General features: G+C 42.7%; 3 protein-coding genes and 1 long non-coding RNA gene across 10 annotated transcripts; 1 reads left to right on the forward strand and 3 right to left on the reverse strand.

Moving 5' to 3' along the window:
• Window positions 1-5,342: 5,342 nt before the first annotated feature.
• Window positions 5,343-21,530, forward strand: LOC105036503 (uncharacterized). 6 transcript variants are annotated; one of them, XM_073244133.1, is made up of 6 exons: window positions 5,355-5,660; window positions 5,769-5,796; window positions 20,006-20,233; window positions 20,353-20,416; window positions 20,504-20,563; window positions 21,047-21,530. In XM_073244133.1, exons 1-6 carry the CDS (start codon window positions 5,548-5,550, stop codon window positions 21,124-21,126), a joined length of 573 nt encoding a protein of 190 aa, XP_073100234.1. In that variant the 5' UTR covers window positions 5,355-5,547; the 3' UTR covers window positions 21,127-21,530. The 6 variants fall into 6 exon arrangements, with proteins under 6 accessions (XP_073100230.1, XP_073100229.1, XP_073100234.1 ...); XM_073244130.1 differs by lacking the exons at window positions 5,355-5,660; window positions 5,769-5,796; window positions 21,047-21,530 and adding exons at window positions 6,124-7,240; window positions 7,362-7,519; window positions 18,698-18,740 and having other exon boundaries at window positions 20,504-21,040; XM_073244132.1 differs by lacking the exons at window positions 5,355-5,660; window positions 5,769-5,796; window positions 21,047-21,530 and adding exons at window positions 6,124-7,240; window positions 7,453-7,519; window positions 18,698-18,740 and having other exon boundaries at window positions 20,504-21,040.
• Window positions 21,531-22,368: 838 nt separating this feature from the next.
• Window positions 22,369-24,427, reverse strand: LOC114913606 (uncharacterized). Its single transcript, XR_003799529.2, has 3 exons — window positions 24,321-24,427; window positions 23,293-23,437; window positions 22,369-23,061 (listed from the first exon to the last, which is right to left on the reverse strand). It is a non-coding gene; the product is annotated as an uncharacterized lncRNA (long non-coding RNA).
• Window positions 24,428-46,424: 21,997 nt separating this feature from the next.
• Window positions 46,425-49,070, reverse strand: LOC105034808 (uncharacterized). Its single transcript, XM_010910102.4, has one exon. The coding sequence runs from the start codon at window positions 48,785-48,787 to the stop codon at window positions 46,763-46,765; it is 2,025 nt and encodes a 674-aa protein (XP_010908404.1). The 5' UTR covers window positions 48,788-49,070; the 3' UTR covers window positions 46,425-46,762.
• A 237-nt stretch (window positions 49,071-49,307) lies between these two features.
• Window positions 49,308-58,056, reverse strand: LOC105034807 (uncharacterized). 2 transcript variants are annotated; one of them, XM_010910101.4, is made up of 8 exons: window positions 57,666-58,056; window positions 56,875-57,534; window positions 56,328-56,649; window positions 55,957-56,236; window positions 54,002-54,109; window positions 53,162-53,440; window positions 51,733-51,876; window positions 49,308-49,715 (listed from the first exon to the last, which is right to left on the reverse strand). In XM_010910101.4, the coding sequence occupies exons 1-8, from the start codon at window positions 57,925-57,927 to the stop codon at window positions 49,539-49,541; spliced, it is 2,232 nt and encodes a 743-aa protein (XP_010908403.1). In that variant the 5' UTR covers window positions 57,928-58,056; the 3' UTR covers window positions 49,308-49,538. The 2 variants fall into 2 exon arrangements, with proteins under 2 accessions (XP_010908403.1, XP_019702660.1); XM_019847101.3 differs by lacking the exons at window positions 56,328-56,649; window positions 56,875-57,534; window positions 57,666-58,056 and adding an exon at window positions 55,581-55,757 and having other exon boundaries at window positions 55,957-56,093.
• Between the last annotated feature and the right edge of the window lie 13,199 nt (window positions 58,057-71,255).

The raw sequence follows: 71,255 nt of genomic DNA on the forward strand, positions 1-71,255 counted from the left end.
TCCATTTCATCAATAAGAAATAGGCTTCTTTGCAATACCTCCAAATATGCATTCATCCTAATATGTCATTTTATATATGATATACATACTAAATTCAATTTTGATAAATATTCTAATCAAGCATCATAAAAGACTTTCTTAGTCCATCCTGGAATAATATTTTATCATCAGATCTTTATTTTACCAATAATAGTCAACTTCTCAACTAAAAGTAATATTATAGTATTATTCTTACATCGAATTTGAACTTACGATTTACTTGAATAACCAATGATCAAATTAATAACCACAATGCACAATAAAATTTCATATCAATCCTTTTGCAATTATTTTTGATCAAAATCTAACTAATCATATCATGATCCATAGATCATTCATTATATTTCAAACTCTACATGTCATAATCTCTTGTAGTCCTTTCATATATAATCTCAATGTTTAACCAAAAATCATAAATATTTTTTCCACTACAATCATCAAATATCTACACCATAATGTCCCTAGTGTCTATCCACTGACACTTATTCTATACACAGCTTAGTTCATCCACTAATGCTTTGATATCACCTTAATTGTCACGCCTTCGACCCAAGATCGTGAGTCGAAGGTTATGGCAACCGCCGTATACTCATAGAAAACTCTCCCCACAAGCATGTAAGGCATCTTATCATGCTATCATATAGTAACAGCGGAATAATTATCAATAATTTAAATCCAAAATATAACAATCCAAATTTTAACTTTAATATCTTAATAAATTCAACAATATTCAATAAGCCTTACATCAAATTCAATAAGACTTTCAACCTAAAATAAAAGTATGGAGACTCTGCTTCTAATCACTCTTCCATTCTTATCTTGTATCATCTTAATTCTTTAACATCTATAAAAATAGTAAAATAGGAGATAATGAGCTAGACAGCCCAATAAGCAATGATCACTTTCAATAAATTTTATCAGATATTTAAGTAAATAATCATTTATAGAAAATAAGCATATCGAATTCATCAATTCGAAATCAATTTTAATTATATAATATAATTCATGCCAAATTTATTTTTTTTTTAAAAAATTCAAATTTCTTTCAAGATTTCAATTTCTTTCATTCTTAAGTTTTTTTCATCAACCATGAGCTATGACCATATTTTTCCTATGATAGGGTCATAATATCGTATATCTTCTTGCGGTGAGTTGCGAATCATCTGACAGTAAAGTCCTTCAAAATCGCTGGTCTCTCTGACGGTTTGTCGTTGGTCTCTCTGGCGACATAAACCCTCAGGATAAATCAATTGCCAACGTATGTACCCCTATTAGCGGGGTTTTTTACATAGTCAGGTTATCAATTTATACTGTTCTTATATCAGAATTCTTCATAAATCATATTTCATATTCTAATTTTGATAAAAAAATATATAATCATGTAGTATCGAAATCAATCAATATAATGCATTATAATATCAATATATTTAATCATGCTTCATCATAACATTTCGAAAAAGATATTTTTCATAACAAAATATCATTCATCCAATCCATACATCATTTCACAAATTATGTCAGAAAAATATATTATAATTTATCGATAAATCTAGAAAAAATGAAACATTACTTACTTCGAACGCATTCCAATAAATCTACATATTTCTATATATATATTTTTAAAATTTTTTAGTTCATAAATCATATCACAATATTTGATTATCAGGTGTCAACGATACCTATACGAGATCAAATTCAATAATTAGAAAAAATATGAATGTCATATTTCAACAGTTTAGATTGAGTCCGATCATCTAATTTCATCTAATCAAAATCTAATTAGGACATAAACGATCCAAAGTTTGACTATCAGATTAAATTGGATTCGAAGTGATAGGATCGAGGTTTCTTCATTGATTTCATAAAATCAAGTAGAGAGAGAAAATCAAAGGAGAAATAATTCATGAGGTACAATTTGAATTGATCAGGTGACACAATCTAACATTACGATTGATCCAATATATCGATTGGTGAAATCAACATGATCTAATCAAGTCATTGCTAGATCGGAATCATGGATGATCAAATCTAAGGATTCATGATCTGATCAAGGTGCTGGCATACTACCTGACAACCACGAATCAGGATGCTTTCACTAGAATCATTCAAACTCATCAAAATAAAATTTTTTTTCTTGATAAATTTTAAAAAAATAAACTTCTAGAGAGATACAATTTTAGAGAGAGAAATTTATGAAGATGAATCTGTACTAATTAGACGATACGATTCAACAAATTCGATTGATCAGATCAAGATAAATTAATCAAATCATACTGAAATTACCACATGGATAATTCAATAGAATCATGAAAAATAAAATCTAAAAATATCTGATCTGATCAAAATGGGTGCCGGTGTACCGTCCGACAATCACAGATCAAAAATCCATCATTAGGATCATTTAAATTCATCATCATTCTTCTCAAAATTCTAAAAAATCTTAGGAGAGAGAAATAATCTAGAGAGAGAAAGTAGAGAGAAAAAGTAGAGAGAGACTAGAGAGAGAAAGAGAAAGTAGAGAGAAGAAAAGAGGGAGAGAAAGAAAGCAGGGAGAGACAGTCTCTCTCTTTCTTCTTCTTTTTCTTTTTTTTTCTTTTTTTTTTCTTTTTCTTTTCTTTTCCTTCTTCTCCTTCTTTTTCTTTTCTTCTTCTCACGGCTTGCCTTGGGTCGAAACAGGAGACCTCATAGTCCCCTCGATTAGTCGGCCGACCGACGGTCGTTCGGCACAAGACTGGCCGATGACAAGAGGGCGATGACGAGCGGCTCGAAGGGATCCAAACTGGTGGCCGACGGTGACCACCGACGTCCGAAAAAATCAAAAAAAATTGAATCCTCTATTTTGATAAAATTCAACGACTTCGGTCGCTGACAAGCATGCACACCGGCATGGAAAGGAAGGCGTAGAAGAGAGGAAGGAGAGGAGGCTCACCTTTGATGCTGGCGAAGCTTTTTTGACGAGAAATCTTGATAGGCATAGGGACGGTCTTCCGCAGTGGCTTTCTAGCGATTGTCGTCGATGGACTTCGGGTTCTTCGATGAGAGAGAGAGAGGAGGGATTCTCCTCCTTAAATAGTGCCGGAAGAGGCCTCTTTCCGACTCCGGTTGGGAGGTCGGTGAGAGGAGGAAAAAGACTCCCGTCTGTTTCTTCTTTCCATTTTTTTTTTCGTTTGTGTATTGGGCTGGGTTGAAGGCCCAATGGGCCGGGCTATGACAGTAATCTTAGGCATTTTAAGGCTTTGTTCTTGTCCATGATGCTAGGGATATGAGGTCTAGCATGTCGTGGCTTGATGATTGGAGTGGTATATTGTTGGAAAGATGCCTTGGTCTGCTAAAAGAAGTAAAACAATAATAACAAAAATACTTACAGTAAAGGATGTCTCGGTAAATAAGACTCTCGTCACCTTAGGATTTAGGAAAGATTAGATGTAGAGAATTTGCTTTCACATTTCGAACCCATAACGATCACAATGGAGTAATTTTACCATTGCATCAAGAATGTCCTCAACAAAAAATATTAATAACAAATAAAATAATGTTGCTTGGGAACTGTTTACCACAAACACTAGGCAAATACACAAGTAACATGAAAACTAGTAATGTATATAGTGATAATTTGTGATGATGTGAATTATCTGTGTAAGATTTGTTTATTAAACTAGGATTGCTGAACTAAATATGTATCATCAACTCTTTTTGCAATTTAATTTTCATCTAGTTTATGTATTAAGTGAGCGATGTGATAAGGATATTGGAATGTGCAACCCGCACCCCTATTGAAATTTCATGCCAAACCCAAGAATTCTAGAGGTTTTAATTGTCACTTAACTAGACACCTTTTAGGGATGGCAAAATCGACCTGACCCGATAGGTATGCATCCTATTCAAACATGATCAAATTCAAAAAATAGGATTTGATTGGATTTGGGTTCGGGGTATGGGTAGGGTATGGATAGTGCTGTTTTCTATCCGAACCCGAATTCGAACATGATCCGAACCTACGGATATGGGTAATATCCGAACCCATATCCGAATATATATGTTTATAATTCTATTTTGGTAATTCTGTTTTAGTTGATAATATGCATAAAATTATGTTGATTATTTATATGTTCTATGTTGAATTGTAATTCTATTTTAATATTTGATTTCTATAAATCTGGACTTATAAATTATGTTTTATGTTGAATTGATAATTTGGTATTGATTGATAATATGCATAAAATTATTTTAGTTATTTATTTTTTTTGGATATGGGATATGTATGGTGCGGGTATGGATTGGGTATGGAAAAATAGGTGATCCGTGGATATCTCTGAATCCATTGGATATGAAGATGGATATCTCTTTTCTTATCTGATCGGATATCGGATAGAATTTGGGTATAGGATATTAAGTTCGAATTTGAGGATGGATAGTACAATATCTGATACAAGCTTTATCCATTGCCATCTCTAGCACTTTTAGCTAACCTTGATATCTACATGTATGTTTGATCATCAGCATAATTAACTTGATGGAAACACAATTTCTGTAAATATTTTTGTAATGATTAATGCTCAACAAGTCATGCAGCTGATACGTTACAATGCCATTGCTCTCTTTGACTGGGCAGTCTAATTTGTATCACAGTGAAGAAAAGTAAGAGGGTAAAAGCTAAAAGTTCAACTTTTGGGGTGTCAGATTTTGAGTAACTCCGGTATTTTTGAAATTTTGAGTTAACCCAAAGTCAGGATTAACAACACATAGATAGATAAATAAGACTGATAAAATATGATCCGATCTATCAATCTAATCTGTATTCGATCTATCATAAACAGATTTGAATTTAAATTAAATAGATTTGAATTATAAACAGATCGATCCGTTTAATCTATTTAATAATTAGATCGAATTTAAGTTTTAGATATATGATTCGTTTAATTCATTTAATATTCAGATCGAATTAAATTTGATAATCTATTTAATCTGTTTAACTTGTTTAATCTATTTCTAACTCATTTAATTCGATCTGTTTAATCTGTTTAATTCATTTAAGATCCATTTAACGTATTTAAAATTTATTTAATCTATTTTTGTTCATTTAATTTGATCTATCTAATCTGTTTAATCTGTTTAATTTAACATAATTTGATCTATTTAATAAATAAATTAAATAAATTAATTTAAATTATTTATTTAATAAATAAAATAAATTTATATTTAAAATTTTAATTTATTTAATAAATAAATAGAATTTGAATGGATGATTTTTTGATTCAATGCATATTGATCCGATTTATTCACGATCCAATCTATCCGATTGCCATGTCTCGGGGGCAACAACTGCCTGCGGTCTCTTACCTCTCCCTTCTGGCTCTTTGCTTATAAAAATTTAAAAAAAAACTCCAAATTCCCTAAATAATAAATATAGTCAGCGACAGATGGTGCCATAATGGTAAAGAGAGGGACGGGAAACAAGAGAACGATCGAGATATCGCAGTGGGGAAGGGGATTGGATTCTTGGAAGGGATGGACGTTCGGAACGTGGACAACGCCTCCGCCGCACTGTCCTCACGGGCGCCGTCTTCGAAGCAACCCAAGACGCCGCCCAATCCCGTCGACACCACTTCGGCGTCCCAGAGGTTCGGATCGCGCCACCTTTCATTCTTTGATCTTTCTTGCTTTTGGATTTCTCCTCTCTCTTTCTTGGTTCTTATCCGATTTTTTATTGGCTCTCTTTTTTCTTGCAGTCTCCAGAAGGAGTTGATGTCTATGATGGCGCGTTCTGCTTCTTGCCCTTCCCCTATTTTTCTATTATTTTTATCATTTCCAATGGAAAAGAAGAATCTTGGATGTTTTGCATCTTCTTCTTGCGATGAGCAACAAAGATATTGGGAGGATATTATGATTCTGGAATGAATTATGGGAAATTTTTCTTAGGCTTTGGTTCTCGATTATAATAGCATTCTCTGGCAGTCGATGCATTACTTGTTTGAGATTAGTTTTGGGATATCACTCCTTCTAGCATTGCGACTTGGGAAAAATCGGATTTCTCTTTTCTACCTTTCTTTTATAGATGGATGGTATTTACAGGTGTGTTTGCAATTTGAGTTGCAATGGGGTTCTTTTATTTTTGGTAGAAGTAATTGTCTCATTTTAAGGTTGATCAGATCATCATAAAATTTCAGACTTAGGCTAATCTGCTGGAGAGAAGATTCTGAATTTTTTTTAAAAAAAATCTTTTTTCTTTTTTAATTGAGTTCTGGTGTTCTACACAATTGTTTGAGTGTCTCTTATAATTTAAGCTGGCTAATTATGTGCCACCTATTAAAGAATGATTATTGTTGTATTGTATCCATTCCTTGAATTCTCTTCTTTGCTATTAAGTTCCCATTTCAAAAACCTGCCAACTCTCATATAAGTTATTGATTGTTGTAGGATTTTTCTAAATTATATGACTCCACCCTTAGGCTACTTGATTGGGAATATATTTTTTAGAAATTTTGGGTCATGGTAGTAAAGTTTCAGACTCAGGCTAATCTGCTGGAAAGAATATTCTGATTTTTTCTTTTTTTCTTTTTTGTAAAAAAAATTGTTTTGTTTTCTTTATTCTTTCGTTGAGTTCTGGTGTTCTATACAATTGTTTGAGTGTCTCTTATAATTTAAGCTGGTTAATCATGTGCCACCTATTAAAGGATCATTATTGTTGTCCTATGTTCATTCCTTGAATTTTCTACTTGACTATTAAGTTACCCATTTCAAAAACCTGTCAACTCTCATATAAGTAAGGTACTGATTGTTGTAGGATTTTCTAAATTATATGATTGTCATCCTTAGGCTACTCGATTGGGAAATATATTTTAGAAATTTTGTCATTCTCACTTTCTCTGGTCAAAAAAGGCTTAGGGGGGGCCTTCCAAGCCTCATGAGAATGCTAAAGAGGGCATCTAGCATGCCCCCTACTTTTTTTTTTTAAGGAAAAATTGTTGCACAGGCTGGTGTTGGCGTCAGCTGAACCGAGCTTGGCACCAGGTCGTGCATGCCCGTTTTGACTGGGACAACTGATTCAGGACTTGTACTATCTGAAACATGCTTTGGTACTTATCAGTACCAGCTAGTTTCAAATGGGATGGCCAGAATGGTGCAGTATTGGTGATTCTATCCCATTTCAGCAGTATTTGAATCCATGGAGACGACAATCTCCTTCACAATAGGATTGAAGGTATATCACTTCTTTGGAAATTGTTCTGATGACAGAGCTTACTAATCTAATTAAGCATGGAATGTATATGGTAATTACCCATGTTTCATTTACTTATGACCTGTTAAAATGGAGATTGCAGATCTATTGTAAATGCGGAAGCTTCTTCAGTGAAATTTCTAACCAAGAGATTCTAAAGCCTGATTTTGATTAGACCTTATTGCTTCTTGAAGGAAGAACTGAAGAATGGATAAAGCCATCCTAAATCTGTTGAAAGGGGACTATCCTTGATATGAAGAGGTATATTGACTTAATCTGTTCTCCAATCGCTTGTCTCTGTTGGTTGGGTTGTTTCAAAGTCCCTTTGCTATGGAAGAAATTGAAAAGTTGTTTTAGAACTGTTGGGTATAAAATACCCCCTAGCTGAAGTTCGTACTAGGAGTGACCCTTCCGGGACTCTGCCGGCGTCCGACCTTGGGCGACATCTTTCCGAACCTCTCCGGTGATCGAGCTTCCGCAATATTCCCAAGTTCCCCCGACGGACGAACTCCTGCCGCATCTCCCGGGCTTCCCCAGCGATAAGCTTCTTCGGTTGTCCATCGGACTGCTCCAAGTGCTCTCTGGATTCTACCGTCGGCCGATCTCCCACAAGGGTCAACCGTTCTCCGGACCCCTTCTGGATCTTTTTCAACAGGATTCGATCGACTCCGATCCGAGTTTCTTCCAGAACTACGTCAGTTCGCCAGTGGCCGAACTTTCCCAACAGCAGATCTCCACGACGGACGGGTTCCATCCAAGTTTCTACGGCGGTCGACCGCCTTCTAGGTCTCATCCGGGCTCCTATAGGAGTCGGACTTCTTCCCCGAACTCCTACTGCAGGTAGACTTCGTCCGAGCTCCTACGGGAGCCGGACTTCTTTCCCGAACTCCTACTGCAGGTAGACTTCGTCCGAGCTCCTACGGGAGTCGGACTTCAGCCCTGAACTCCCATTGCAGGTAGACCTCATCCGAATTCTTACAAGGGCCGGACTCCGAGCCCCCACCACAAGCGATCTACATCGAGCTTCTGCTACAAGCAATCTACATCGAGCTTCTGCTACAAGCGATCTACACCGAGCTTCTGCTACAAGCGGTCTACTTCAAATTTCTATTACGAGCGGTCCGCGCCGGATTTCTACTGTAAGCCTCCACCCGAGCTTCCCTTGTGAACGAATTCCTTCCGGACTTTTATTGCAGGCAGGTTTCGACCGAGCTTCCTCAACAAATGATCTCCATCCGGACTTCTACGGGAACCAGAAAGCTTGCCAGCAACATCCGAGCTCCTCTCAGACGGAGAGCTACCCCTCTCCACCAGACACCCCAATCGAGTTTCGGCTGACAGGCCTGGACTCTCTGACAGGCCACAGTAATGGTCGCGACTCTGCTCCACTTCCTATAACGGATCCCACGTGGCTCCATCATGCTCTGGCAAGTCACGACAATGGACATCACTCCACTCTCCACAACAAGCTCCACGTGGCAGGCCACGGCGATGGCGGTCTTGCCGGAGCACCCCCACCTCCGGTTTAGACTTTCTTTGCAGGTCCCGGCGGCGACCGCGACTCCTTCGACTCCAGCTTCTCCGACGTCGGTGAATTTTTGACAGAATAATTCTTGTTGGTGCAAAAATCCGCCATCGCCGTGGCCTACCACGTGGAGCCTGTTGTGGAGAGTGGAGTGATGTCCGTTGTCGTGACTTGCCAGAGCATGATGGAGCCGCGTGGGATTCGTTATAGGAAGTGGAGCAGAGTCGCGGCCATTACTGTGGCCTGCTAGAGAGTCCAGGCCTGTCAGTCGAAGCTCGGTTGGGGTGTCTGGTGGAGAGGGGTAGCTCTCCGTCTGAAAGGAGCTCGGATGTTGCTGGTGAGCTTTCTGGTTCCCGTAGAAGTCCGGATGGGGATCATTTGTTGAGGAAGCTCGACCGAAGCCTGTCTGCAATAGAAGTTCGGAAGGAATTCGTTCACAAGGGAAGCTCGGGTGGAGGCTTATAGTAGAAATCCGGCACGGACCGCTTGTAGTAGAAATTTGAAGTAGACCGCTTGTAGCAGAAGCTCGGTGTAGATCGCTTGTAGCAGAAGCTCGAAGTCCGGCCCTTGTAAGAATTCGGATGAGGTCTACCTGCAATGGAAGTTCAGGGCTGAAGTCCGACTCCCGTAGGAGCTCGGACGAAGTCTACCTGCAGTAGGAGTTCGGAAAAGAAGTCCGGCTCCCGTAGGAGCTCGGACGAAGTCTACCTGCAGTTGGAGTTCGGGGAAGAAGTCCGGCTCTCGTAGGAGCCCGGATGAGACCCAGAAGGCGGTCGACCGCCGTAGAAACTTGGATGGAGCCCGTCCGTCGTGGAGATCTGCTGTTGGGAAAGTTTTGCCACTGGCGAACTGACGTAGTTCTGGAAGAAACTCGGATTGGAGTCGATTAAATCCTGTCGGAAAAGATCCGGAAGGGGTCCGGAGAACGGTTGACCCTTGTGGGAGATCGGCCGATGGTAGAATCTAGAGAGCACTTGGAGCAGCCCGATGGACAACCGAAGAAGCTTATCGCTGGGGAAGCCCGGGAGATGTGGCAGGAGTTCGTCCGTCGGGGGAACTTGGGAATATTGCGGAAGCTCGACCGTCGGAGAGGTTCGGAAAGATGTCGCCCAAGGTCGGACGCCAGCAGAGTCTCGGAAGGGTCACTCCTGGTACGAACTTCGGCTGGGGGGTATTTTATACCCAACACCAGTCCCCCTACTTCCGAGTTCGTGTTTTGAATGAAGGAAGTATAGAGAAATTTTTACAGCCGAAGTTGCCCCCTTGAATTCTGCGCGCGATCGCCCTCAGATATCCTGGCATTTAATGCACGCATGCCTAAGTCTTTTCAAATCGGGGCGATCCGAAGAGACTTTTCGGAATTTCTGCTGGAGCGCAGTCCCAAGTGCCACGCTATAATGGCCCCGCCAGCAGTCAACCGTATGCCATGGTGAGTGGGACACGTGGCGGGCATCGGTCGGCCTAGGGATATCCGCCGTCTTGACTGTGCCAGGCCCTATTGCCTATTTAAACCCACTCCTTCTCTCCAGGGATTTCACTTCGCCTGAGAGTCCAGTCGGCGTCTTTCTTCCATCTGAGAGTTCTGCCGCCTATCGGCGCCCTTTTCGACCCTAAGCGTTCTTTGCGTCAATCCCCGCCATCTCCGCCGTCTCCCCGCCTACGTCGGGCCAATCTAGGTTGGTCCGAAACTTCTCTTGTCGTTGCTGTCGTTCCTTCCTCTTCTTGCTTTGTTTATTCAGCTTCCGAGGGTTTATTCGCAATCTTTCCCGACCTTTCGGGATTTCCTTCTTTCTTTTCTCTTGTTGCAGGCACGGACATAGGAGTTGTCCGGACGGCCCTCACCGTCGACGTCCCTTAGAACGCCGAGCCTTCGGTCCTCCGAGCCCTTTCGAGGAGTTCTCCCGCCGGGGCTTCTGCCCCGGAGGTCTGTCTCGAGGGGATGCTGTGGATCGAGAGGAGGAGGAGAAGGGAAATAATGGCCCGCAAGTTCAGCGGCCATCGAGCTACCACTGAGGGCTCCCACAGCTTCGAAAGGGACTCGAGGAAAAATTTCTTTAACAACAGGGATTTAATAATAGAACTGTCCGGTGAGTGCGTCCTGCTCGAGAATTTTGAAGTAGTTGAACGGGACGACACCGGTCAAGGGGGTAGAGTTGCCGTCATAAACTGTGGCGGGCTTCTTGACGTCGTCGGGGTCGAGGGACCAGAGGCGGTCGGCGCTGACGGCGGAACAGTAGAACTTGTTGCGGGGGCGGTGGAAGTAGCGCATGCCGACCTCGTCGAAGTACCTAGGATGGTAATTGTCGGAGAGAACACGGTGGTGGTGCATGCCTCTAGCGTTACCACGGCCTCCGGGGTACTTCCAATTCTTCTCGATGCAGGTCGTCATTGCCGCCGCCATCGCCGCCGCCGCCCCTTGAGTTCTATCCCCCCTTTTCCCCTTAGGGTTAGGGTTTCGACAATGGGGCGGAACGAGGCGGAGGGTGAGAGTCGACGGGTTCATCATGCATACTGAAAAATACTGCTGAGAAAGATGGAACTGGAAGGAGAGGTCCGTACTGGGAAATATTGTTGAGAAAGATGGAACTGGAAGAAGAAGTCGAAAGCTTGAAGTGGTCTCTAATGTATTCCTTTCAGGTCTTGTAGTATTGTTCTTCTTTCCTTGGCCTTCAGGGCTTTGTAACGTATATCTTGTTAATCGAAAATGAAAAGGAGATTTTTGGTTACCTTGTCTGCACTTTGCGTCAAATTGTCGTCCGCCGAACTTCTTTTATTTATTTATTTATTTTTTTTTATCTCGTTCGATGTCGATGTTGTCTGAAGGTTCCTGGTCGTCGCCGCGTTGGCTTGCTTTTCTTGTCATCTTTCTTTTCCGGCCTTAAGGGCTTTGTAATGCATACTTAGTTAATGAAATGAAAAGAAAATTTTTCATTACCTCTTCTACTCATGTGTTGAGTTGCCGTTTGCCGAATTTCCTTCGATTTTTGCCTTGCTCGATATCGATGTCATTCGAAGATACCCAATCGTCGTCGCATTGACCTATCCCTGTTGTTTATGGCCACGGATTTGTCCGGGGCCACTCGAGTTTGATGCTTTCGGGGTTCGAACTCGGGGGTCCGAACTTCTTGTCGCCTTGAAGAAGTCGTCTTATCCTCGGTCTGTGTTGAGAGCCCTCTTGGAGACTGGGGATTTTGGATAAGAATCTCCGTCCTCGCTGAGACGAGATCCCCTGCATCTTTGACGTAATTTATTTTTCATTTGTCGCTGGTGTAGTTCGTCGCTTTCCTTTTTAACTTTCCCCCTTTTTCTTTTTCTTTTCTCGAGTGAGGGTTTTCCCTCTGCTCTTAGCGGGGTCGCAGGAGCGCGGAAGGGCTATCGAGAAGGTTTTCTTTTTCTTATCTGGTCTTGAATGATCGGATCTTAGTTGGCGTCAGAACGAGGTTCTCCTCCTATTCCTGATGTAGTCGAGTTCAGCTCAGGTTGGGATGAGGTTCTTCTCCTGTTCCTAACAAGGCTGTAGGGGCACATAAGGGCGTCGTAGGGCCTCTCACCCCATCCGGTCTAAGGAGAACCGGGCCTTCGATTTTGCTCATGTTAGGACGAGGTTCTCCTCCTGTCCCTAACAGGGCTGTGGGGGCACATAAGGGCATTGTAAGGCCTCTCCCCCCATCCGGTCTAAGGAGAACCGGACCTTCGAGTTTGCTCATGTTAGGGCGAGGTTCTCCTCCTATCCCTAACAGGGCTGTGGGGGCACATAAGGGCATTGTAGGGCCTCTCCCCTCATCCGGTCTAAGGAGAACCGGGCCTTCGACTTTGCTCATGTTAGGGCGAGGTTCTCCTCCTGTCCCCAGTAGGACTGTGGGGGCACATAAGGGCGTTGTAGGGCCTCTCCCCCCATCGGGTCTAAGGAGAACCGGGCCTTCGACTTTGCTCATGTTAGGACGAGGTTCTCCTCCTGTCCCTAACAGGACTGTGGGGGCACATAAGGGCATTGTAGGGCCTCTCCCCCCATCCGGTCTAAGGAGAATCGGGTCTTCGATTGTGTCGAGACGAGGTTCTCCTCCTGTTCCCGACACGGTTAGTTTCGATTGTCCTGTTGATATAAGTTCGTGCTAAGAGAGAAGACATGTGAATATAAAACTTTTATTTAGAGTAAAGTTATCGGTAATACATTCGTAGATTTTTCGAGCTCCATGGTCGTGGGAGGTCTGCTCCCCCGAGTTCTTTGAGGTAGTAAGTTCCGGGCCGGACTACCTCCTTGACTTCGTACGGGCCTTCCCAGTTTGGAGCAAGCTTTCCTTGATCCTGAGGTTGCGAGACAGCGGCTCGTCGAAGCATTAGGTCTCCTGCTCCAAAGATTTTGTTTTTGACCCGGGAGTTGTAGTAGCGGGTGACTTTCTGTCTGTAAGCTGCCATCAGAACTTGAGCTGCCTCCCGCTTTTCTTCTAACAGGTCGAGGTTGGCTTTAAGACCCTGTGAATTGTGATGCTCATTGAATGCCACGACTCGTGCTGACGGGAGTTTGAGCTCAATTGGGATAACAGCCTCCGTTCCGAAGGCTAGAGTAAAGAGGGTCTCCCCCGTGGGCAGTTTTTGGGTAGTTCGGTACGCCCACAACACATGATAAAGTTCGTCCGCCCAAGTTTCCTTCGCCCTTTCGAGCCTTGCCTTGATTCCTTGTAGCAGAGTTCTGTTGGTCACTTCAGCTTCGCCGTTGGCCTGAGGATGGGCTACCGATGTGAAGTTGTGGGAGATGTTTAGGTCCTCACAAAATCCATCAAACCTCGCTCCCGCAAATTGTCGCCCATTATCAGTAATTAGGGTTCTCGGTAGGTCGAACCTACAAACGATTGACTTCCAGACGAAGTCTTGCACTTTAGCTTCTGTGATTTTTGCCAACGGTTCGGCTTCAACCCACTTGGTGAAATAGTCAATTGCTACCAGGAGAAACTTCTTTTGCCCTGACGCCACGGAAAAAGGTCCAAGGATATCCATTCTCCATTGCGCGAACGGCCATGGGGCGCTCAAGGGTGTAAGTTCGGAGGCGGGCTGTCTTTGGATGTTAGCATATCTCTGACATCGGTCACACTTTCTGACGTATTCAATGGAGTCGCGGTACATTGTCGGCCAGTAATACCCTTGTCGGAGCAACTTGTGGGATAAGGATCTAGCCCCCAGATGGCTTCTGCAGATTCCTTCATGCACCTCCCATAAGGCTAGTCAGCTTCCGAAGATCGGAGACATTTTAAAAGGGGCAAAGAGTATGACCTCTTGTACAAGTTGTCCTCATAAAGGATATATCGGGAGGCTTGATTTCTGAGCTTCCGAGCTTCTTTTGCATCATGAGGAAGAATCCCGTCCTTAAGATATGCCACCAGTGGGTCGATCCAACTGGGTTCATGGCCGATTTCCATCACGGGCCGTGATTCTTCCGTACTTGAGCACTTCAGAACTTCAAAGAGGACTTCCTTGGGTAGTTCGGCTGGAGCCAGTGTAGCCAACTTGGAGAGGAGATCGATCCTAGTATTTTTCGTTCTTGAAATCTGCTTGATGTTGAAGCTACTAAAGGCGGGGATGATCTCCTTTACCTTTTCAAGATATTTGGCCATGCTGTCCTCCTGTGCTTCGTAGTTTCCACTGACTTGTCCCACCACCAATTGGGAGTCACTATAAATTTGGAGCCGATCTACTCCTAATTCTTTGACGATCCTCAATCCGGCGATCAGAGCTTCCTATTCTGCTCCATTGTTCGTTGCGGGGAATTCGAAGCGCAGCGCGTACTCCACGACGATCCCCTCCGGACTGATCAAGATCAGGCCCGCGCCTGCGCCCGACATGTTGGAGGATCCGTCCACATAGAGGGCCCAAAAGCAATCAGGGAGGTCTGCTTCTTCTTCAGAGAAATTCGATCGGGACTTCAGGTCATCAGTTTCACCTTGTTCAGGTTCGGCCTCCTCCGGGATAGTGCACTCCACTATAAAGTCCGCCAATATCTGGGCTTTTACTGTCGGCCGAGGTTGATAGTTGATGTCGAATTCTGTGAGCTCGATCGCCCATTTCGCTATTCTCCCGGAAGCATTCGCCCGGTGTAGAATCGCCTTAATCGGCTGGTCGGTGAGTAACGTTATGGTGTGCCCTTGAAAGTAAGGTCGGAGCCTCCGGGCTGCAATCAACAGGGCGTAAGCTAGTTTCTCTAATTTAGTATACCTGGTTTCGGCGTCTCTCAACGCGCGACTGATGTAGTAGATCGGTCGTTGAACTTTTGTTTCTTCCTTAACAAGAACTGCTGCGAGAGCCATAGGGGAGACCGCCAGGTACAAGAACAACTCCTCCCCGAGTTCGGGCTTCGTCAATAGTGGAGGCGAGCCGAGGTAGTTCTTTAGTTCTTTGAATGCCTGTTGACATTCAGTGATCCAACAGAAGTTCTTTGGCTGCTTGAGGATTTGGAAGAAGGGTAAGCACCGTTCGGCCAACCTCGCAACGAAGCGATTCAGGGCTGCCACCTTCCCTGTAAGGCGTTGAACTTCTTTTATCGACTTCGGGGCGGATATCTCCTGGATGGCGCGAACCTTTTCCAGATTGGCTTCAATTCCGTGCCCCGATACCATGAAGTCCAGAAATTTCCCCGAGGTCACTCCGAAAGCACACTTAGTTGAGTTCAGCTTCATCTTATATTTCCGGAGGGCGTCGAAGGTCTCCTCGAGGTCGACGATGTGGTTCGTTGAGGATTTGCTTTTCACGAGCATGTCGTCCACGTAGACCTTCATGTTGCGGCCGATCTGCTCTTTGAAGATTTTGTTCACCAGCCGCTGATAGGTCGCACCTGCATTTTTGAGGCCGAAAGGCATGACCCTGTAACAGTAAAGACCACGGTTAGTAATGAAAGCAATCTTTTCCTCGTCTTCTGGTGCCATTCTGATTTGATTATAGCCGGAGAATGCGTTCATGAAGGTGAGAAGCTCATGGCCCGAGGTTGCATCCACCAGTTGATCAATTCTGGGCAGAGAGTAGCTGTCCTTTGGGCAGGCTTTATTCAGCTTTTTGAAGTCTATACACATCCTCCACTTGCCGTTTGCCTTTTTAACGAGGACCACGTTGGAAATCCAGTCAGGATAGTTGACTTCTCTAATGAATCCGGCCTTCAGGAATTTATCCACTTCCTCGGCTATCACCTTTTGCCTTTCCGGTGCATGACCTCGGATTTTTTCTTTCGTCGGCCGATACTTTGGATCAACGGCCAGACGATGTTCCATGACCTCTGCGTCGATCCCCGGCATGTCCGTCGGAATCCAAGCGAAAACATCCGCATTCTTTTGTAGGAAATCAATGAGCTGCGCCCGCACCTCTTCTCCCAGGTTGGAGCCGATCTTCACCACATGCTCTTTATTCCCATCATTCAAAGGAACCGAATCAAGATCTTCAAGTGGCCCGCCCCTTTCCTCAGTAAGGTCATCGCGGGCATCCAATTCATCAACCGGACAGAGGTCAGATCGGTCACTTCTTTGCAAGGCTATGCTGTAGCAATGTCTCGCCAAGGCTTGATCTCCTCTGACCTCTCCAACCCTCTGACCCGTAGGAAATTTCAACTTTAAATGGCAGGTCGACACCACAGCTCGGAGGGCGTTAAGGTCGGATCGGCCGAGTATTGCGTTATAGGCGGACGGTGCCTTTACCACCAGGAAGTCCACTCGCGCCCTGGATTGTTTTGGAAATCGACCTGCAACCACAGTCAGGGTTACCATTCCTTCCACGGGCATGGCATCACCCGTGAACCCTACCAGTGGGGAGTTCGCCGGCCTTAAATGATCATCCGGAACGGACATTTTCGAGAACGCATCGTAGAACAAAATGTCGGCCGAACTTTCATTATCGACAAGAATGCGGTGCATATCGTAATTAGCTATATTTAATGAAACTACAACCGCATCGTTATGAGGAAATTGAACTCCTCGAGCATCTTCCTCAGTAAAGGTTATGGATTCCTCAACCCTTTGTCGCTTGGGAGGTCCGGTCGATACACCGGTTGTTCTTCGCTGGGATTCCCCTAAGATGGTGTTGGCGAAACCGATCATAGGCCGATTATCAGGCTGCTCCATGCCGACCGCCGTCGCTGGAGGAAGAGGAGCATGGGAATCCGTAGATGAGGCCGGGGCTTGCGGAGCTCGCTGAGATTTGACCGCGGAGGCCGTTGACCGCCTGGTGGATGCCCTTCGGGGAGGCATCAGGTGGAGATTAGACAGGCAACCGAAGGGGGAGATGTCGGAAAAGATGGCCGGAGATGGTCCCGTTGAGCGCTCCTTTAAGAACAAGGGTACTGCGAAGACACAGGCCCTTCCTCTAGTGCCAATCCTGTTGGTGCAAAAATCCGCCGGCGTCGGAGAAGCTGGAGTCGCTGTCGCCGTCGGGACCTGCAAAGAAAGTCTAAACCGAAGGTGGGGGTGCTCCGGCAAGACCCTCCGACGCTCAAGTCAGTTCTCTGCCTCAACAAGAATGGAGTGCTCGAACGAAAATTTTAGCAGAATTTTTAGATAGAGATTAGAGCTTAGAGAATAACATATCTGGGGGTCCTTTTTTATAGGCGGAGGGCGTAACAGATTGACAGCGACGTCCGTAACCGCCTGGTGGTGGGCCGTTCGGGGCCACGAGGAGTTTGTTACGGAGGGTAGTGGAGTGGAGTCGTGGCCATCGCCGTGGCCTGCCACGTGGAGCCTGTTGTGGAGAGTGGAGTGATGTCCGTTGTCGTGACTTGCCAGAGCATGATGGAGCCGCATGGGATCCGTTATAGGAAGTGGAGTAGAGTCGCGGCCATTACTGTGGCCTGTCAGGGAGTCCAGGCCTGTCAGCCGAAGCTCGATTGGGGTGTCTGGTGGAGAGGGGTAGCTCTCCGTCTGAGAGGAGCTCGGATGTTGCTGGCGAGCTTTCTGGTTCCTGTAGAAGTCCGGATGGGGATCATTTGTTAAGGAAGCTCGGCCGAAGCCTGCCTGCAATAGAAGTCCGGAAGGAATTCGTTCACAAGGGAAGCTCGGGTGGAGGCTTACAGTAAAAATCCGGCGCGGACCGCTCGTAGTAGAAATTTGAAGTAGACCGCTTGTAGCAGAAGCTCGGTGTAGATCGCTTGTAGCAGAAGCTCGGTGTAGATCGCTTGTAGCAGAAGCTCGGTGTAGATCGCTTGTGGTGGGGGCTCGGAGTCCGGTCCTTGTAAGAATTCGGATGAGGTCTACCTACAATGGGAGTTCAGGGCTGAAGTCCGACTCCCGTAGGAGCTCGGACAAAGTCTACCTGCAGTAGGAGTTCGGGGAAGAAGTCCGGCTCCCGTAGGAGCTCGGACGAAGTCTACCTGCAGTAGGAGTTCGGGGAAGAAGTCCGGCTCCCGTAGGAGCCCGGATGAGACCCAGAAGGCGGTCGACCGCCGTAGAAACTTGGATGGAGCCTGTCCGTCGTGGAGATCTGCTGTTGGGAAAGTTCGGTCACCGGTGAACTGACGTAGTTCTGGAAGAAACTCGGATTGGAGCCGATCGAATCCTGTCGGAAAAGATCCGGAAGGGGTCCGGAGAACGGTTGACCCTTGTGGGAGATCGGCCGATGGTAGAATCCAGAGAGCACTTGGAGCAGTCCGATGGACAACCGAAGAAGCTTATCACTGGGGAAGCCCGAGAGATGCGGCAGGAGTTCGTCCGTCGGGGGAACTTGAGAATATTGCGGAAGCTCGACCGCCGGAGAGGTTCGGAAAGATGTCGCCCAAGGTCGGACGCCGGCAGAGTTCCGGGAGGGTCACTCCTGGTACGAACTTCGGCTGGGGGGTATTTTATACCCAACAAGACCCATGGCTATGTAATGGAATTATTTTGGATTCCTTGAATGTTGAACCCTATCTGTCTTTGTTAATGTTCATATGCTAATCCCTAAGTTTGCAGGCTGATTCACATTCCCATCAATCTTACCGAACAAAGAACAATTGTGAGTAAACTTCCCCTTGACATGTTTGAAGAGGTTAATATTTAGTTCTCTAGGATGATCATCTGACAGAGTGAAGTTGAAATTTTGGATCACACTTTTATGTTTCTGCATCATCTGATATAAAATTTGGGTGATTGTCAACCTGAAACTAGGTATACAATACTAGTCAATCAATAGCTTCAGGCATGAACTACTCCTGTTCAAGACTTTCTATGTAAAACTACATCTCTCTTGGGCAGATTTTGTTAGAGTTGTCAACCACATGTTGCAAGATAGAAATTACAGAACCTTTATGGAACTGATGTTTCCACTTTGTCTAGAGCTCAAATCTTCAAAAAGGAATGCCAATATGATGGAGAAATTTAAAAAAATAAAGAAAGAAAAGGAAATTGCAGTAGCAAAGTACATACATTCTTTTAAATTGACATGTGCTACTTAATTTCGTCTAATCATTCTGTCTAATTTCCAATTTAGCTTAGATATGCTTGAGCTGTAAAGAGAAAGAACCTTCCTCCCTAACCTTTTTTCCATGGAAGAGAGATTCTGAATAGATTGAACTTTTGGACAATCAAGCATGTGCAGAAGGAGGCTAACAAGTTTCCAGACTATTTAATGGCTTTGAACTAGGTGAAAATAGAAGTGAATTTCTATATATTCATTAATTCCATTGCGCTGTTAATTTTAATGATGAGGGACCAACGGTGCTGCACGTGTGAGATGAGTTTTCAGTTGTTCAATTTTACTGGCACGGGTCCTTGCAAAAGCCCCTTGAAAAAAAAAAAAGTGAAATAGTTGATCAAATTTCTGTTGAGAGAGAGATAGTCTTTGTGCTAGGTAATCATAAATATCCTCTTCAAGCAGAAGGGCTCTTTGTTTAAGGGTTGGTTAAGATGCGGATGGAAGTGGTGAAGTGACCTTGGTAGAGAAGATTCCCTTCATTAGGAGTAGATGATTATTGAAGTTTTACAAATCTGACCCCAAATAGATCTGATGATATTTGTTGATTATGGTTAAGGTTTCCTCACTTTATCTCTCTTCCCTTGGCAGAACCATGTTGCATTGTTACTTCTCATGAATAAGATTATGCAGTAACAAATTGCTGTTGTTTGGGTGGGTATTTTGAACTGGAAAGTCTTTTGTGTGGATGCATGCACGACTGTCTACTAATGCATTTGCAAATCATTTGATATGTGTATTTCCTTTATCTGCAGTTGGATTGGTTGTTTCTTTTCCTTCTTCCTTTCTTATTTCTCTGCATATCACAGATGAGTGGAGATGCTGGAGTATCAGCCTTTCCTGAAGGTGAAAACATCTTCTCATGGGTCGGTACCATTGAAGGAAGCAAAGGAACTCCATATGAAGGTTTATCCTACGAGCTTTCATTGCACTTTCCATTTGACTATCCTTTTAAGCCTCCCCAGGTTAAGTTTGAGACTCCGTGCTTCCATCCAAACGTCGATCATTGTGGCAACATTTGTTTAGACATCCTCCAGGTACTTCACAGCCTGATCGGATTAAAGGGTAGGCACTAGGCTGTGGAATTTTATCTACTATATTAGAACTGATGTGGCCTCTTGTATTTTACTGGTACAATCTCTGTATTCTGCCATAGGATATGTGGTCTTCCGCATATGATTGCAGAACAATCTTGTTGTCCATCCAGAGCTTGTTAGGAGGTTGGTTGTTTCTGTAGCATGTAATGGATTGTAAGTTTCACATTCAGCCAGTTACATCTCAAGTTTAATATGACTAATTTGATGCAGAACCCAATAATGAAAGTCCTCTCAATAGCTATGCTGCAACACTGTGGAGCAACCAAGAAGGTGTAATTTTCTATCTTTATTATTTTCCACATTTATTTTATGCATCGTCAAGTGTAACATTATTTTTCATACAAGCAAACTGCACTGGAGGTGTGCTGTTGTGTTTGGTCTGGGAGAAGTTGCTATGGGACACCAATGATTTTTTTTTCCTTTCGACACTTCCATTATTTGGTTACCTTCTAGAGTTGATTCAGTTTCTCCTAGAAGGCGGCAGTCATTGTGATCCAAGGCTCCCTTTTATTGGATGATTTGGCTAAATGCACCCCTGATAGTTCTCTGGTTTGATTCTTGCAACTGGAAGTTTGTAAGTTTGATTCTTGCAACTGGAACCTACAGATTGATTCCAAACATTATCAGTTTTGCACTCCATTTTCCTTGAACTTCATGGACTACTAGCAATTTCAATGCTGCCATTTTTGGCACTTGCTTCCCAAGGCCCTTGATGCACGTATCCTATATATGATGCTTTTGTTGGCCTTGCAGATTACAGAAAAATGGTTCACAAGCATTACATGGATGCTGCTGAAGCATTTGAATGTCATACTCTCTTCAAATATACTTAATGAACACTGCATCAATTGAGCATTGTGTTTGGAAGCTGAGCTATATGACAATCTTCCGGCAGGGACACTGTATATATGTATTCTCCCTGTAAAGTTCAGAAGCCTCTGTTGGTTTTAGGCAGGCAGGGATACTGGACATCCATCTCTTGTTCCCTCAAGACAGATAATGTATGACTCAGGGAAAAAGCAAGATGATGGGATTGGTGATTAACTATATTGCAGCAATTATGATCGAACTTATTCTTGTGAAGTTGTACCATTTGTTAGTTTCTTCTAGTGTGCATCTTTGTATAATTATGGTAGGTCGTCTTTTGTTCAAATTTCAAATAAATAGCATCAAAAAAATTTATGTACTGCATCCATGAATAACACACATTTGGCCTTGCTTGCACTTTTTTTCTGAATTTGTTTATCCTGTTTCCGTTTGCTGAAAATTTCATGCTGTGTCTTGTATCTGTATGTTCGTAAAAGCTAAAAAAAACTGGGTTTCTTTCCTCCACATCTGAATTATTCAGGATGAGCTAGAGAACAAATGTTTAAAGCCAGGACTCTGCTGTAGGTGGGCTGGTTTATTGACCTCAAGGGAGTCGCTTTGGTGCTCTTTTAACTATTGTTTATTAGATAAGGGTAATTAAGTAATTTGGGACTCACAAAAAAAAAAAAAAAAAAAAAAAAGCTCTTCTTCTCTGCTGCTTTGGTCACCTCTCATGTTGGCATACTCCACTCACTTTTCCTCCCTCTCCTCGTGCCACCCCCTCATTGCCTGTCCACCACTTCTACCACCTCGACCTCTTCCTCACCCTGTCAGTCGCCTACTGCACCAACCTCCTTCGTTCGCTACCTCTTCTCTCTCTTTGCTTGTCGTCCTTCTTTGCCATGTTGGCTTTCTTAGCCTTCTCTCTGCTATATTGGCTGCCTCAGTCTCCTCTTCGCTGCATCAGCTGTCTTCTGAGTCGTGCAGCTCTCCTCGTTGCCTCTCATCCTCCTCCCTCTCTCATACCAATGCTCTCCCCTCACCATCTCTCCTCTCCCTCCTCATGCCGTCCTCCTCCTCGAGTGGTAACCTCCCATGATCTCCTCACACAATCTTCCTCCTCTCCTCTTTTCATGCCATCCTCCTCCTCGAGCAGTGATCTCTCAGGATCTTTGAACAACGACAGCCTTTTGATCTCCAAACAGCTCTCCTCCTCTCTCTCTCTCATCCTTGTCGATGGTGGTAGTGCATGGATCAGACTGGCATAGACCAAGTCACCGACGCTTTATTCCTTTTCCCAACCCCATCTCTTGATCTGACCGCTCGAATTGTGGGGCCCTACCCCACCATTCCTCGCTGGCCATGATGGACACCCTTGCCCCTCATGCTGCCACCCTCAGCGATGACCCCAGCAACCTAAGGGGCTTGTTAGGAAGGGAGTGTGGGTCGGCGATAGGGGGTGGATGTGCACAAGCGTGGGAGCGGGCGGCGTTCGGGATGGATGCTAGACACAGCAAGGAGGTAGGGGATTTACTATCTATTTCAATACGAAAACACTTATGTAGTTCGAATTATATACAACACTAGCCATACACAGGATTGATTAAAATCGGTTGTCTATGAATAAATCAATGCCATCCATCTTAAATGAAACAATAAAAAAAAAATGCTAATGATAAAAAGATCAAAAAAGATTTTGGAGTATCATAGCAAAACTCTGATCTAAAACACTAAATCTTAGTCATACTATGAAGCCAACAGAGTCTGTCCGTCAGGATTGTAGCTTCCACCACCAGATGATCAAGCCAACGCTATACCAACGCCAGAGTTGTTAAACATGAAGATATTGCATGTGTAACTGCTGTGGTTGCCTGATTCCGGGAAGTGCTTGATGAATTGAGATCTTGAGATCTTCCATAGCCAAGCATCAGACTCGTGCCTTTGAGCATTAAATGACACCACTAACAGGGGCGAGAAACACTAGTCAGTAACAGATTGCAGTCAACTCTTAGATCAAAAGATGCAGTCAAACACCTGCAATTTAAGTTTTAGAAGCTAAATGCAGTTGAAACCTATTGTCACTTGTGTATTATTCATTCATTCATTCATTTATCTACTTATTTATTTATTTATTTATTTTGTCTGCACTTTTTTGCAAAATTATATGCTATCAGGAGTTCTTATTTGGTTACCTTCTAGAGTTGATTCAGTTTGTCTCCTAGAAGGCAGCAGTCATTGTGATCCAAGGCTTCTTTTTATGTGGATGATTTGGCTAAACGCACCCCTGATAGTTCTCTGGTTTGACGCTTGCAACCGGAAGTTTATCACCTATACAGACTGATTCCAAACAGTGTGAGTTTTGCACTCTGAAGATTAAATGACACCCCTAACTGGGGTGAGAAACACTAGTCAGTAACAGATTGCAGTCAAATTAATCTTATAGATCAAAAGATGCAGTCAAACAGCTGCAATTTAATTTTTAGAAGCTAAATAAAGGTGAAACCTATTGTCGCTTGTGCATTATTCATTCGTTCATTCATTAATCTACTTCTTTATCTACTTAAATGCTATATCCAGAGTTCTTGTTATATTGAAAGAGGTATTAGTTAACATCATTGGAGATGGTATTATTTTTTATTTATTTATTTATTTTGGTAACAGGAGATGGTATTATTTCCGTGGGGGAATTCGGCATCTAGGTGGAGCTACATTGAGCTTCTGGTTTGGCTGCATGCCCAAACTTGTTCATGCAAGGTCAGTGATGATGCCCCAAACCCTTTCCTGTTTATCAGACTCCCACCATACAATCCACAAGAAGAATATGAAGGCCTCTAAAAGCATGCCCATGTTGCCTACAAAACTCTATTATAACTAATCAAAATAGTTGGTCAAATAAAACTATAAAGCTTGTATAGAACAGGAAGACCAGTAAATCCTGCTTTAACAATTTCATCATATTTATTATCGTGTTAATGGATGAGCTCTGCTATTTCCTGCTCGTGTCTTCCACAATTTTGCTGCGTTCGTCTCATCAGCAACCTCTGCTTAACCCCACAATGATAATTAGTAATCACCATTCATATTTCTAAATTGCCTAACCAGCTAAACTTTAATAACCTTGCATGAATATTGATCACAAAAACAATATTTAAAATAGCAAACTGAAAAGAAGGGACAGAGAAACACAGAGAGAGAGGTAGAATAAAACGCAGGCATCCACCTCAGTGTTTTGCTACCCTGCTAAGCAAATCAAATGCAGAATCACACTAAGCAGCTTTGGCGCTGAAAAATCACTCCACCACCACCTCAAGAGTCCAAAATTCAAGGGAAACAGGAGTAGAAGAAGAAAAAGAGGATAGCAAGAATCGAAACAAAAGCCAAGCACCATCCGTGATTATTATTGTGGTGGTGGTGGTGATGGTGATGTAGTAGTGATTGTGGTGGTGATATTGGTGGATGATGTCACTGATATTGGTGGATGATGATAGTGACAGTGGTGGTGATGCGGTCGTGATAGTGATGATTGTAATCATGACCGGTGGTGATGATCTTGATGATGGCTAGTGGTAGTGGATGTCATTGTGGGCATTGGTGCTGGAACTCATGGTGACGGCCGTTGGTGGTGGACATGATGATGGCCGATGGTGGTGGATGTTATAGTGACAACACATGGTTGTGATCATGGTGATATTGGTGGTGATGGTGGTCATGACGGTGGTGGTGGTAGTTGCGATGACAGTGATGGTGGTAGTATCACTGGTGATGCAATAATACTAACTTTGGTGGTGGTGACTGGTGCGATTGCGTTGATGGCAGGATAGTGATGGTGATTGTGGCAAAGCAGTCATGATGATGGTGGTGGTCCATACGGATTATGATGGTGTTTGTGGTGGTAGATGATTTTGTAAGAACCAGATCTAGGGTTTCAGAGTTAGACTTGAAACTTTTTCAAGATCATACAGCGGAAGACTAAAATAAATCAAAATTTATTTTCTAAAATCAGAGAATCCCTAAATCTAAGATCCTATTACATGATTATTACATAGTATTAAATCAGAAATTAAAATATATAAATATAGCATGAACTACATGTTGATCATATCAACATGTTTCTATACCACATCTAATATATGTATTAAACAATAGATCAGATCTATTACCTTGCAAGTTAGACGCTCTAACCTCGCTGATCCGAGCTTAAGGATGATGTTGCAAGCCGCACACGCGTCCGGCCTCTAGGAGTCATCCACACGAGCCCACGAATCTCGATCAGAAGTCCTGCTTCAGGAAATCAGCACAGTATGCTAGTACTGCGCTGATCCTTCTTTGATGGTTGATCAGGTGCCTCCTTCTTCTTGATTTGGACCCTTCCAAAGATGGAAAGTAAAAGGAGAAGTTTCAGATCTGAGATGCTCTCAGAAAACTCAAGATGGAGGGAGGAAAGATATGAAAACAAAAACCCTAGAAGAAGACCCTCTTCTTCTTCACGTTTTTCTCTCTAGACACCCTAACTTGCGTCTTTTATATCTCCACGACCCAAAGGTCTTTCTCTCTGATTTTTGGATGGCACAAAGGTATCTCAAATCTCTGTCCTCTCCTAAAATTTCACGAAAAAACTCATTTTATATAGAGAGATATGATAGAGTCCTTGTCTAGGTCAAATACCTAGTCAAGGCTTATCCAAACATGGCAAGTTAAGGGGTGCCCAACTCTTGAGCACCTCTTCCATATTTTCATGCATGGATCACCAGCAAAGGGTACACAATGTGTACCCTAAAATCCATAAAAATTTCAAAAAAAAATTTGGATAAATTCGGTGCAAAATTGAAAGAGTTTTGGATTTCTAAAACTCTATCTCATAGAATTCGAAATCCAAACTTATTCCTTTTTGATTTGATCCAAACCACCTTCCATGTAAGAAAGAAGAGAGGAAACCTTTTGTGAACGTGGGAGAGACGTGGGAGAGGGCTTTTGTCGCACAAAATAAGTGGAGATTGGCGTTGAATAAGAGAGAGGGCGTGGGGAAGGCTTATGTGGCGCAAGGTGGAATCCTAGTCCTACTAGGATTCTATCTTATGACTTGTTTTAATTTGGTTTCCCAAACCAAATCAAACCAAAATTAGATCAACCTAATTAAAATAGGTCTTAACCTAATTAAGAACCTAATTTAATCAGATTAAATTAGATTTAAATTTGATTTAATTTTTTAATCAAATTAGAAATTAGATTGACCCAAGTCCTAGTTGAACTAGGACTAGTTTTTTCTTGCACTTGGCTTATCCAATAAACCAATTGGATTTGATCCAATCAAGCTCAAATCAAATCTAATTAAATCATATTTAATTAGACTTAATCTCAGCCCATTGGCTTAATCAAATTAAGCTAATTAGCAATCGAATTGCTAATCGATCATCCTGTAACACTTGCACTGGGTTAAATGTCAATCGTATTGATCATTTAACCCTAGAACGATTCTTAATCGTTGATCAACCATCCGATCGGATCATGAACTCTAATGTGTGCGACCTCATAGGTCCGAACCTAAGCTGGTAGCACAGGAATAAATTTCTGTACCAATCGAAGTGACCATCTAGCAATGGTACCCGACGACCGGATAGGTCGAATGTATAGAATAACATCCTTAGAACCCATGCGGATATAGTTTTCATATAATTCATCCCCTTGACCAAAATGATCATAGGACACCCCAGAGTTCAACTGTCAACTCTGATCAGGTTGTCCACATTGTATTTCAAAATATCAAATCCATCTGATGGATTACCCTGGCCAAGGTTTTGCTAAATTGAAATACAGCGACTCATTCTTCTCCAACTCTTGGAGTGGTCAATCCCATCTCGATCACACTCTGACTTCGCAAGTACTTGACTGTGCCCAGAAGCCTTTCGTTCCTGAATTAGAAATTCAGTTAGTCCAGTACCAAAGCACAGTGAGTTGCTTGCAAGTCACTGAGGCGATCTCAAGTCTAAGGGACACTTATACCTATATCCCATCAGAGACATTCTCGACGGTAGAATGCTCTGGAGTTGGTCACGTTCAATGATGATGTTCCCTTACATCTCACCTGTATGCCATACCAGTGTCTCCACACTCTTTGGTTAAGAGGACAACCAACCCATATGGCCTACAGCGACCTATGCTCGATAGAAGCTGTCGTCCTTATTAACAGCCTATCATTTGGTCGTGAACAGTTTTAAGGACTAATCGATAAATCCTCTCTTTATCGAACTTAAATAGTCCTAAGGACTTCATCATAACAACGGAGTTTATTAGAAGATGAAATCTTATGATGAAGATGCCAAATATATTTTATTTATTAACAAATCAATTACAATACTTGGTTGCTCAACCGTCAACAGCTTGACGATTGGCTTTTTGGGACACATTTTCCAACAACTCCCACTTGTCCTAAAGCCACTCGGCACAGTATCTAATATCCATCTTCGACTTGTGGTTGTCGAACTTCTTTATCGCCAGGGCTTTAGTGAAGGGGTCGGCCAGGTTCTCCTTTCCGTCGATCTTCTGAAGGTCGACGTCACCTCGATCCACGATCTCTCGGACAGGTGGAAGCGGCGCAAGATGTGCTTCGTCCGCTGATGTGCTTTGGGTTCCTTCACCTGAGCTATGGCACCAGTGCTGTCGTAGTAGAGCAGGACCGGACCATCGAGGGAGGGTGCTACTCCGAGCTCGTTGATGAATTTTCTCAGCCACACAGCTTTCTTCACGGCATCTGATGCTGCGATGTACTCTGCTTCACAAACAGAGTCTGCCACAGTATGCTGCTTGGAACTCTTCCAGCAGATGGCTCCACCATTCAGAGTAAAGATATAACCCGACACGCTTCTGCTGTCATCATGGTCAGATTGAAAGCTGGAGTCTGTGAACCCCACAAGTTTCAGATCTGACTCGCTATAAACCAACCATTGGTCCTTAGTATTTCTCAAATACTTAAGAATGGCTTTAACCACTTTCCAGTGATTTTCTCCAGGATCAGATTGGTATCTACTCACTACTCCTAGTGAGTATGCCACATCTGATCTTGTACATGTCATGGCGTACATGATAGATCCCACGGTTGAAGCATATGGGACTCTACTCATACGCTCTCTCTCTTCAGGAGTTGTCGGACAATCATTCTTAGAGAGAGAAAATTCCTTGGCCTATCGATAGATAGCCCTTCTTGGAATTCTCCATACTGAACCTCTTCAGCACAGTGTCTATGTACATGGACTGGGATAATCCAAGCATCCTTTTAGATCTATCCCTATAGATCTTCATCCCTAGGATGTAGGATGCTTCACCCAAGTCCTTCATGGAGAACTGTGATGACAACCAAACTTTTATTCTCTGTAGTGCGGGGATGTCATTCCCGATTAAGAGAATGTCATTCATGTATAAGACAAGAAATACCACAACTGGACCATTTGCCCATTTATAGATGCAGGGCTCTTCTCCATTCTTAATGAAGCCATACGTTTTGATCACCTTATCAAAATGCATATTCCAACTCCGAGAAGCTTGCTTCAATCCATAAATGGATCTCTGAAGCTTGCACACCTTGGACTCATCTATGGATATAAACCCCTCAGGTTATATCATATACACCTCTTCGGTCAGCTCTCCATTCAGGAAAGCTGTCTTTACATCCATCTGCCAGATCTCATAATCCAGATGGACAGCTATTGCAAGCATTATCCGAATGAATTTGAGCATTGCCACAGGAGAAAACATCTCGTCATAGTCAATACCATAATGTTGACGATACCCCTTGGCGACCAGACAGGCTTTATAGGTCTCCACCTTTCCATCTGCGCCCCTCTTCCTTTTGAAGACCCATTTACACCCAATGGGTTTAACCCCTTCAGGTGGGTCAACCAATGTCCATACATCGTTGACCTTCATGGACTCCATTTCGGATTTCATGGCTTCAAGCCATTTCTTGGAATCAGATCTCTGCATTGCATCCATATAGGTGATCGGATCCTCATTATTCTCATCAAGTTCAATGGGATCACCGTCTCAGATCAAGAAACCGTAGTATCTGTCCGACTGACGCGGTACTCTACGGGATCGTCTTAATGGTGCAGGTACATTGGGCTCCAGATCTGATCTAATCATATCCGACTCAGGTTCAGCTATTGGTGTCGGTCCTTCTACCTGTTGAACTTCATCAAGTTCAACCTTAGAGGCAACGGTTTCTTCACCAAGAAACTCCTTTTCTAAAAAGATTGCCTTAAGGCTGACGAACACCTTTTGTTCATCAGTATGGTAGAAAAAATATCCTTTTGTCTCTTTGGGGTACCCTATGAATGAGCATTTGTCAGACCTAGGTCCAAGTTTGTCTGTGACTAATCGTTTGACATAGGTCGGGCACCCCCAGACCCTAAGGTGTGAAAGTGCTGGCTTACGTCCCGTCCATATCTCATATGGAGTCTTAATTACAGACTTACTTGGAATCCTATTTAACAGATAACAGGCCGATTCGAGTGCATATCCCCAGAAGGATATCGACAAGCTAGCAAAATCCATCATGGATCGGACCATGTCTAACAGAGTCCGATTCCTCCTTTCAGACACACCATTATGCTGTGGTGTTCCTGGAGGAGTCCATTGGGAGAGAATCCCATTCTCTTCTAGATATGTGAGAAACTCACTGGAAAGGTATTCTCCTCCTCGATCAGATTGAAGAGTTTTAATACTCTTCCTAGTTTATTTTTCTACTTCACTTCGGAATCGTTTGAACATTTCAAATGAATCCGACTTATGTTTCATCAGATAGACATATCCATATCGGGATAGGTCATCCGTGAAAGTTATGAAGTAGAAATATCCACCTCTAGCACTGGTGCTCATGGGCCCGCATACATCAGTATGTACTAGGCCCAAGAGCTCAGTAGCTCTCTCACCTTTTCCAGTAAAAGATGACTTGGTCATTTTACCAAGAAGATAGGACTCATAGGTTGGAAGTGATTACAATCACTGACTTCGAAGATTTCCTCTTGAGTCAACCTGTTTATTCTGTTCTTGTTTATATGATCTAGCTTATAGTGCCATAAGTAGATATCTGACACACTATCTAATCTAGGGTGCTTGCCAGTAGAATAGACTCTTCTCAGACTTGATCTTTTTGGTCTGGCTCTGCACTGATGTTCCAGCCTGAACTTGCACCTTCTTCACTTTCTTCTTCTTGTTCTTCTTCCCTTTCTCAAAAGGTCGAGAACCAGAAGACGAATCTCCCACTAAGTTCACCGACTCCTTGAGGAGTTGGTGATCCTTCTCAAAGTTCTGAAGCAACCCTAGTAACCCATGGTAGTTTACTTCAGGCTTTGTCATTCTATAATGAGTGAGGAATGGGAGATAAGACTTGGGCAGCGAGTTCAGTATTGCATCTTTCCCAAGCTGCTCATGCAAGGGAAAGTCGAGCTTGCTCAATCGTTCCATCAGCTCGATCATGTACAATACATGATCAGTGACAGAGGCACCATCCCGCATTTTGGCGTTGAAGATGGCACAACTAGTCTTGTGCCTCTTCACATCATCGGGTGTGCGAAAGGCATCCTTCAACACTTGAAGCATGTCCTTTGGCTGAGCTGTTTCGAATCTGTGACTGAACTCGTTGCTTATGGCAGCCAGCATGATACAGCACATCGTGGTCCGGTCACTGAGCCACTTCTGGTAAGTGTCTCTGACTGTTCCACGTGCATTGACAGCTGGCTCCTCAAGTGCAGGATCCATTATCACATATAGGATCCGTTCATGCTCCAGGACTATCTTCAACTTTCGGTACCAGCTATCGAAGTTGGGTCCCACCAACTTATCATTGTCCAACAATGATCGGAGCGATAGGAAAGTGGCCATATTTGCACAAAGGAGAACCATAACCTAATTAGTAATTGATTCATTAAACCTAAAGATTTAGACTTTAATCAAAAGGTTTCTCCCACTATTTTATTCGAATTGATAGCCTCTACCTCCAATTCGAGGAATTACCCTAATTCCTTAGTGGGTACTAGAATCCACTTAGACTGCACACAAGCCCAACTTTGGTTGGCCAACCCATGTACGTCTAAGGGTAGGTTCATAACCAATTGTTTCTCTAAACAATTTCTAGTAATTTTAATTTTGTCCCAGAAACCTAATCAGTAGGCTTTGGCCTCCACTGTAAGGATCCGATTAGGTCCAACCATTAACATGATCATACTTGGTGTATCTAACCAACGAATGATTAAGTCCAACTTTGGTTGGCTCACCTAACCACCATTAGAGAGACACTTCCAAGTCGTCATATGATGAGTTATAATTCCATTAGTCAACAAGCACCAGGCCTTTGGGTCTGCAATGATTATTGAGTTAATGGACTCATTATCAAACACCTTAATAGGAGGCTATGACTCAGTTATCTCCATAACTTTATCATTTTAAGGACCTAATAATTTTAGAGGATTTAAATAATATAGAGGATGAGGTCAGATGAACCAGCTTATCATGATCCTCCCACTGGCTTCACCAAGTCAGCTTAAGGGAGACCATTAAAAGGGCTGGTCTAGGAGAACCTAAATCAGTCACACTGATTTACCTAGCTGACATGGGTCAGGTCGAATAGTCAAGTGATCCGATCAAAACATAATTTCACCAAGAGGCCAGGTAAGTTCAATCAGTGGGAGGGTCTGCCAAAACTTGCCTTAGACACCATCAGAAATGGTCAGGTAAGCGGGCTCTCAATTAAAAACCACCGGTCTGGTTTACCTTAGATACCAACTGGTTTAATTAGTTTCGATTAGATCAACCTAACAGTTCGTGCTAGACCGCTTAGCCAAGAATCAAATCCATTTGGTTCTCGTTAAAGATATGGACTTGACCAACTACAACTATTGTAATTGATCTGGAGAATCCTTGACCTAATCTAAGACAATAATTGATTAGATTTAGTCAATTCTCTAATTAAGTCCATCTTTAATCTAACCATAGGTCTAACCCAATTAATGGACCTAATTTCCACTAACCCATTAACCCAATGTGTTATGATTTGTGTCTTAGGTTCTTCAATTCACAATCCTAGAACCTAATCAAACAACTTCTTAATTCTTAATTAAGTTTTGGGCTGAGGGTTGGGTTCGACTTTTCAAAAAATAATTTTTATATTTGTAAAATAATTTTACAATATGATTCTACCAACCATATTATATGTTTGATTCATAATCAAGATACAAGTGAAATAAACATGAAACTACTTTAGATCTAATCTAAACAGATTCATGTAATTGAAACAATTTCAACTTTAAACAATTTCTTTGCACAAAAATTATTAACAAAGAGATTTTATTTCAGATTTAAATATTTTTTAAATCTAATAAATCATAAATTTAATCTAGATTATATCTAACAAATTTATGATTAAAGATAGATCTACACAAACTAGGACAACCTTTGCACTGTAAGGGGTAAACCTTACAGCAGGATAATCTTGCAGTTTGTGATTGATCTAAAATTTTAATTTCAGATTTAATAATCAGATTATAAATTAGATCTAATCTAAGAAATAATCTAAGCATGTATAAATAATCATGTAATAAAGAACCTAGGCTCTGATACCAATTGTAGGAACCAGATCTAGGGTTTCAGGGTTAGATCTTGAAACTTTTTCAAGATCATACAGCGGAAGACTAAAATAAATCAAAATTTATTTTTTAAAATTAGAGAATCTCTAGATCTAAGATCCTATTACATGTTTATTATATAGCATTAAATCAAAAATTAAAATATATAAATATACATGAACTACATGTTGATCATATCAACATGTTTCTATACCACATCTAATATATGTATTAAACAATAGATCAGATCTATTACCTTGCAAGTTAGACGCTCTAACCTCGCTGATCCGGGCTTAAGGATGATGTTGCAAGCCGCACACGCGTTCGGTCTCTAGGAGTCGTCCACATGAGCCCACGAATCTCGATCAGAAGTCCTGCTTCAGAAAATCAGCACAGTATGCTAGTACTGCACTGATCCTTCTTTGATGGTTGATCAGGTACCTTCTTCTTCTTGATTTGGACTCTTCCAAAGATGAAAAGTAAAAGGAGGAGTTTCAGATCTGAGACGCTCTCAGGAAACTCAAGATGGAGGGAGGAAAGATATGAAAACAAAAATCTTAGAAGAAGACCCTCTTCTCCTAACTTGCATCTTTTATATCTCCATGACCCAAAGGTCTTTCTCTCTGATTTTTGGATGGCACAAAGGTCTCTCAAATCTCTATCTTCTCCTAAAATTTCACGAAGAAACACATTTTATACAGAGAGATATGATAGAGTCCTTGTCTAGGTCAAATACCTAGTCAAGGCTTATCCAAACATGGCAAGTTAAGGGGCGCCCAACTCTTGAGCACCTCCTCCATATTTTCGTGCATAGATCACCAGCAAAGGGTGCACAATGTGTACCCTAAAAGACACAAAAATTTCAAAAAAAAATTTGGATAAATTTGGTGCAAATTGAAAGAGTTTTGGATTTCTAAAACTCTATCTCATAGAATTCGAAATCCAAACTTATTCTTTTTTTATTTGATCCAAACCACCTTCCATGTAAGAAAGAAGAGAGAAAACCTTTTGTGAACGTGGGAGAGATGTGGGAGAGGGCTTTTGTCGCACAAAATAAGTGGAGATTGGCGTTGAATAAGAGAGAGGGCGTGGGGAAGGCTTATGTGGCGCAAGGTGGAATCCTAGTCCTACTAGGATTCTATCTTATGACTTGTTTTAATTTGGTTTCCCAAACCAAATCAAACCAAAATTAGATCAACCTAATTAAAATAGGTCTTAATCCAATTAAGAACCTGTTGGTGCAAAAATCTGCTTGCGCCGGAGAAGCTGGAGTCGGGGAAGCCGCGGTCGCCGTCGGGACCTGCAAAGGAAGTCTAAACCGGAGGTGGGGTTGCTCCGGCAAGACCCTCCGACGCTCAAGTCAGTTCTCTGCCTCAACAAGAATGGAGTGCTCGAACGGAGAATTTAGCAGAGTTTTGAGATAAGAAATAAGCTTAGAGAACAACGTATCTGGGTCCCCCTTTTATAGGCGGAGGAGGCAACGGATTGATGGCGACATTTGTAACCGTCTGGTAGTGGGCCGCCCATGGTCAGGGGAATTTATTGCGAAGGGTAGTGGAGTAGACCCATGGCTATTGTCATGGCCTGCCACGTAGAGCCTGTTGCAGGTAGTGGAGCGGCGTCCGTTGCCGCTAGTTGTCAGAGAGTAGTGGAGTCGCGCAGCACCTGCCGCAGGGAGCGGAGCAGAATCGTGGCCGTTGACACAGCCTGTCAGAGAGTAATGGGTCCGCCGCAGGGGGTGATGGAGCCGCGCGGAATCCGCTACAGGAAGTGGAACAGGATCATGGTTGTTATTGTGACCTGCCAGGGGGCGCGGATCTGTTGATTGAGGCTCGGCAGCAGTCGGAGTCCGGCCTCTGTAGAAGTCCGGGAGGGGTCCTCCTTGCGGTTGGGGTCGTGGGTGGAGTCCGGCTCCCGTAGGAGTTCGAACGTAACTTACCAGCAGTCGATACTGAGAGCGGAGCTCGGCTCTCGTAGGAGTCCGGGCGGAGTCCTCTGCAATCAAAATTAAAGGTGAAGTCCGGCTCCCGTAGGAGTCCGGACGGAGCTTACCAGCAGTTGATACCGAGAGTGGAGCCCGGCTCCCGTAGGAGTCCGGGCGGAGTCCTCTGCAATCAAAGTTGAAGGTGAAGTCCGGCTCCCGTAGGAGTCCGGACGGAGCTTACCAGCAGTTGATACCGAGAGCGGAGCCCGGCTCCCGTAGGAGTCTGGGCGGAGTCCTCTTGAGGTCGAAGTTGTCGACGGAGTCCGGCTCCCGTAGGAGTCCGGACGAAGTCTGTCTGCAGTCGTTGGAGTCGTCGGTGGGGCCCGGCTCCCGTAGGAGCCCGGGCGGAGCTATCTTGTAGCTGAAGTTGTTGGTCGTCGAGGATGAAGTCCGGCTCCCGTGGGAGCCCGGGCGGAGATTTCTTTTGAGGTTGGCCTTGTTGGCGGAGCCGTTGATTCTGTGGAGGACTTCGGCTGGGGGTATTTTATACCCAACACCAGTCCCCCTACTTTCGAGTTTGAATTTCGAACGAAGGAAGTACAGAGAGACGGACACAGCCGAAGTCGCCCCTTCGAATCCTGCACACCGCCGCCTCTAGATACTTTGGCATTTAATGTGTATACGTCAGAGCCCGCTTTTCGGTGAAGGTGACCTGAAGAGTCTTTTCAGAACCCCCGTTGGAACGCGATCCCAAGCACCGTGCCGCGGGAATTTGTGAACGGTCAACCCTCGATAGCGATGAAGGGGATAAGCCCATCACGTGGCACGCACCAGTTGGCCCAGGAATGCCTGCTGCCATAACTGCGCTAGGATCCGTCGGCTATTTAAACCCCTTAGTCCTTTCATGGCTTCATCCTGGCGCCTTTCTTTCGCCTGAGAATCTTGCTTCCCTCGCACCAGTTCTTGCCTTCTTCAGCCCCCCAATTCTTCTCTGAGGGTTCCTACGCCATGTCCTCTACCCCGGAGGCCGTTCTTGAGGGGATGTCTAAAGCTTGGAGGAAGGTGAGGAGGAGAATGGCGGCCGATGAGAATCTCCGTCGTTTTGAAGGGGGCTCAAGGAAGAATTCCTTCAACAACAGGGGTTTAATAACGGGGGCTGTCGGTGAAGTTATTCTGCCCGCGAATTTCGGAGTAGCAAGGCGGGGTGATTCCGGTCAAGAGGGCAGAGCTGTCGTCATAAGTTATGGCGGGATCCTTGATGCCGTCGGGGCCGAGGGACCAGAGGCGGTCGGCGTCGACGGTGGGGCAGTGGAACTTGTTGCGGGGATGGTGGAAGTAGCGCATGCCGACCTTGCCGGAGCATTTTGGATGGCGGCCGTCGTGGAGCATTCGAGGATGAGACACATCTCTGGCATCGCTACCGTTTCCAAGGTGACTCCGGTTCTTCTTGAAACAGGTCTTCGCTACTGCCGCCGTTGCCCTTACTGCCTCCGGAGATCTATCCCACCCTTTTCTCGCTAGGGTTGGGACTTTGGAGACAGAATGAGGCGAGATGAGGCGAGAGCTGTTACACGCACTGGAGAATGCGGCTGAGAAGGACAGAGACGGGAAGAGGAGTTTGCAGCTCGGAGCGGCCTCCTGGTTCGTCCTTCCCGAACCGTGTTTGCGAGGCTTGCGATAACGTGTATCTTCTTCTTCTTTTTTTTCTGACCCACCGGGTCCTGTAACGTATACTCTTGTTAAATGAAAAAGAGATTTTGTTACCTCGTCTGCATCTCGCATTAAATAGCTGTCTGTCGAACTTCTTCATTTTCCTTTCCTCTTTCTTCCTTCTCTTCTTCTTTTCTTTTTTACGTCGTCCCAAGGTCATCGACGACCTCTTCTGTTCATGTGGGGTCGTCATTTGCCGAGCTGCTTTTCGGCTCTTACGCCGTTCGAAGATACCCAATTGTCATTCCGTCGACGGTTGCAGGTTCGCTTGGGGCCCTTCGGGCCCGAGGTCCCTCCTAGGGCTTGAATTTGTGGATTCGAGCTTTCGTTGCCTTCGGGCACTGTTCGCTTTCCTTTTTTGCTTGGGTTTTTTCTCTGCTGAAGTCGGAGCTAAGTTCGGCTCCCTTGGGAGTCCGAACGGAGAAGCCCTCCTGAAGTTGGAGTAGCCTGGCTCTCGTGGGGGTCAGGGCGAAGTCTTCCTGCAATCAAAGCCATAGGCAAAGTTTGGGTCCCGTAGGAGTCTGGACAAGGCCTATCGGCAGTTGCCGTTGTCAGCAGAGCCCGGCTCCCGTAGGAGTCCGGGCGGGGTTGTCCTGTAGCTGATGTCGGCGATGAAGCCCGGCTCCCGTAGGAGTCCAGGTGAAGTTTTCTTTGGCGTCGTGGATGGGAACCGGCTCCCGTAGGAGTTCGGGTGAAGCCTTCCTTGGCGTCGGAACCCGGCTCCCGTAGGAGTCCGGGCGAAGTCTTCTTTGTCGTTGGAACCCGGCTCCCGTAGGAGTTCGGGTGAAGTCTTCTTTGTCGTTGGAACCCGGCTCCCGTAGGAGTCCGGATGAAGTCTTCTTTGGCGTCGGAACCCGGCTCCCGTAGGAGTCCGGGTGAGGTCTTCTTTGGCGTCGGAACCCGGCTCCCGTAGGAGTCCGGGTGAGGTCTTCTTTGGCGTCGGAACCCGGCTCCCGTAGGAGTCCGGGTGAGGTCTTCTTTGGCGTCGGAACCCGGCTCCCGTAGGAGTCCGGGTGAAGTCTTCCTTGGCGTTGGAACCCGGCTCCCGTAGGAGTCCGGGCGAAGTCTTCCTTGGCGTTTGAACCTGGCTCCCGTAGGAGTCCGGGCGAAGTCTTCTTTGTAGTTGGAACCCGGCTCCCGTAGGAGTCCGGGTGAAGTCTTCCTTGTCGTTGGAACCCGGCTCCCGTAGGAGTCCAGACCTTCCATTTTGCTCGAGCCGGCGTGAGGTTCTCCTCTCGTTACCAGCCTGGCTTGTGGGGGCGCGTTAGGGCGCTGTAAGGCCTCTCCCCCATCCGGTCTAAAAGAACAGGGCCTTCGACTTTGCTCATGTCAGGACGAGGTTCTCCTCTTGTTCCTGACATGGCTGTGGGGGTACATTAGGGCGTTGTAAGGCCTCTTCCCCCATCCGGTCTAAAAGAATCGGGCCTTCGACTTTGCTCATGTCAGGACGAGGTTCTCCTCCTGTTCCTGACATGGCTGTGGGGGCACATTAGGGCATTGTAAGGCCTCTCCCCCCATCTGGTCTAAAAGAACCGGGCCTTTGACTTTGCTCATGTCAGGATGAGGTTCTCCTCCTGTTCCTGACATGGCTGTGGGGGCACATTAGGGCGTTGTAAGGCCTCTCCCCCCATCCGGTCTAAAAGAACCAGGCCTTTGACTTTGCTCATGTCAGGACGAGGTTCTCCTCCTGTTCCTGACATGGCTGTGGGGGCACATTAGGGCGTTGTAAGGCCTCTCCTCCCATCCGGTCTAAAAGAACCGGGCCTTTGACTTTGCTCAAGTTAGGGCGAGGTTCTCCTCCTGTCCCTAACAGGGCTGTGGGGGCACATATGGGCGTTGTAGGGCCTCTCCCCCCTCCGGTCTAAAAGAACCGGGCCTTCGACTTTGCTCATGTCAGGACGAGGTTCTCCTCCTGTTCCTGACATGGCTGTGGGGGCACATTAGGGCGTTGTTGGGCCTCTCCCCCCATCCGGTCTAAAAGAATCGGGCCTTCGACTTTATGAGATTGCCCTTTTGTTTTTGACACAGTTTGCTTGAATTGTCTAAAGACACATGGGTATGCGATTTTCGACTAAAACGAAGTCACTGGTAGTACATCCGTAAGTTTTCTGAGCTCCATGGTCGCGGGAGGTCGGCCCCTCCGAGCTCCTTGAGATAATAGGTTTCGGGCCGAACTACTTCTTTGACCTCATAAGGTCCCTCCCAGTTCGGGGCGAGCTTCCCCCGATCCTGAGGTTGCGAGACAGCAGCTCGTCGAAGCACCAGATCTCCTGCTTTAAAGGCTTTGCTCTTGACCCGGGCGTTGTAATATCGGGCAACTTTCTGTCTGTAGGCTGCCATTCGAACCTGAGCAATCTCCCGTCTTTCTTCCAGCAGGTCGAGGTTGGCTCTGAGACTTTGTGCATTTTGGGGTTCGTCGAATGCCACGACTCGTGCCGACGGGAGTTTAAGCTCGATCGGGATGACAGCTTCCGTACCAAAGGCTAAAGCAAAGGGGGTCTCCCCTGTAGGTAACCTCTGGATAGTTCGATATGCCCATAGCACGTGATAAAGCTCATCCGTCCAAGTTTCTTTTGCTTTTTCAAGCCTTGTCTTAATTCCCTGCAAAAGGGTTCTGTTAGTTACCTCAGCTTCGCCGTTCACCTGAGGGTGGGCTACTGATGTGAAGTTGTAGGAGATGTTTAGATCTTCACAGAATTCAGCGAATCTTACTCCCGCGAATTGCCGTCCGTTATCAGTGATTAGGGTTCTAGGTAGACCGAACCTGCACACAATTGACTTCCAAATAAAATCTTGTACTTTTGCTTCTGTGATTTTTGCTAGTGGTTCGGCTTCAACCCATTTGGTGAAGTAGTCGATCGCTACCAGGAGGAACTTCCTTTGCCCAGACGCCATGGGAAAGGGGCTAAGGATGTCCATCCCCCACTGTGCAAAAGGCCATGGGGCACTCAGGGGTGTGAGCTCAGTGGCGGGCTGTCTCTGGACGTTGGCGTATCTCTGGCACCGATCGTACTTTTTGACGTATTCGATCGAATCATAATGCATCGTTGGCCAGTAATACCCTTGGCGGAGTAGCTTGTGGGATAAAGATCTGGCACCCAAATGGTTTCTGCAGGCTCCCTCGTGCACTTCCCATAAAGCATAGTCAGCTTCGGAGGGCCGGAGACACCTTAAGAGGGGCAAGGAGTATGATCTTTTGTACAATTTGCCCTCATAAAGGATGTATCGGGAGGCTTGATTTCGGAGCTTTCGGGCCTCTTTCGTGTCCTGGGGGAGAACTCCATCTCTAAGATAGGTTATCAGTGGGTCGACCCAGCTGGGCTCGTGGTCGATCTCCATTACGGGCCGCGGTTCTTCTGTACTCGGATGTTTTAGAACTTCAAAGAGGACGCCTTTGGGCAATTCGGCCGGAGCCGATGTCGCCAGCTTGGAGAGAAGATCGGCTCTGGTATTCTCCGACCTTGGAATCTGCCTGATGTCGAAACTGCTAAAGGCGGGGGTAAGCCCCTTTACTTTCTCAAGATATTTGGCCATACTGTCCTCCCGCGCTTCATAACTCCCACTGACTTGTCCCACCACAAGTTGGGAATCGCTGTGCACCCGGAGTTGATCTATCCCCAGCTCTTTGGCGATCCTTAATCCTGCAATCAGAGCTTCATATTCCGCTCCATTGTTTGTTACGGGGAACTCAAAACGCAGAGCGTACTCCACGACGACTCCCTCCGGGCCGACTAAGATCAGGCCCGCACCCGCACCTGCCATGCTGGAAGATCCGTCCACAAAGAGGGTCCAAAAGCAATCGGAGGGACTGGCTTCTTCGTCGGGGGAGTTCGGTTGAGACTTCGGGCTGTCAACTCCACTTTGCTCAGGTTCGGTCTCCTCTGGGATGGTGCACTCTACAATGAAATCTGCCAATATTTGGGCTTTTATTGCCGGTATAGGTCTGTAGTTGATATCGAATTCTGTGAGCTCGATCGCCCATTTTGCCATCCTTCCGGAGGTATCAACTCAGTGCAAGACCGCCTTGATCGGTTGATCGATGAGTAGTGTCACCGTGTGCCCTTGAAAGTAAGGTCGGAGTCTCCGAGCTGCAATCAACAAGGCGTAGGTCAGTTTTTCTAATATAGTATACCTGGTCTCGGCGTCCCTCAGCGCGCGGCTAATGTAGTAGACCGGTCGCTGAACTTTCATTTCTTCTTTGACAAGGACAGCTGCGAGGGCCGTGGGAGAGACTGCCAGGTACAAAAATAGTTCCTCCCCAGGTTCGGGCTTCGCCAGCAGCGGGGGTGAGCTAAGGTAGCCTTTTAATTCTTCGAATGCCTGTTGGCATTCAGAGGTCCAACAGAAGTTCTTCGGCTGCTTGAGGGTTTGAAAGAAGGGCAAACATCGTTCGGCCGACCTCGCGACAAAGCGGTTAAGAGCCGCTATCCTTCCCGTGAGGCACTGAACCTCCTTGATCGACCTTGGGGCAGTCATCTCTTGGATGGCATGAATTTTCTCTGGATTGGCCTCAATCCCGCACCCCGATACCATGAAGCCCAGGAACTTTCCTGAAGTTACCCCAAAAGCACATTTGGTCGGGTTCAGCTTCATTCTATACTTTCGAAGAGTGCCAAAGGTTTTCTCGAAGTCGGCGACATGATTTCTGGAAGACCTGCTTTTTACAAGCATATCGTCCACATAAACCTCCATGTTTCGGCCGATCTGCTCTTTGAAGATTTTGTTCAACAGTCGTTGATAAGTTGCGCCCGCATTCTTGAGGCCGAATAGCATGACCCTATAGCAGTAAAGGCCGCGATTAGTGATGAAAGCTGTCTTTTCTTCATCTTTCGATGCCATTCTAATCTGGTTATAGCCGGAGAACGCGTCCATAAAAGTGAGGAGCTCATGGCCTGAGGTAGCGTCCACCAGTTGGTCGATCCTGGGAAGGGGGTAGCTGTCCTTTGGACAAGCCTTATTCAGCTTTTTGAAGTCGATACACATCCTCCACTTGCCGTTTGCTTTCTTGACCAAAACAATATTGGAGATCCACTCAGGATAATTGACTTCCTTAATAAATCCGGCCTTAAGAAGCTTATCCATTTCCTCGGCTATCGCCTTCTGCCTCTCCGGGGCATGACTCCGGATTTTTTCTTTCGTCGGCCGATGTTTAGGGTCGACCGCCAGATGATGTTCCATGACTTCTGTGTCGATCCCCGGCATATCTGCCGGGACCCATGCGAAAACGTCCGCATTCCTTCGGAGGAAATTCACAAGACGCGTCCGCACCTCCTCCCCCAGGTTGGAGCCAATTAACACCACATGCTCCGTGTTCCCATCATTCAAAGGGATTGGTATTAGGTCTTCGATTGGACCGCCCCTCTCCTCAGTGAGGTCATCGCGAGCATCCAATCCATCGACCGGACAGAGGTCCGCTTGATCGCTTCTTTGCAGGGCGATGTTGTAGCAATGTCTGGCCAGGGCTTGGTCTCCCCGAACCTCTCCGATCCCCTGGTTGGTGGGGAACTTCAATTTCAAATGGTAGGTTGAAACAACAGCTCTGAGGGCATTGAGGTCGGGCCGGCCAAGAATTGCATTGTAGGCAGATGGCGCCTTTACCACCAGAAAATTTACCAGAGCTCTGGATTGCTTTGGATACTGACCCGCGGTCACAGTCAGAGCTATCATTCCTTCCGTCGGAACGGCGTCACCGATAAACCCTATCAAGGGGGAGCAAATCGGTCTCAGATGACCGCCAAGAGTGGTCATTCTTGAGAAGGTGTTATAGAACAGGATGTCGGCCGAACTCCCGTTGTCGACGAGAATACGACGGACGTCGTAATTTGCTATGTTCAAGGAAACTACGACTGCATCGTTATGAGGGAATTGGACTCCCTGGGTGTCCACTTTAGTGAAGGTTATGGGTTCTTCAACTTTTTGTCGCTTGGGGGATGCAGCTGGTACGCTGGTTGCCTCCCGTCGGGATTCCCCCGAGATGACGTTGACGGAATCCGGCAGAGATCGGTCATCCGTCCACCCCTTATCGACGACCATAGCCGGAGGTAGTTGTGCAGAGACCTCGTGAGAGGGCATCAGATGAGGGAAGGAAGATTGGGAGCTGGAAAAGATGGCCGGAAGCAGATCCGTTGAGCGCTCCTTTAAGAACAAGGGTACTGCGAAGACACGGCCCTTCCTCTAGCGCCAATCCTGTTGGTGCAAAAATCTGCTTGCGCCGGAGAAGCTGGAGTCGGGGAAGCCACGGTCGCCGCCGGGACCTGCAAAGGAGTCTAAACCGGAGGTGGGGTTGCTCCGGCAAGACCCTCCGACGCTCAAGTCAGTTCTCTGCCTCAACAAGAATGGAGTGCTCGAACGGAGAATTTAGCAGAGTTTTGAGATAAGAAATAAGCTTAGAGAACAACGTATCTGGGTCCCCCTTTTATAGGCGGAGGAGGCAACGGATTGATGGCGATATTTGTAACCGTCTGGTAGTGGGCCGCCCATGGTCAGGGGAATTTATTGCGAAGGGTAGTGGAGTAGACCCGTGGTTATTGTCATGGCCTGCCACGTAGAGCCTGTTGCAGGTAGTGGAGCGGCGTCCATTGCCGCTAGTTGTCAGAGAGTAGTGGAGTCGCGCAGCACCTGCCGCAGGGAGCGGAGCAGAATCGTGGCCGTTGACACAGCCTGTCAGAGAGTAATGGGTCCGCTGCAGGGGGTGATGGAGCTGTGTGGAATCCGCTACAGGAAGTGGAACAGGATCATGGTTGTTATTGTGACTTGCCAGAGGGCGCGGATCTGTTGATTGAGGCTCGGCAGCGGTCGGAGTCCGGCCTCTGTAGAAGTCCGGGAGGGGTCCTCCTTGCGGTTGGGGTCGTGGGTGGAGTCCGGCTCCCGTAGGAGTCCGAACGTAACTTACCAGCAGTCGATACTGAGAGCGAAGCTCGGCTCCCGTAGGAGTCCGGGCGGAGTCCTCTGCAATCAAAATTAAAGGTGAAGTCCGGCTCCCGTAGGAGTCCGGACGGAGCTTACCAGCAGTTGATACCGAGAGCGGAGCCCGGCTCCCGTAGGAGTCCGGGCGGAGTCCTCTGCAATCAAAGTTGAAGGTGAAGTCTGGCTCCCGTAGGAGTCCGAACGGAGCTTACCAGCAGTTGATACCGAGAGTGGAGCCCGGCTCCCGTAGGAGTCCGGACGGAGTCCTCTTGAGGTCGAAGTTGTCGGCGGAGTCCGGCTCCCGTAGGAGTCCGGACGAAGTCTGTCTGCAGTCGTTGGAGTCGTCGGCGGGGTCCGGCTCCCGTAGGAGCCCGGGCGGAGCTATCTTGTAGCTGAAGTTGTTGGTCTCGAGGATGAAGTCCGGCTCCCGTGGGAGCCCGGGCGGAGATTTCTTTTGAGGTTGGCCTTGTTGGCGGAGCCGTTGATTCTGTGGAGGACTTCGGTTGGGGGTATTTTATACCCAACAGAACCTAATTTAATCAGATTAAATTAGATTTAAATCTGATTTAATTTTCTAATCAAATTAGAAATTAGATTGACCCAAGTCCTAGTTGAACTAGGACTAGTTTTTCCTTGCACTTGGCTTATCCAATAAACCAATTGGACTTGATCTAATCAAGTCCAAACCAAATCTAATTAAATCATATTTAATTAGACTTAATCTCAGCCCATTGGCTTAATCAAATTAAGCCAATTAGCAATCGAATTGCTAATCGATCCTCCTGCAACACTTGCACTGGGTTAAATGTCAATCGTATTGATCATTTAACCCTAGAACGATTCTTAATCGTTGATCAACCATCCGATCGGATCATGAATTCTAATGTGTGTGACCTCGTAGGTCCAAACCTAAGCTGGTAGCCCAGGAACAAATTTCTGTACCAATCGAAGTGACCATCTAGCAATGGTACCCGACGATCAGATAGGTCGAATGTATAGAACAACATCCTTAGAACCCATGCGGATATAGTTTTCATATAATTCATCCCCTTGACCAAAATGATCATAAGACACCCCAGAGTTCAATTGTCAACTCTGATCAGGTTGTCCACATTGTATTTCAAAATATCAAATCCATCTGATGGATTATCCTGGCCAAGATTTTGCTAAATTGAAATACAGCGACTCATTCTTCTCCAACTCTTGGAGTGGTCAATCCCATCTCGATCACACTCTGACTTCGCAAGTACTTGACTGTGCCCAGAAGCCTTCCGTCCCTGAATTAGAAATTCAGTTAGTCCAGTACCAAAGCACAGTGAGTTGCTTGCAAGTCACTGAGGCGATCTCAAGTCTAAGGGACACTTATATCTATATCCCATCAGAGACATTCTCGACAGCAGAATGCTCTGGAGTTGGTCACGTTCAATGATGATGTACCCTTACATCTCACCTGTATGCCATACCAGTGTCTCCACACTCCTTGGTTAAGAGGACAACCAACCCATATGGCCTACAGCGACCTATGCTCGATAGAAGCTGTCGTCCTTATTAACAGCCTATCATTTGGTCGTGAACAGTTTTAAGGACTAATCGATAAATCCTCTCTTTATCGAACTTAAATAGTCCTAAGGACTTCATCATAACAACGAAGTTTATTAGAAGATGAAAGCTTATGATGAAGATGCCAAATATATTTTATTTATTAACAAATCAATTACAATACTTGATTGCTCAACCGTCAACAGCTTGACGATTGGCTTTTTGGGACACATTTTCTAACAGATTTAGCCTGGTTTGAACAAAGGAACGAGAGATCTATGGGATCAGAAAATATTCCAAGGCATTTTATATCACCCAAACAGCAAAAAAAGAAATAAAATGCTAGAGTAAATTTTTCTAGGGAAATGGCATGATGCATCATCCTATTATTAGATGTTTTTAATTATCGAAAAGGTTTTTTTTAAAGATATATCCAAACAGGACCTCAACACTATTTTGATTACTATTCTTTTTACTGATTTTTTTTTTGGTGGTGAAAAATAATTGACTCGGCCTACTGCTGCAATGATATACCAGGCGTAGGATATAATTATTCCAAACAGTGTGCTTCCTTGGTAGTCTGCCGGCACAAAATGGTGGCACCCTCCTGCGCTACCAACGAGAGCGAGCAATCCTTCCGACAAATATACAACCAGAAAGAATCGCAAATCTTTATGCTACATCTTAAGCCGAAGGAAAGTAACGAAGAGCCCTACTGCTAGTTGAAGATAAATACTGCTCACAGTCTCGCTCTAATTGATTAGTCAGTTTTCTTGTACTTGATAAGAAACATGGAAAATGCTTGCGTTTGATACAGACCATAAAAGAACCGAGTACTTTCAGCATGTCTATGTATAGCCGTGGCAATATGCATCTTTCTGCATGGAAGCCAAGAAACAAGAGAAGAAGCCAAAACAATCCTTTGCAACAAAGTATAGAAATTATTAATTAATTAATCTTTTGCATCAGGATGGAAGGCAAGTCTCGGTCCAATGACAAGATTGCTTTACTACGACCTATAATGGGTTCTAAACAAGAAAACAACCTTCTAACATACAGGAATAAGATTGGACCCTCCCAAGATCTTGGGCGACCACAATCTCATGCATTGGGACACATTTCCTTTTGCATGAAGGTCCATTGTGCCATGTAATCTAAATCAATATGATTCTTTTTCACATTTAGTCGAATGTGCTGGTGTAATAAAAATAATAAGATAAGAGCAAAATGATGCCAAGAGACGTCTTGTTATAATAGAAGTCTATATATCATAAGGTTCATCATGATGGTACTGGACTCCATACCAGCATCATCCTAGTATTATGTCGGTATGCCTGATATGAAGCCAGTTTAGCATACCGCAATTTGGTACACTCTTCCATACCATATATCGATTCATATGCTACAATCGCTATGCACCATATAAATCAAGATACATGCCAGTGGTTACTTATAAGCACACAGAAGAATAGATGAAACAGGAAATGCAGCATGTAGCGCTCCGCAAACAAGCAGGAATGTAATGAAGGTTTAATGCGTACAGCCAAAGTTAGAAACTGAAGACAATAACGTAAACAATCTACAAAGATGAGGCCTCGATAAAAGCCAATAGCTAGAATCAATCCAGATATTCAGAAGATTTGCATCAGTTCTTCTATGATCAACGTACATCATATACACAATCCTTGGCGCACAAGTAGTGTGACTGAGAAGCATGAAGCATAATATACCCTAAGCTTATTGTCCGTTTTTCTAAATAACTGCAACAACAGAGGAAGATGGGATTTGATTATCTTACAAAATGAAGCAGATTTGTGCAATCTACGGAAGCCTAACCTATCAGTAAAATATCCTGATGATTCAAATTGAAGGTGCTCGTTTACACAGTTGGTGAAGTCACCGGACAATGGCATCAGTGAATTGGTTTCAAGCTGTTGTGATAACAAAAAGAATGATTCTCACATCCAATCAAATAAAAGCAATGGCGTTTGAATTTTTTATCTGAGCAATGATTTTTGATGCTTCATCAAGCTTGTTCGCTCTCTCATAGACGCCAGCCGCTACCAGATGCAGCTCCCTCTTGTCAATGTTGGGGTCATCGCGGAGCCTCTCAAGCAATGCCTCCAGCCCCTCGAAATCTCTCCGCGCCCCCAAGAGGCTTAGCATCTGGAAGTGCACCCTATCCGTGAAAACACAACCCTCTTCCCGCATCTCCTGATAGAGGGCGTCAGCCCTGTCAAATTCCTGCAGCTTTCCGTAAGCATTTAGGACAATGGCGATCATCTCCGAGTCTGGGAAATAACCCTGCCCTCTCATTTTCTCGAACACCTCTACGACATTCTTGTGCTTCCGGTTCCTTGAGAACAAATCCATCATGGACCGGAACACCGATATGTCCTTCACCTCACCCGCACCAACCGCCTGTCGGAATACCCACGCCGCCTCCTCGACCCGACCGGCATTGGCGAGAATCTTGATTGCTGTCTCTTTAGGAATGTTTTCAGGATGTTTGAGGTCGTGGAGCAAACGCTTGGCATGCCCCACGAGGCCGGACCTCTCGTACACAGCGATCATGGTCTGGTAGAGCACTGGGTCGATTTCCACTCCGGAGCTCCTCAGCTTCTGGAAGAGCTTCGCGGCGCGGAACAGCTTCCCGGCGCGTCCCCAGATGGAGATGATGGTGGAGTAGGTGATGGCGTTGGGCTGGATCCCTTTCCGCTGCATATCCTGCACCAAGTTGCCGGCTTTCTCGTGCTCGAGGGACTTGCCGTAGATTCGGATCATGGTGTTGTAGGTGACGACGTTCTGCTCGATCTCCTTGCGCTGCATGAGGCGGAAGAGGTGGATGGCCTCGCCGAAGAGCTCCGCGTCGCCGTAGACCCGGAGCATGGTGTTGTAGGAGACGACGCTGGGGGGAATGCCGATGCGGCGCATGCTCCAGAAGAGGCGGTCGGCCTCACGGGCCATGTCGAGCTGGCCGTAGGCGTCGAGCATGACGTTGCAGGTGGTGAGGTCGAGGGGCGCTCGGCGGGCGCGCATGTCGTTGAAGAGGGAGAGGGCCTCGAGGTATCGACGGCGGCGGACGAGGGCGGCAAGGAGGGTGGAGTAGGAAATGGCGTCTGGGGCGACCCCGGCTGCGGGCATTTCGTCGAACAGGAGGCGGCGGGCGTCGCGGAGGAGACCGGCGGAGGCGAAGGCGGCGAGGGCGGAGTTGAAAGCGATCAGATCCGGGGGGATGCGGGCGCGGCGGAGGCGGGAGAAGAGGGAAAGGGCCTTGGAGTGGTCGCCGAGCTTGCGGGCGAGGTCGATGAGGGTGGTGAGGAGGGGGAGGTCGGGGAAGACGCCGTCGGCGTCGAGGAGGGGGAGGAGGGAGAGGGCGGCGTCGAGATGACCGGCCTGGCCGAGGGCAGAGACGAGGGTGGAGTAGGTGACGGCATCGGGGGAGAGAGAGAGGGAGAGGCGCATCTCGTGGAGGAGGCCGAGGGCGAGGGGGAATTGGCGGGCGCGGAGGGCGTTGCGGAGGACGACGTTGAAGGCGAAGACGGAAGGCGGGTAGGAGGCGATGTCGAGCATCCAGTCGAGGAGGGCGAGGGAGCGGCGCCAGTCGGGCTCGCGGGAGAGGAGGGAGACCATGAAGCGAGGGGAGAGCTGGTGGCGGCCGTCGGGGGTGCCGAGATAAGGAGACATCACGGCGTAGAGCTCTTCGGGGGTGGTGGTCTGGCTGAGGGCCGAAAGCAGGGCGTCCATGTCCACGCTCCGGTCCACATAATGGTGGTTCCGTGGAGCTCTCCTCCATACGTCTCTGCCGCCACCACGACGACCACCAAGACCTGTGGAGGAGAGAATTGGGGGAGGGGAAACGGGATGGGTGGAAGCGGCGACGATGGAGTTCCAGCTGAGGGTTGGTTTAAGTGGGTGTGAGGAAAGGTGAGACGGAGAGGAGGGGAAGGAGGAAGGTTGGGGAAGGGGAATAGCCGTTGCCTTGTCCAGCATCCGGGAAATATGGTTTTCGGAATGCTGCTAAGCTTCTTCTGGCCGCCGGCCGTCCGTCCGTCCGTCCTCCCTCTTTTTCTTTCCTAGCTATCAACTTTGAGATTCGTAAATAGACTGAAATATAATCCGATCGATCGCCTCCGGTTATTCAGCCTTATTCGTAAATAGACTGAAATATGACGCAATGTATCTATTTTCTTTTATAAATTCCTATTATAACAATTAAATTTTGAAATAGTGCTCAAAGTTTACTTTTATCATATTTGCTGATTATCAACTGCCATTTTGGAGTTTAGAAACGAAAAGCTTTCCGCCAGTGTCTCTATATCAATCACCACCTCTTGAGCCAAGTATAAGACATCACTGGATTAATTGCAATAAGGATAACACTCAAGCCAAAACAGGATGTAGCTCACAAATCAACTCACTAGCTGAAAAAAAAAAAAGCTGCTTAGAGCTGAATAGCATTTCCAGCTCCAAAAAATTGCACGCATGAAACTTGAACTCGAGACAGAACATCTGAAAAAGTCATTGACTATATACAGAACATAATTTTTTTTTACACTTACATGCATAGTTACAAGTATGAATCGGTTCGCTCGGTATAATTTTTCTTTTCTTTATAAAGAAATTCACTCAGTAAACTTGGGATGCAGAAATAGCAAACAAACAACAGTGCTGGAACCTGTCGATGGTGAGAATGCCCTTGCTTAATGAAAGTAAGAGGCACAGTGAAACTTTTGATCCAGATTTACTTATATGCAAAGGAGAGCCATGGATGTTGCAATGCTTGTCTTGCTGTGGGCCGCCTCCTAGGATTTGTTTGGAGCAAATATGAAAGGAAATCCAGAAATTTTGTATCCGGAACTTGCAAATGACGTGCCAATGTAGACTTCTCGGGTATTAAATACTCTATCTGATCTGTTTCCTGTGGACATATACACAAAAAATAAAATAGTTATTTTTCAATAGTCTATGCTTCCAAAAGTTTTGGCGACATAACACTTAATGGCACGTTATAATTATTTAAACCTTTTCCTTTTTTTAATACAAGATTTGGATCTGTTGAATACACTGCGATTGCACAAGTAACCAGCAAGTGCGAAGGCAGATTTCATATCATTCTGATGGAATCAAACTGCGCTAGACATTTCAAGGAAAGCCAGAATACAAGGTAACTATATCATAATTCAACATACTTCCCCATGGCACTACACCGATCCCGTCAATTATTCTTAATGAGATAAAGATTATATCAGACTCCTTACATAATAATTCCTCCAAAATATACCCAAGATTTCCTTTTTTTTTTTTGTGTAACATATTATGGAACAAATGGCTTAAAAGTCACTATATGGCTCCAAGTTTGCATGTCACAGAGGTAATTATCTAGAAACTTCTAAGCACAAAGGTGAAGATAGACATCATATGATGTATGGCTATTAATGGGACAAATTTTATAATAAATTCAGTAAATTTTCTGCAAAATATTATTAAGTTGTCGATCATGCACATTACTTCTACTAGCTATTCTTCATTCACTGATTTGCACTAAAGAAACAAGAAGAATTTAAGAAACTAGCCATCGAGAAGCCTAACACATGGATAAACAAGATCCACTAAAAAGTGCCCTAAATAGATCGACTAAGGATTCTTATTTTCATAGTTTGCCTTTTCCATGCAACCATATAAAAGGCATCCTCATGCACAAGTCTCCAACCACTATGGGGTCTGAGGAACATTGGGTGTATATAACCTTACCCCTCGCATATAGTAAGGCTATTTCCATGTTTCGAATATGTGACTCCCACATCATGATGGAGCAATCTTAGTGTTGCACCAAGATCTTTTCCACGTAGTTAGATGTTGCATAAAATTTGTCTACCCATGCTCATTACCAACATATGTACCTTTCAAAAAATTGTATGTATTCCTTTTCTTTTGAGTTACTTTGAACCGATCCTTTTCTTTGAAAAATGGAATTCTAATTCAAACTAATAGGCATCTATGAACCAAATTCCCAAATTAATGAATCCAATGGAAAGCATCCCTACGCCACATGTAATAGGAGGTGATTAGTATCCACAACTTGGATGTCATCTACGCATGTAAATGTGGCTCTAATATACTATCTTAGAGTCTAAGAATGTTTATTTACAAGAGATTCATATTGGCACTTCACTGAATGCAATCAAGTAACATGTCACTGTGAATAATGCAGGACTGGCTATATGAAAAGACACTCTCGGTTCAAAAGAAGTTTGTTCATCATGGATAGAAGCAAGGTATCAGGATGATATAATGTATGATTCTGGTGGCATATTTCAATGTGACATGTAAGAATATTCTGTTTTCCATTTTGAAATTACTAGGTAGCTGTACTAAAGAGAATTTCTAGATACAAAGACATGTACAAACACTGATAAAACAAAATTATAATAACAAGCCTTATATCATATATTTGAGCTTGGAAAGATTAACAAAATGATAAAAAAAATTCTTTTCAACTTTCAATGTGACTTATCCAACAATATTCTACTTTCCATTTTAAAAATACTAGGAAGTTATAGTAAAGAGAGTTTTCTACATACAAGAACATATAAACATGGAGAAAACATAATTATAACCAACAAGCCTGATCTCATATTTGAGATTGGAAAGATTAACTAAATGGTCAAAAGAATTCTTGTTGTCTTTCGATGCAAATTATGCAAGAATATTCTATTTTCCATTTTAGAATTACTAGGTAGCTATAGTAAAGAAGTTTCTACATACAAGAACATATTAACACTTGAGAAAACAAAATTATAACTGATAAGCTTTATATCATACATCTGAGTTTGGAAAGGTTAACAAAATGACCAAATGAATTCTTGTTTAAGTCCAGGAGTAAATGACTAGACAGGCTTTGTATTGAAGTTAAGAACGAGAAATGTGAGACAAACCTCATTTCTGTGATAAAGATCATAATCATCTGTGAAATACTTGTGTGTTTCCTGGCCCATGACAAGCATCTCCATATCAATTGGACCAAGAATCCCCATCATGCGAGCCAGAATCATGACCGCTGAATCATTTGGAAACAACACCTGTCATGGCAGCAGACCTTATAACTCATAATCAGCTAGCATGAAAAGAAAATTTGAAAAATTCCCATAGATCATAGAAAATAGTATACATACTTGTATACGTACATACATTCATAGATATTTACACATGCTTAATAAATAATACTTGTTTTTAAGCTGATACATTGAGAAAGCTATTGAAGGGGAAAAACATATGGATGAGTTAGATACAACATATATAATTGAAGAGAGCTGTAACAGAGTTTACACCAGCAGTTGCAAATCCTAAAAACTTGTTGGTCCAATAATCTCTTAACCATATACTGATTGTGTTAAGTGAATTTGTTTCATGAACTCACAAATCCTTGTGCCAATAAGGATAAGCCTCCAGGGACAAAGGGACAACTGGTAATAAGGATAATGCCTTTAAGTCACATTTGAGAATGTGACAAATGTATGGGCAGTAAATGCTACAACAGAGAAACCATCCAACTTGTTCGACCGAAACATTAATCCTGGCTCATAATTCTCTCAAAATTCTTAGCATTTAAAAATTTGTGGGAACATATTAGTGTGATTCCAAGTAATATTCATTTGTCTTATGTAGACTTGGCATGGGCCGACTGGGAACTCATTTTCAGTCCATCAGACAGGGCCAGACTCATTTTTAGGAACCTATCAATTTTCGGGCCAGGCATAGCCTTACTCAAAAATAGCCCTGGCAAACCCAGGTTGGTCAGACATCTAACACCAATATATCTAGTATATAATCTATGTTATATAACGATAGAGGGGTCAGATATAAATGATAACAACATAAAGAGTTCACCAACACTATTATGTTAAAAAATGGAGCGAAGCTTTTGACAAAGTCAATGACACTCTGGATTGTGGTCACAAGCAACTAATCATGCATTTAATAAGTCCATCACAGAGACACTTGACACTGTAGACCAACTTGTAGTTGATCCGAACTTCTCTAGTAGGAAAGCAATACAAAATCCCAAGTTTCCTTGTTAAAGAGCTTGAAGCTATGCCACAAGACTATTTTTCAAAGAAAAGGGTGCAACTTTCAATCATGTGATCGATTTTATAAGCTGCTCTAAAAAGATAATTGCATTTTCTGAATGACATTGTCAATCGAAGCAGTTACAAGAAAAGGACGAAAAGAATTCTTTCACCGAAGTGATTTTTCCAATCAAGTATGATACCTGATGTTTACATATCATATGACATTGTTACCAATATCTAAAAAAAAGAGCATGTCTTTATAAAATAAAGATAAGAAAAATCAAGTTAAACTTACATCACCAGTGTAGAGCTCAGCCAGGATGCAACCAAGAGACCAGACATCAATCTTCTGATCATAAGGTAGACCAAGAATAACTTCAGGAGCTCTATAAGAACGAGATTGGACATACAGGCACAAGTTGTCTGTCTGAAAGCAACTGCTTCCAAGATCAATAACCTTAATTTCACATCTGCTGTAGCTTTTAATAAGGATATTCTCAGGCTTTAGATCACAATGAATTATCCTCAAATGATGCAGGTACTCCAGAGCCTCTAAACACTGTCGAGCTATAGTCTGAGAGAAAAGAGAAAATCCAATATAAGTTGTTAATCATTTAGCATTTGGTCTTTCTATCAACAATGAATAATAGGTGAGTAAAATATATTATTTTAAGATTCTTTGGCAGGAATAGGAAACCATATGTGTCATTACAAGAAACTTAAAGATCTGCATTAGCCAATGGAATGATTCTAACAAAATAAAGAATGAACCAGATGATCCAAGACAAAGTTAACAGAAAGAAAGCATATCTAAATTTCATTACAAATTGACGCCTTTGTGATAAAGCTTTAGTTTGTTTTGGCTTGTGCAATAGTCAGCATAAATATTATTATATATTTCTTCACACAAGTAGAAAGAACCATTCTGTCACCCACTTTATTTGTTATGCTGATCAAAGCATGATGGAGAACATTTCCATTTAAGGCACATATCAGATGTGTTAGTTTTATTTGTACTATGGTGAGGACTATGTTAGTCTCATGGGTATTCCAAGTATACAAAATTCTTGTACGAGTCCCCTGATGACTTAAAACAATTGTGGGACCATTTTTATTCAAAAATAGCAAGACATACCTGTATTCTGGGCAATGTGAAATATGCCTCCCCACCAGTTTCCAGATTATATTTCTGAAATTCATACAGATTTGCTCGTAGTAATTCAGTAACGATGAAAAGATGTTCCTGTATGACTTTCTGACGTCAGAATTTCACAATAATCAACAAATCAGAATTTAGAAGTTGCATTTGTTAATCCTATAAGCAATTTAATTAGAAAGGATAAATTTATGTAAATACCAACAAAACACCAGATATACTCATTAAAACAAGGGAAAAAAAAAAGCACATCTAATCATGAAATATAGCAGAAAATCCTTAGAGATGAAATGACCTAATTAAAAATATAAAAGAGCACATATTAACCAGATACATAGGGATTTCAAAGCTGGTGAAAGGAACATTGCTTCTCAACCACCAATGAAAAATCAATCTGAAAAGCGGGATATGTAGATTCAACACCAACAATGCTGAAATCACCTCCATCATCATTATCTACAATGTTTCATGGAATACATAATATTCTTATAATCTTGTATGTTTTCCTACTTGGTACCAACGACTGCTTCCTTGCATTAGTGCCCTGATTATTAGCAGCTGTTCATATACCCTTTCTGTAGGGATTATATGAAGCTTTTATGACATACTTTTTTTTAGAAAATTACACAGAAAGAGAATAGCAAAGCATTGCTTGAGAGGGCTAAGACAAAGGCAGTTGAGCTTGATCTTTCTTCACTTCTTTTGTCAGCAATTCTTGGTGTTATTGATGTTGATTACAGAGTATAGAGAGACAAGGAATGTTTATTATTGGGATGACTACTAAGCCATTGTCTAATATGAGTTTCTTTCCATTTAATAACAGAAGTGAGGAGTGATAATTGCATCAAGAACCATATGCCAGTTAGTGTGCTAAATACCCATTTTCCATAATGCCAGCTATGTGCCATAGAGCTTGTTTGAGAAACTAGACTCAAGGTATGGATTTCATTGGAAGCAAAAATTTTAACCCTGATACCTAACTGCTTAGTGGCCTAGGAGCATATCCAAGTAAGATATTGGAGAAAGATCTCAGCTATGCTTGACGTTGATTGTAGAAAGTATCATACTAAAGTGAACAAGTAATGCCTAAGATTTGCCACAGAAGTGCCTTTAGACGAAAACAAAATTCACTGAAATTTAGATTTCATAGGAATCATGAATTAAAATCAGTTGGGTTCACAAGGGCTTCTGTTGATTTTAAGTGGTTAGAATAGAGCGAAAGTGACTTTCCTTGCACTTAACATTCTAGCATGATTCTAGGAAATATAAGATGTACCTGAATGTGAACAGGGATACACTTTTAGATCTTTCCGTTTATACAGAGAGATGTTGAGAGGGCAGCCCTTTCTAGCTATTCACAACACGCAAATGCTGGCTGATCTCCCGAGTGGTAAAATAAGCTTTCGGTTGATTTCAAATCATTTTGGGTTGTTTCAATTAGATCATCAATCTTCAAGTGGATTTCAAAAAGAGCTTGTTAATAGGCTTATATGTGAAGCATCCAATAAGGTTTGGAATAAATAGGATGGGATGTATAGCGGATACTTTATCGATGTACCTTGGTTCTCCTTTGGAGGTTAGAGTTCACAACTATATGACTCATATAGAATGATAGAGGACTTGGATAGGATTCTTTTTGTTGTAAAACAGCCATTTCCTCTCTTTAGGGGGAGAATACTATCCTTGATTTGATCTTTATTGGCCAATCTTCCAATTATTTTCACATATAAGTTGCCTACAAGAGTACATAAGAAAAACACAGACAGTTGTTCATAAGTAGGAGGAGTGTTGATGATTAGCATCAATTACACAAAAGAACTTTAATTTCTACTGAATGAAGAGATGTGCATGAGATATCTCTGTACAAATGGGGAAAAAACTACTGTTTGAACATTATGCAAGGGATGACCTATATCTTGATTGACACCACATACCTGATGATAGAAGTAGTCATAGAGGCGCAATATATGACGCTCATCAGCAGGGTCATGTTTATTCACAAATTTGAGGAGCTTGATTTCATCCAAACTTTGATCAAAGAAATCCTTATCATTTTTTATTATTTTGAGACACACATCAATTCCCATATGAAGATCATGTGCCTGGACTACCTTGCTGAATGCAGCTGAACCAAGATATTCGGTGACATAATATCTGCCTGCTAGAACTGTGTTCAAAACAATTGGCAGATCTTTGTTTTCTTCAAAGCCAGTCCTGCGATTGATTGCTGAATGTGAGCACACGGTATCCTTATGCATTAATCAAATTGTACAGAAATCCTGACAGAAAATTTTGGTTCTTATACCTGTTTTTCCGATGTATGATTCTCAACTCAAATATTTCATATTCATCCTCATTAGAATTATACAGCTGAAGCTCATCACTGGCGTCACGGTCCTCTCCTTCAACCCCCACAGCTCCAGAATCCTGAAATCCTCTGTCAAGTGTTTCACACTCTCCTAATTCATATGCATCATCTACATCTTTCTCACAATCTCTCTCAGGAAAAGGTTGTAAGCAGTGATCTCTTTTTTGCACCACCTCATTATTTGTGGTATTTGAGATAGGTACTTCACCACGGTTGTTTAAATCCCCACTGCTTTTTCTCTCATATCCAGAATCACCATCTACACTTGCATGAAAAAAGATCTCAAGAAGGGCAAGAATTAGAAAAACCAGCACGAAAACAATGATAAATATAATGAAATACATGTATTCTTGAAATTACAATGGAATGGAACAAATATTGATGTTCAGGTAGACTGGACACAAATAAATAATTCGCCGCTGCCAAAAATAAAGCAAACATTCCAAAAGTAACTACTAATCAAAGAGACAAAGCAAATGCTCACTTGTTAGAGTACTCCTAGCACCTGCATATGAGTTAAGCATCTGCAATTCCTTCTCCACTAATCCAAACTCCAAACTTTTCTTCTTTTCTACTCCACTGACATCCTGAAGCAAATCACCTTCCGAAAAAACATTCTTGGCCCTCTCATCTACCTGCTTCAACTGCAATCCATCTTCTTCCCCGCATTCATCCAGTCTTTCTGTATGGTCATCCAATATCCGATACCGCCCATATATCGTCGAACTCGAGTTTCCAACCATCTTCATAGAGCTGCCATCGTTCCGCTCCCTTAATCCACTGCAGCAATCACAAAGAGGAGAAGAACATATATAAATCTCAGAACAACCCTCGCAACTAACACCAACACCATCTCCATGCTTATCTCCCGCACCAAAATCAAATCTTTCTCGTTCCCCAAATCTCTCCTCAGAATCTATAGACATTATAAACTTATCCTCGCTCCGGCATTCAGCAGGGCTCGGGCTCATCTTTACAAAGTACGGATCATTGAGATAGTCCCCATACTGGTCATCATCCCAGAAGGGATCGTTGAATAAATTCGACTCCTCATACTCTCGCGCAGTTTCAAATTCCCTCTCCGACGAGGAGTCCGATGATTTAGTCCCCCCCGGCGACCAAATCCCATATGGATTCAACAAGTCTGTCCAAGAAAAAACATAAATTGGCAATGAGATCAACAATTAAAGATCAAATAAAGTTATCTTGTGATAGACCGAGAGGAAAACAAGAAAGTAGTCGGCAGAGAGAAGAAGGGCTTCGAATGCCGCCTACCGGAAGGGGACAAGCCGGGGCTGACGAAGGCGTCGGAGGAGCGGGAGCTGGGGGCCGAGCTCACCGGAAGGGCACCGCCGTCGCCTGCGCGACCACCGGGGGAGATCCTGAGAGGCGGCAGGAGGTCGAGGCCGAGGGGGTCGGCGTCGTCCTCTCCGGCGCCGGAGAGGGAGAGGACGTCATCGCGTAGGGCGGCGGCAGCGCGGGCGAACCCATGCGCCGTCAAGAACTCCATGACGTCCTCGACTCGCGTGGCGGCCATGGGCGGAGCGGCTCAAACGGGGGGAAACGGAGGTAGACGGAGCGGAGGACGGGATCCCATCGGGGCCGCATGCTTTGAAGGAGCGAGCGGGATCGGATTCTCCGCGGGGGCGGGGGGACAGGGGCAACGCCTCACCAACCCTCTGAGTTAGAAAAGCGCCGGGGGTGAGCGGGTGGGGCCCTGCCTGATGATCGCGTGAGGAGATAGGGAGAGCGAATGGAGTGACACGTGGCGACATTTCGGTTTCGTCGAATCTTTATGTCGGGTGGGAGGTCAAAGCAGTGGGTAGCGGCAAGACGTGTCCCCTACCTCGTGTTTCTTTCTTCCTTCTCCCCGCGGCTTTAAACGGGGAACCTTTTGGAGTGTGGTCACCGCCCGTGAGCGTCGAACTGTTAACTTATTCTGGAATAATATTTTGTCAAAAAGAGCTTATTTGGGAAGAAACTAATAAACGTTTTTACACAAATTATTCAGAGCTACATGAGGCATTTTATGCATTTTTTTTTCTAATAAAATTATCCATCAATTATTTTTTTATTTTATAAATTATTAATGAATGACAATGAAAAGGATTTATTAGGTGGAAGTTAAGATAGAGGACTATAATCATTAGTATTACTTTGTCACTTAGTTTTAATTATCAATATTTTTATTTCTGATATTAATAAATAATGATGAAAAAAATAAAATAACATTATAGAAAATAATAAAAATTAATATTTTTTATAATTATTTTTAATTAAAAAATGAAGACCTATCATCATGGTTCTCACGTATAAAAAAAAGGTCAAATGTCAGAATATATATTTATTATTATGTTTCACAAAAAAAAATCACAATAATAATAAAAAGAATAATATTTTAGCAGATAATAAAGTTTAACTCGAAAATATTATAAATTTATGTAAAGAGTTGAAAAAATCATAATGGTTTTAATATATCATAACTGTTATAATATAATATGAGGTAAATATAATGAAGCTCTGTACATGACCGTTGCAGTGGAATAACGCCGTTATTTAGACCCACTTGGGCCGTTTGCGAGGCGAAACGCTAGGCACACCTTCCTTACAAAGGACGGTACCAAGAGCCTATAGGGGACGACAGCTTTAAAAGAGATCCAAGACTTTTAATTCGAGGAGAGTCCCAGTCGCGGCCAGGGAACGCTGGGGCTGAGAGAGGAAACCATGGGTACACAGTAAGCAGGTAGAGGTAATCTTCGCCGCGGTGCTGGGATCCGGATTCTAGAACAAAAAAAAAAATATGACATACATATTTGAACTCCACACGCGGTATTCGGGAAGCTAGGGTGCAAGTTCCCGATATTCTGCCATGTTGGGATATTCTGCCATGTTGGGATATTCTTTAGATAATTTCAAATATTTTTAGACTATTTATACTTATCGCTTTGCAAATGGTTTGGGACATGTTTGCTTACCATTCAATAATTATAGATTTATCGAGTTAACAAATGAAGTCAATAGATTATTTATTGTATGGTGCTTTTTTCATTGATCAAAAAAAAAAATTTGTTTATATGGTCTTGCTAAGATGCCTGTGCGTGACAATTTTTTTTATGAGAAATTTATAATCTTATCAAAGAAATTAGAAATTTTTGGTGAATTTTAGTTGAATTTCAGAATTAATGGCTCTCGAAAGGAGATTTGACTAATCTCAAGATGGTTCATGTATCATCTCAGCCAATCTCAGCATAAGCTAATCATTCTAATTAAAAATTTGAATTGCATGGATGTCATAATCAAAATAAAATTAGATCATAAAACAATGAGGAGATGTTCCAGAGAAGTTTGATTTTAGGCCAAATGTCTTGATCTGCTACCGAAGTGAGCAAACATCAGAGCATCATTACCTAAAGACTCTGTAATAAATACAAACCAGATTTTGCTCATGCAATTCAAGAAAAATTGAACAGCAGATTCAAAATACAGCATCAAAACACAACCTTCTATCCGTCATCCAAAAATAAAAAAATGAAGAAAACCCTACACTCTTGCATGCTGACATAATATTACATGACGATCCAGTATGATAACTGTTTAATTATACAACTTGTTTACTGAATTAGACCTTGCATGACAGCTGACCTACTTATCATCAAAAACCAATTTCCAAGTGGCGGAAGGAATTATTCTCCAAATATTCTCTTAAATTTGAAAAAATTATGTGGGAAGCTGCATGATGATGTCAACCTACTCATCAGCCTCCATATTTTGATTGTCATTATCACATGGACAGATCTAAACATGACAGTAGTGGACTTGCGCATCATATTTACCCAACCCCAGCCCTGTCTATCCAAAGCCACTTTAAGCTGTTCCAATTGTCCTGGAATGTTTATCAAATCATATGATTGTCTCAATGGAGCAAGCCTGCATCCCTTTGATGATTGCAATCCTCTTCTTTATTTAATTGATGAACCCACTACTCTTTATGCAGCAGCCATGTCCAACAATGTAAGCAGAGAAGGCAACTATTAGCCCTGGAGGTTGGAGATGACTGCAGACAAGGGAACAAGCATGACTAGCACACACATGCATGACTTCATGCGAAAAAAATGGAGCAATAGAGCTCAAATCAGGAGGTTAAGGTTGGAATCATCACTTTGTCTGCAAGCCTGAAAGAGGGCTGCTTGGAAAAGAATGTAAAGCTAACAATTTCAAAAATAGATAAGCAGTCATGGCAAATAGGTCCTGCAACCTCAAAAATAGAAAGCATAGGAAATGAGACAATATGAAATAAAATCAAGAAGGAACCCTACTAATAGTAGAAAACTTGAAGCAAACCTACTTGTCAAACTGAAATGTCCCATGCAAAAGAAAGAAAGAACAAACTCTTTTTCGCAAGTGCGGAGTGACAAATCCTTGCAGTGTTGGCAAAGTAATTCATTACGTCATTAGCTTAAGCTCTCTCTTCTTTCTACAATTTGAAGGCACAAACCACATCTTTCAGAGGTCATGCTTATGATATCCAGAATCAGAGGCACCAACCACAAGCTGTTTGCCATCCTCATTTATAAGCTAAGAAAAAATTTATTTACTGCTCGTAAGTTGTACTTAGTTTTTGACTGATCTTCCACTATAGTTCCATTTAAGTCTCTCTTTTTTTTTTTCTTAGAAGCATCTGAAATGTCTCCAGGGCTTGCGAAAAGACTAATAGAGGAAGGAATCTACCCTCGCTGGGATTAAAACTTGTCCTCAAAACGGCACAATCCATATTTTTGGCATCCAACTGTATTAATTACAACATTGTGCACTTGAGTGCATGTCACAAGTCCAGATTTTTGAGAGTTTTGGTAGCACTTGGAGAAGTTCTCTAAATTTAATGAAATATTTTATCTGCCAAATTATTAGATCTCAACCTATTATTCATTTAACAAGTTAGTTTAGAGTTTTACCTCTTGTTTGAAGTTTGGATCGAAGATTTTACCACAATCAAATCACCTGCTTCCGTGGGACAAGAGTGTGATTCTACAGTGGAAAAACACCCCCTTTTCACAACCCAAATGCTAATTTATTCCAAGATTGAAAAAGATTTTCAGATGCCCTGTTTGGGAGAATATTAAACCACCTTTTATATCTCAAAATGGGTAGTTTCTTTGAGTAGTTGTTTTAACTCCCACCAAGAAACTGTTTCTACCTATCATGGCGGATTTCTAACATCTCCCACTCGTGCATGATCGGCAAAGCATTTTCATTATCTTGATAACTTTCATACTAGCAAATGGGTCGTGTGACCTACAAACTCACCTGCAAGCCTAACTATGCACTTGTTAAGGATACATAGTAGCTGTTAGAAATCAGGGATTAAATTCAAATAATACTGTGTCGCTATACCCTAGACATATTTAGTTATGTTGGATTAAGTATATCAATCCCTCAAAAGCTATACTTAATCTCTCTCGTATCTTTATACATTCACAATTATTTTTAACTTTTCTAAAAAAGAGAAAACTGGTCAACCGATGAATACATAAGATCAATGTAATCTAAATTGTCTTCATTTTTTTTATTCTTATACTTATCAGTTTTAGATCAACTGCTTTTCTAGACATGTCCCAATAAGATTAATTATACCATCACTGTCGAAAACATGCGAAAGTAGCAACATTGATCCGTTGCATCAAAGTATAGTCAAAAAGTTCTAAGGGCACTATTGAAGCCAATTTAAATATTTTAAGCTTCATGGAACTTACACAGTAAGGATATAGAGATTTCTGTATCGTTTAATTAAATACTCACTTTTCTCATTGGTCATCTTTGCACTCGCAGCATAAAACACGTGTTACAGTATTATCTCTTCACTAAGAAGCATATGTCATTAATCTTAAACATTGTACAGATATTAGTCTAGACGATCTTTACGTCTAACCCAAGTTCTCCATGTGGCCATTCACTTTAACCCATTAGAGATCTCGTATCATGCATCTATTACATTATAGGCTAACATGATTATGGGATCCTCATGCTCAGTCTAAAATAATATGAGTCATATAAATATGGACCTCATCTTGACTTCAGTCAAGGCGACACACACACACACACTCTCTTTTAAACTCTCTTTCAAATGTCTCTAGTTCAAACAAGTATATATGTGTCTTATCTCAGCATGCTTCCCTAGCGTCTGAGGTGATTGCTCATATGAGATAGCCAACCTCAGTCTGGCGACATACCTTTTTAAAACTTCATATGTGCTTGTGCTAGTATTATTATTATTATTTTTTTTCATACAATCACACAGATATTGATAAATGGAATAGAGTAATATATTTCATCAATTGAAAATATTACAATGCAAGATTGTTAGTCTTTTGTCATGTAATACATCATATTCTATGCAAACCAATTTGTTGCCCAGCTATGCAACCCAAGAGGGGGGGTGAATTGGGTTTCTAAAAATTTTAAGCTTAACTAATGACTTATGAGAAATGTTTGACAAAGCTAAATAAATAGAGTGAGTAGAATTAATTCAAGGCTAATAGCAAGAGTAAGAATGCAAGAAAATAATGAAGAGATAAAGAAGAGCAATTAGACACACACCAAACAAAAGGATTTATAGTGGTTCGGTGCCAACCTTGCACCTACATCCACTCCCCAAGCTCCTACTTGGAAATTTCAATCCACTAATCTTGTATTCAACCCGAATACAAACGTCGGAAACTCCGACTCTAGCTATTCCAAGCTAGTCCACTTGTTTCTCGGATACAAGCCAACCCAATACACTCCGATTCTAGGTTCGGATCAACCTTCTCTTATTTTGGAACCCCTCCAAAATAAAACCAATCACTCAAACTGAGTATAACAATTTATAGCACAAATAAGCACAAAGAAAGCTCCTTCAATGAGCGAATATAACTTTAAATACACTTTACTCAAGAGAAGAAGACCCTTTTTGAATTTCCTCAAGGTAGATGGAGACTTGAATGTGCACTTGAGGAGTTGGTGAGCTTGGATTAAAGGCTTCTTTAAAGATTTGAATGAGCTCTTGCTTAGGACTGAAAAGTTGGCTTGAAATCCCTTTTTCAAAATCTCTCTCTTTGAATCCTCTCTTTTTCTTCTTTTTGTTCTTCTTTTGTTCTCCTTGTTGATTTCCACATTTTTGTCCCTTTTATAGCTTTAAGAAATAGTGAAAAACATTCTAGGCTGAAAAAGAGTCGTTATACTGCATTAAATGAGCATTAAGAGCATTTAAAACGGGTTAAAAATTAGTCGTTGTGAAAAAATTCCGTCACAGGGGTCGACTCATGAGTTGACTCATGCTTGGAGGTCGACTCATGGGTCGACCTCTGTGGAAAATCATCACAGAAGTGAACAGGATCCATGGTTCTGTAAAACTGGCAAAAAGACCCACAGAGGTCGACTCATGAGTCGACTCATGCCTTGGGGGTCGACTCATGGGTCGACTCACAGGTTTTACCAAGTCTGTGCCGGCCAGAAAAATCAGCGTGCCAGTTATCTCATGTGCTATGAGTCGACTCAGGAGTCGACTCATGATTTTCAATCATGCATATCTTTCAAAATACAAGTCCAAAATCAATAAAATTTTCACCATTGGATCATAAATCTTTTGTTCTATCATTTGATACTATCAAATCAGGGTTTTGGTAAAATTATAATTTTGCCCCTGAAGAGCAATAAGTCTTTTTCAAGTGAAAATCATTGGTACCCCTTCAACTGTTTTGTAATCATCAAAATCAATCTAAGGAGCAACAATCTCTCCCTTTTTGATGATAACAAAATACTTGAACAAAAGCATCTATGTGAATCAATGATCATGAATTTCAAAGGAATGAATGCATTATAGGCAGTTTGAAGATAAATAGGAGATTTACTACCAACTTGAAAATTACTTATAAGTGCATTTGCTTAAAAAGAAGATTGATTCTTTTGGCATGTGATACATGTGCCCATTTGTATAAATAATTTGTCTATTGCTTAATGATTTGAAAATTTGCTCATTTGATTATGTGATTTTGGTATCAGAGTAGAAAATTTAATTTTGTTATCAGAGCAAAGCAGAATTTACCTTATGATTTGAGAATTGCGTGTTTGAAAATATCTCATTTGCTCATTTGCTTGTTTTTCAAATTTCTTAGTATCTTGAAAATTTGCTCATTTTCATTTGATTATTTAGTTTTAGTATCAGAGCAAGTTGCATCTTGAAAATTTGCTCATTCTTATTTGATTATTTAGTTTTAGTATCAGAGCAAGTTTAACAATTAAGTGTATCAATGCATGTCTAAGAATTAATTGTAAAGTATATCAGAGCATGTCAAATTTTAAGATGTATCAGAGCATGTCTAATTTTAAAGCATATCAGAGCATGTCTAAGAAGTAATTTTAAAGGTTGCTCATTTGCTTTGTGCTTAGCAATTCATTCATTTTGTTAGCAATCTTGTTTTTGATATTTTAATTTCTCTCAATTCACTCATTTTATTTTTAAGTCTTTTATTTATCTTTCTTTTGATACTTTTGCTTAGCAATTCACTCATTGTATTTTTAAGTCATTTAATAATCTTGCTTTTGATATTTTTCTTTAATTTCTCCCTCTTTTTGACATCATCAAATATTGTTAACTCCCCCTCTTTTTTTGAATACATTTTCTCTTTAGTGTTTCTTTCAAACTTTTTGTGCTTATCATTAATGTTTGCTCCCCCTGAATACAGTAATCATAAAACAAAATATGCCATTGAGTACCATAGATATGAATTAGCAACAAAGAGAAGATATATAATCAAGAGATGATTGATACCATTACAAAGAGTAGATATATAATTAAAAGATGATTAAAACCATAGTTGTTTCAATACATATTTCATAATATAAAAGTCAACTAGTTAACATCATTACATGGCCCAAAAGACAGATCCTAGAAAGAACAACAGACATGACTAACAACAAGGATCTAGTAGAACACATGACTCTATGGATCAAAATCAAATGTATCAGAGATGGGGTGGGGAGATGATGGATCACGACCAGGGACTCGTCCTCTACCCCATCTGCCTCTGTCACGAGTGGAGGTGCTGGCACGAGTAGGTGGGCGAGATGATCCTGAAGGCTGAGAGGCCATAGACTGGACTGCAAGAGAGAGCCTGATGGAATCAAAAACGTTCAGAGCTCTCGAAACAGACTGAAGCAGTGCAGTGAACTATGTAGAAGCATGCTCACTTGAGCCTCTGATCTCTCTCCTCAAGAAATCAAAACCACCCTCCAAAACACCTCTGAGCCTGCCAGCCTCCGCAGTAAGGTCTGTGACCTCAATAGTGCACTCCTGTGGCTGAGGATGGGCCAAAGCTAAGACTTGCTCTTGCAAGTCAAGTACTCTCCCAGTCAGTCTCAAAATATAATCCTCGAGCTGCTGAATCCGAACTGACTGATCTGTGATCATCTGAAATACAGTGGAGATATGGGGGATCAAGGTCTGATCAGATGTATCTAATGATGTGGATCCCGATGCAAATGTAGAAGTGCTCCACTGACGAAAAAGCAAGGAAGCCACACGCTGAGAAATCTGCTCAATCTGATCATCAGCCAATCTGAACTCTGAAGGAGGTGCTCTGCTGTTTGGCTGCTGAACTGGTGTGTACCTCCTGGTGGACTCTGAAGGGCCAGCCTCTGGATCTGAAACAAACTGGATATCTGGAGATGCTGCCCTGAAGTCATGAAGAGGAGATGAGGGACCTTCTTCCTCAGCTCTGTCCTCAACTCTATCCTCAGCTCTCTCCTCAGCTCTTTCTTCTGTACCCTTGATCCAACCACCATCAATTCTAGTGAATCCTATGCGGTGCAGAGTGTGTTGGTTGATGGTGTCTGTGTGAGAAAGCTTAGCAGATGCCTCCCCCTCAAAACTAACTCCAAACCTCCTGAAAACCAGTGTGAGGGCCATACCAAAAAGCAGATGTATCTTGGATCTATTCAGTGTTTCTCTCATAGCCTCAATCATTAAAGCAGGGAGGTTTAAGGGGGTTTGAGTGATCACATGAAACATTATACAAATGTCTTGGCCAGAAAGGAGGTCATGCCTACCACTCCTCGGAAAGAAAAGCTTTGTCACTAATTGACGTAGAATTCTCATTTCAATTGACAAGATTTTGGCTTCTAATTTATTTAGACTTTCCGAGTAGGTTCCTCCTAAAATTACATTGATCCCCTCTTCCTTCACTGGGAGTTCCATGCATGAATATCCCTCACAGGGCAAATGTAGAATCTCTCCCAAAATAATAGGATCTAAGCAGATATCAATTCCCTTAACAGTAGAAGTTACTGTTCCATTGCCATAGTGCAGATTTAGATAAAACTCTCTAACCAAGTCTACATATGTAACTTCCTTGAGAGAACAGTAAAATCCCCAACCCTAATTTTTTATCTTTGAACCAAAGGAGAAACTCTCTTTTTCAAAAAATCTGAAGTCCACATTCTTGCCGGTTTCTACCTTTCTGTCAGAGAGAGGGATTTTGCTAGGGCTAAGAGAAGACTGAGAGGGACCTGGTGCAGACACTGAGGCTGGAATGGGAGCAGAGGAGGTTTGAGAAGCTTGCCTTTTTCTGCGGATGCCTTCTTCCAGCGTACGGACTGATTTCCTTCTTTGAGGGAGTTTCATCTTTGGGGCCATTCTCACCACAAGAGCAGGCAGGGAGACTCGGAAGATCAAATGGGTAAGGAGAAGGAAGGTTACTAGAGGATGGAAAGAGATTTTGGCGGAGAGAAATGATGATTTTGAGAAGAACGGTGGAAGCTAGGGCATGCTCCAACCGCTTCAATCAAGGGAGAAAGATGCGAGAAGCTCCTTTCCCAAGGGGTGATTTGAGGTGGAGATGAGAAGGGAGAATGATCTTGGGCTAAATCCTTGGTTTTGGAGAGAACGAAGATGAGGACGAAGAGTCTTGGAGGGAGGAAGATGAAGAAGAAGAATGAGTCGGCTCATGAACGGGCTTTAAGTTAAAAAGAAAAGAACCCGCGGGAAGCTTGCCAAGAATTTCAAGTATGTCATTGGGTCGACCCTACGGGGTCGACTCATAAATCACAAAAATTCAGAAAAAATATGAATAAATTCTGAAAAAATTTAAAATTTTGGAAGAAGAAATTTTGCTCAATGACAAGTTGTGAGAATGATAATCTTGAGCTTTTAGGTCCAAGAGAGATGATGAAAATTGAGCTCAAAAAAATTTTGACATCGATTTCTTGGAATTGGAGAAACATTTAGGCAAAAGGATCAAGAATTTCTAGATTTCTCCTAATTTCACAGAATCTATCCTCACTAAGGGCCTTTGTAAAGATATCAGCTAATTGATTTTCAGTGCAAACATATTCAAGAATTATATTTTTGTTTTGAACATGTTCTCTTATAAAATGATGTCTTATTTCAATATGTTTAGACCTTGAATGTTGAATTGGATTTTTAGTTAGATTTATGGCACTAGTGTTGTCACATCTTATGGGTGTTTCATTAAGTTTGATATCAAAGTCTTCGAGTTGTTGTTTAATCCACAAGATTTGAGCACAACAACTTCCGGCTGCAATGTATTCGGCCTCAGCCGTGACAGTGCTACCGAATTTTATTTCTTGCTAAACCAGGAGATTAGGTTAACTCCAAAAAATTGGCAAGTTCCACTAGTGCTCTTTCTGTCTAATCTACATCCAGCAAAATCAACATCTGAATATCCTAATAAATCAATTAGTGAGTCCTTAGAGTACCATAATCCTAGAGTTTGAGTACCATTTAAATATCTAAGGATTCTTTTAACAACATTCAAGTGAGATTCTTTAGGATTAGATTGAAATCTAGCACACAAACAAATACTAAACATGATATCAGGCATACTTGCAGTTAAATATAATAGAGAGCCAATCATACCTCTATAATACTTTAAGTCTACACATTTACCTTCATCATTCTTGTCAAGCTTACATGAGGGGCTCATGGGTGTGCCAATTGGTTTGGAGTTCTCCATTCCAAATCTTTTGAGTAATTCCTTGGTGTACTTGCTTTGGGTGATGGAGATTTCCTCTTTTGTTTGTTTGATTTGGAGTCCGAGGAAGAAAGTAAGTTCTCCCATCATGCTCATCTCGAACTCCCCCTGCATGAGCTTAGCAAAGTCTTGACAAAGAGATTCATTAGTAGACCCAAAAATTATGTCATCAACATAAATTTGTATAACTAACATATCATTTTGATTTCTTTTAATAAAGAGGGTTGTGTCTACATTACCTCTTGAAAAATCATTATTTAGTAAGAATTTGCTTAGCCTATCATACCAAGCCCTAGGTGCTTGTTTTAATCCATATAGAGCTTTATTTAATTTAAAAACATGATTAGGAAAAGCATGATTTTCAAATCCTAGGGGTTGTTCTACATAGACTTCTTCAGCAATATATCCATTCAAAAATGCACTTTTGACATCTATTTGAAATAATTTGAATTTCATAAAGCAAGCATATGCAAGTAGAAGTCTAATGGCCTTTAATCTAGCAACAGGTACAAAGGTCTCATCAAAATCAATTCCTTCTTCTTGATTATAACCTTTAGCAACCAATCTTGCTTTATTTCTTATTACCCTTTCATGTTCATCTAATTTGTTCCTAAAGACCCATTTTGTGCCAATTATTGAATAATTTTTAGGTCTTGATACTAAAGTCCATACATTATTTCTTTCAAATTGATTAAGTTCCTCTTGCATTGCATTAACCCAATTATAATTATTTTCAGCTTCTTCAATAGTTTTTGGTTCAAGATGAGATACAAAAGCACAATGATTAAATACATCTCTAAGTGAAGAACGAGTTTTTACCCCATGCATAGGATCTCCAATAATTAGCTCCTTAGGGTGATTGTGAACATACCTCCATTCTTTGGGTAGGTCATTTGTACCTTGAGGTTGTTCTTGATGTTCTTCACCTCCCTTATCCTGTTTGTCTTCATGTTCCTTGTCATCTTGAACTGTTGAATCTTTCAGAGTGATCTCCTTCATTCTTTCTATAAGAGGATCTGCATCATCAACACTTTCATTCTTCCTTGAAGGAAGATCGTTAGATTCATCAAAGACAACATATATGGACTCCTCTACTACTAAAGTTCTTTTGTTAAAAACTCTAAAAGCTTTACTAGTGGAGGAGTAACCAAGAAAGATTGCTTCATCTGATTTTGCATCAAATTTTTCAAGTCTTTCTTTACCATTATTTAACACAAAACATCGGCAACCAAAAACATGAAAATAAGCAATATTAGGTTTTCTTTCTTTTCAAAGCTCATAGGGGGTTTTCTTTAAAATTTATCTAATCAAAGCATGATTTAAAATGTAATATGCTGTGTTGATTGCTTCCGCCCAAAAATATCTTAGAAGGTTGCTTTCACAAAGTATGGTACGGGCCATTTCTTCTAAAGTTCTATTTTTTCTTTCTACTACCCCATTTTGTTGGGGTGTCCTAGGAGCAGAGAAGTTATGGCCAATTTCCTTTTCATCATAAAAGTTTTTAAAGTCTTGATTTTTAAATTCAGTTTCATGATCGCTTCGAATATTTTGAATTGAAAATCCTTTCTCATTAGTGACTTTTCGGTAAAATTTAGTGAAAACATGAAAAGTTTCACCTTTGTGTGCTAAAAAAAAAATCCAAGTAAAATGAGAGTAATCATCTATAATTACAAAACCATATCGTTTTTCTCCTGGACTAGTGGTTCTAGTAGGTCCAAATAAGTCCATATGCAAAAGCTCCAAAGGTCTAGAGGTTGAAACAATATTTTTGGATTTAAATGAAACTCTTGTTTGTTTACCTAGTTGGCATGCATCACAAATTCTATCCTTTTCAAAATTCAGTTTTAGCAAACCAAGAACTAATTCTTTCTTAATTAATTTTGAAAGAGAATGTATGCTAATGTGTGCAAGTCTGCGATGCCAAAGCCAACTAGTCTCATTAACTTTAGCATTCAAGGATACTAGGCATTGTATGTTTATTTTGGCTAAATCATTTAAATCTATCATATAAACATTACCATGTCTATGTCCAATAAATTTAATGCCATCATTAATAGGATTAGTTACAATGCAAACAGACGATTCAAAAATAACTTTATATCCTTTATTACAAAATTGACTAATGCTTAGTAAATTATGCTTTAAACCATCAACTAACAAAATATTTTCAATGTATTTGGAGGGAGTGATACCAATGTTACCTATACCGATGATCTTTCCTTTGCCATTATCTCCAAAGGTGACCATCCCTCCATCCTTAGCATCAAGAGTGATGAATTGGGATTCATCACCAGTCATGTGTCTCGAGCATCCACTATCAAGATACCATTTCCTGTTTTCTCCTTGGGATGCTAGACACACCTGCAAGCAAAAGTCAAGTTTTTGTTTTAGGTACCCAAGCTTTCTTGGGTCCTTTTTGGTTAGTCATAATGGTTCCTTTTGGAACCCATATTTTTTTTATAGTTGAGTTTGCAGACTTGTTAGAGAAGCAAGTGTATAACTTATGTCCTACTCTACCACATTGGAAGCAAGTAATATTGGAAGACTTGTTACTGAAAGAGTTTACATAAATATTTTTCAGATATTTTTATTTCTTCAAGGGGTTATAGCTAAGTCCAGCCTTATCATACACGGCTTTTTGATTATCAAGAATCATATTGAGTTTATTTGAACTCAAGGTGAACTTTTCTACTATTGGTTTTAGCTTGGCAATTTCATTTTTTAAGCTTTGATTTTCTTAAAGCAGGGTGGATTTCTCAATTGAAATATTTTCAGTTTGTTTCAATAAGGATTGATTTTTCAATTTTAGCTCTTTGTTCTTCATTCCTAGTTTCCTTAA

This window comes from Elaeis guineensis, chromosome 10 (assembly GCF_000442705.2).
Source record: "Elaeis guineensis isolate ETL-2024a chromosome 10, EG11, whole genome shotgun sequence".
NCBI classification, from domain to species: Eukaryota; Viridiplantae; Streptophyta; class Magnoliopsida; order Arecales; family Arecaceae; genus Elaeis; species Elaeis guineensis.

Excerpts from the sequence above, each read along its gene's own strand:
- LOC105034808 (XM_010910102.4), bottom strand. The coding sequence starts at position 48,787 with ATGCTGGACAAGGCAACGGCTATTCCCCTTCCCCAACCTTCCTCCTTC.
- LOC105034807 (XM_010910101.4), bottom strand. The coding sequence starts at position 57,927 with ATGGCCGCCACGCGAGTCGAGGACGTCATGGAGTTCTTGACGGCGCAT. Across the intron at positions 57,535-57,665 it reads CCCCGGCTTGTCCCCTTCCG|ACTTGTTGAATCCATATGGG; the intron begins GTAGGCGGCATT and ends TTTCTTGGACAG. Across the intron at positions 54,110-55,956 it reads ATGACTACTTCTATCATCAG|GAACATCTTTTCATCGTTAC; the intron begins GTATGTGGTGTC and ends AAAGTCATACAG.
- LOC105036503 (XM_073244128.1), top strand. The coding sequence starts at position 5,548 with ATGGACGTTCGGAACGTGGACAACGCCTCCGCCGCACTGTCCTCACGG. Across the intron at positions 5,797-20,005 it reads AGGAGTTGATGTCTATGATG|ATGAGTGGAGATGCTGGAGT; the intron begins GCGCGTTCTGCT and ends TGCATATCACAG. Across the intron at positions 20,234-20,352 it reads TTTGTTTAGACATCCTCCAG|GATATGTGGTCTTCCGCATA; the intron begins GTACTTCACAGC and ends ATTCTGCCATAG.